The 66181-nt window shown below is 41.5% G+C and overlaps 2 protein-coding genes across 2 annotated transcripts; one reads left to right on the forward strand and one right to left on the reverse strand.

Moving 5' to 3' along the window:
- Window positions 1-21514: 21514 nt before the first annotated feature.
- LOC149279465 (thioredoxin domain-containing protein 16-like) lies at window positions 21515-54427 on the reverse strand. Its single transcript, XM_089501175.1, has 19 exons — window positions 54283-54427; window positions 53274-53356; window positions 52490-52551; window positions 51922-51996; window positions 50659-50780; window positions 49881-49971; window positions 48555-48711; window positions 48179-48345; window positions 39911-39971; window positions 39057-39174; window positions 37737-37883; window positions 37003-37062; window positions 35323-35491; window positions 33336-33472; window positions 32135-32219; window positions 29649-29787; window positions 27761-27921; window positions 24233-24423; window positions 21515-21765 (listed from the first exon to the last, which is right to left on the reverse strand). The coding sequence occupies exons 1-19, from the start codon at window positions 54425-54427 to the stop codon at window positions 21515-21517; spliced, it is 2421 nt and encodes an 806-aa protein (XP_089357301.1).
- Window positions 54428-55750: 1323 nt separating this feature from the next.
- LOC149279466 (integral membrane protein GPR137C-like) lies at window positions 55751-60705 on the forward strand. The gene is made up of 7 exons (XM_089501171.1): window positions 55751-56068; window positions 57809-57852; window positions 58042-58264; window positions 58739-58888; window positions 59308-59433; window positions 59508-59632; window positions 60564-60705. Exons 1-7 carry the CDS (start codon window positions 55751-55753, stop codon window positions 60703-60705), a joined length of 1128 nt encoding a protein of 375 aa, XP_089357297.1.
- Window positions 60706-66181: the final 5476 nt, after the last annotated feature.

The following is a 66181-nucleotide window of genomic DNA, read 5'->3' on the forward strand; positions in this document are numbered from 1 at the left end:
CCTCTTAATGCAAGGAGCATTTGACATTAATGGAGGATGTCACCTCCCCATTTGTTCCAAAGTAGAGACAATGCTGGTATGACACGTCTAGTAAGCACATCTTTAGTCACATTGCTCTCATTTCTGTGCAGACGTCTGTAGAAGTTTTTAAAGGGAGATCTTTCATGTCCCCAACCAACCCATTGTGGGTAATGGAGCACTAGGGAGGCCCCATGTGAAGATGTCCAGGGTCACTTTAGTCACTGATTGCAATGAGAATAACGCAACCAATTAAATAGAGCAAGTTTACAAATATAAGTATTGTTACATTGGGCATTAACCAGAGAGCGTATGGCACATCTTGACTATAACCCTCTGCTTCATAACATGGACCCCTGCAGCTCCCATGATGCAGGACTGTCACCAGGTATTTGGGGGCCCCACTGCTCCTTGGATGAAGAAAACAAACCTCCAAAACTGGCCACAATCTACTGAAATATTGTATTGCGGAGCATATGACAAATATTCCATTTATTTGCTCCATAATGTGAGTGCACAAATGTTTCCAATTTCCCACATTCGGTAACATGTTCCATGCCTTTTCGATCCAAAACAGGATATGCACTTGGTTTGGGGCCACACAGGAGCTCCCAAACATTTTGTGTTATGCCACTATTTGGAGGGGCAGCCACTGGATGTTTCCTGAATTAATGTGTATGGGTTCATATGGAACAGATACAGAAGTTACATAGATGTGTACTAAAGATAAATACAGCTACAAAGGCCTAAATATTGTGGTCTTTTGTCTTTAGCCTGTATGACGCCCATGTAAATTTAGAGCCTTTACTTCCAAAATGCATATTTATAAGTATAAATGTATATTTGTATCTGCCAAATTAAAATTTGCGGACAGAAGCAAAAAGTACACATTTAGCTCAAGGGAGATAAACAAATTGCCACCTTTGGACTCACAGAGAGTCATTTTTCAGCACGCAGGGGAGGGAAAACCCCCCATTGCAGACTCAGGAAGGTTACCAGTGAAATATCCTCAATTGGCAAGAGAACTTGGAAGCCCGTCAAAATCAATATGCAAATGCCCACACAGCCTTGCCCAACTACCTGCACCATTTGCGAAACAAGAACAGAGATCGAAACAGACATCTGCGGATTGTCTCACTCAAACGTTAGAGTGAGGGGGGTGCCAGAGGACATCCTTGACTTGAGGGAGTTTTCCAATTCCTACTTTCAACCATTACTGCTTGAGTTTACAACGAATTAGAGGATCATCGGGCACCCTCCAGATTGACTCTCAGACTGCGTTGGACATATCCTTTGAATGCTGAACAAACTGGTTAGAATTCTTTTTCTAGGAATGACTGATTGGACTCGCCTTCACCTTACACCATATTGCTTGGATCTACCAATTTGGACTTTCTTTGTAGTTTGGCATAATATTAAGGATAGCAGGGAAACAGTCTTGAGAAGCAATCTTTATTTTCCCCGCAGGGTTTGGCCTGATCAGGATTCCATCCCTGAAATACAACCTGCCTTCCAAGAGAAGGGACAGCCCGACTGGTTTGGAGGGGAGTGGGAGCTCAGCAAGCAGATATAGTGATGCTAAGGGGACACACTTGAGAAACCCAAGTACTGGGACCACAGATTCCTAAAACACTTCCATTCAACAGGCCCAACCAGGTTACATAGAAACCACCTGGGCTTCCATCTGAAGTTGGTGCGCAGTGACCCTGAGGTATAATTTGCTCACAGGTCATATACAGGGCACCAAGGTAACACTTTTGAATGTTTATGCTCCCTTGGTCTCATACCAGACCTTCTCCCACAAACTTTCAGAAATACTAGACTCCATAAACACTTTGATGCTCATAACTTTAACTCGGTGATGGATCCCATGTTAGACAGTACCTTTCAAACTCATACCAACCTACCCAAAGGTAAATATAAAGCCCTACAAAGGCCAATACGTGATCATACATTAATAGACACATGGAGAATAGTAAACCCAAAAGCAAGGGACTACACATTCTACTCACACCCACAGATTAGACAATTCTCATAACAACTTACAGCAGGCCTGATAGCAGCAGATATCATTGAAGTCTCCTGGTCGGACCATGCAGTTAGAGTGCATTAGCCAATTTCCAAGTTAGGGGCAAGCTACTCAATTATGTTCTCAAAGCTGCAACTTGGACAAAGCAAAGGTATTTTGAGGAGGCATACAAACCAGACTAGGAGACTCAGGGAGCATTAGAGGTAGAGAACATTAAAACAAATTCAAATGGATTGGGGTAACCTTACTTACTACCTGAACAAAATAACTTCAGACTTTGCAAAGCACTGTTCGACACTGTATGGTGGGCAAAAGGCTTCCACCTCTCCCAAAATCCTACAATTGATGTATAAATTTCCCCAATCACCCCCAAAGAGCTACAATGCTTTAACTCGGAATTGTGTGAGGAGGAAATAGGCGCAATAAAAACACTTAAAAATCTAAAGCACCAGGTGCTGGTGGTTTAACAACAGCTTATTATAAAACATTTGGAGCATTGCTGATGTACATTTTCTTCAAATGGGACAACTCCTTCCTGTACATTTCCAAAATAATAGATCTCACAAAAGAGGCCACAAGGCCCTGGTTCAAAAACATCAACTTCACCAAGCAACATGTCCCACAGTGCCAACTTTGCCCCCCTCAAACAGCTTGTGAGTGCCACCTTTGCCCCAAAGCAGCTTATCAGTGCCATTCTAACCCCTTTGGAAAGGCCTTTTTCTGAACAACTTTGAAGCGGTAGAGAGGGAGACAAACAAGACACAGCCATTTAGATACAAAACAGGATGCATACGTCAGGAAGGACTCCATGACAGAGCTCACGCGGGGGACCCTGGATTGTGTGCTTCAGTATTGTTCTGCTTACCAGCCCTCCTAATATAACCGCACATCCATGCATCAAGTTACCTGGCTCTCGGAAATGTTTACACGCACTCATTTCTTAAGGAAACATGCTTGTTTTTCCCGTATGTTTAGCGTTTCTGTAAGTATGTGTTTTGGTTAATCAACCATTTGGTTCTATACTGCTTCTAAGGCATTGCTCAAGCCTAATAGCAGGAAGTAAGGGTGACGTCAGGTGTAAAAAAGTGTTAGTGGTTTGGAGTTCTCATACAAGATACTAAAAGATACTAATGCTGTGCAACACATTGAAGGAAAACAAGTAATGTTCAGAAACATAAATTACAGCTGGGTGGGCTAAAAAAAAGAAAGGTTGGGTACATCTTAATCAAATTGACATTGATACATGAATTTGTATTTTGTTAAAAGCATTGACAAACAAAACTTGGCAATAGTTTATTTTTGCAACAAAGTTCAATAATAAAATGTCACAAAACTGGGTCCATACGGATAACTGAAAGGACCCAGCGCGCCCAAAGATCATGTGCAGGAGTTACGGTGCAGTAGCGGAGTTGGACAGGGCCTGGTTGCAGGGCGACCACACTAGGGTTGTGCAGCCACATACCAGCACCTTGACATAGCAGCAGATGTAGTCCAAAATGAAACGAAGTGATATCCTGCAGGCACCCTGGAACAGGCATGAGACATCATACAAGACTCATGTGCGGGATGCTGCAGGCTGGGAGAATGGAAGCTAAGCAGAGAAATATAGCAGAAACATAAGCAAGGGGGACAGGGAGCACAAGGGGGACATAGCAAGGAACAGAGAGACCACGCAAGAAACAGAACCAGACAAGACACATAATACAGGGCACAACAGGGAACAAGACAGGACACCCCGCTGCCGGGGGTTACAAGACAGGACACCCCGCTGCCGGGGGTTACATCAGACTGACACACAAATACAGGAACTAGCCTAGGACTATATGATAACTATTGGAGATTCCATCTTATGGCCATAGTATGCTTAGCCCACCACTACACCAGAGTACTCCAATGACGGTGGGTCCCAATGCTAAAATCCTGCCTACAGAGGTACGAAACAAACCAAACATGAAACCCAAACACTGAGACATACCTTTAGACTGCAGACTGAGACAAACAGAACCCATGGGTGGGGCAAACCTTATAAAGACAGCCTGTAATAAACTGGGTGATATCCTTAGGAAAAGCAGGTCTCGCAATAGCTAGAAACATCAAATGCTAAAATAGTATCCGTTATAAATGATCATCATTCCTCTGCCTTACATTAAAGCGGTATGGAATGCTATAGCAATCCTGGGATTTGGGCTAAATAACATTCCATTAAAACACTATTACATTTTTATGGATGGTTTCATTTCTTCATTTATACCATATAAATTCAAATGACATAACTGATTTTTTACTTTAAAGAAAAATGTGTTTTTTTCCTGATATAAGACATCATTAATAATGTAAATGCCCCCAACACTACTTTCCAGCCATCCCCTGTCTCTATCCTATTGTTATGACGCTGGCTGATTCTTGTGAAAGCTGCCTTTAATAGGAGCGGGTGAGAAGGAAGATGACTTTGGAAAGTTCATTTTTGTAATGCTAGTTTTGCCACCTTTTGCCACAGTTTTGCTGTAGCTACCTTTAACAACATTCAGTTTGATCCCAGTCCTGGAAAGCATTTGCAAGATCCCCAAGGAAAGAAGTAATGTTGCGCATCCTTTTAACAATAATAAACTAATCTCACATATGTTATGGTAATATAATATTATGGTTCAGTACGCTCTGGAGTACAATTGTTTTTCTTACACTTATAATATACATTCGCATTTTGTCATCAATCGTGTGCAAGTCCAATGCTCATCTACCTCAAGGAATCTTGGTAATACAAGCTTCTGTGACCAAGTGTTTTAAATACGGGAATTAGATTGACAAGCTGTGAGTCTGAGAAAGCCACTTCTGCAAGCTCCAGAAAACACTGCATATCGAGCTCATTGTAACCCGGAGCTGCCTTTAGTGGTGAGCTCTTATTTACATCAATGAATCATTGCATATTTTAAAGAATTCCCAGATGGAGGGAACTCTTTGGTTTTGTTTCTTCTTGCGCCAGTTTTTATGAACCATACTACTGTAGCTGAGACGGTCTGATTCCAGAAAAAATGAATCAAAGCTAAAGTAACAGATCTTTCTTACGTGGGATACGATTGAAAGAATGGTCAGAGATCAACTAGGGCTGGATTTTTAAAATAAAAGTTACCAGGTGATCTGACTTTTGGGCCATCACACAGGGCTAGGTAGGCTTCCATCCTCATTGATGCCCCTTGTGCATTAAAGTCTAATAAAGGAGCCTAACTCCAAGCCTTGGGAGCCAAAACCAGACCAGAAATCGATACCCCAGCATGAGCCCAATCAAAATGGTTGGAGCTGATTAAATCACTTGTGTTTAGAGACAGAATTTATCTAAATCCTGGTTTGGTTTTGGCCCGGAAGGCCCAGAGTTTGAGAGCCCTGTCAAATCATGCTGTGGAGCATCTGGGTTTTAAAAAAAAATAAATTAAAAAAAAAAAAAAATCACACTAATATCCTAGAAAGACCCTGCTAAAGCCAGCCTTGAACGTACGTTACATGTTAAGTGCCTATGGGTGCTGGGGATTGCTGAATTACCCTTTATCTTCCATCCCAAACAACCCTCATCTAAGACAAAACATAATTTTGTAGACTCTTAGGAAATAAGATATGCATTCCATAGATTGTTATAAGAAGTTGGTTGGAGGAGAGGGTTGCCAAAAGATCCACTACATTTCAGCTTAACTAAGATGGGTTGTGAATTTAGAGGTGAGTAGGTTTGTCAGTCTGTGAATCATGGCACTTTAACTTAAAACAATAAGCTTGGTTGTCTAAAAGTAAACTGGAGAATATACATTATTGGTGAGTAAACATGTGAGGTCCTCTTATTCCACTGAGTAATTTGGTCTTTGTGATCCAGAGCTGACTCAGCTGGTTGAGAAAAACCTTCTATGTTCTAGGATGCCATTACAACCATGAAAGACAGATATATGTAGAATTCTGCTAATACACAGAAAAAGCATGATACTACGGTACGTTTAATTTAAAATTCAGTGTAAGAGAGGAAATTTGATAAATAAACAAGAAATCGTAAAAGGTACATCTAGCATAATGTTATTTGTTTTATATGGGTTTACAGTCAATTGCAGTAATATTCCAGCTAGGGTTACTTTACAGAGAAAAGGGTTCATTGACATCATATTAAAATGCATCACTTCATTTTAGAATGCGTTTCAGTGATGTAGACCAGAATATTAGTTTATCAAAAGGGCATCAATAATTTATATCCAGTTACCCATTAATAGTGGCTCACTGCCAGTTGACGTTTCTGTTAGTAAAGATTTATTCTCCAACGGTCATTTCCATGGCTATAATAAGACTCCTTGGTTTAATAATTGTTCCACTTTCCATGATGTTCTCAAGCAATATTTTTTACAGTTTAATTTTAAAGCATTCCCTAAAAAAAAAGGGAAGGTGGTATTTCAGCGGGTTTGGCTCCAGCTCACCTCACCCGTCTTTAATCTATTTATCTTTATATACATACTACCATTCAAAAGCTTGGGGACCGGTTTCCATGGCAAATAAGGACATTTCTAGTTTTAATATAGTTATAAAAGGTGTTTCCAATTACGATAGTCATTTGCAACATTAACAATGTCTACACTGTATTTCTGATCAATATCGTGTTATTTTAAGGGACAAAATTTGCTTTTCCATCAAAAAAAACAAGGACGTTTTGAAGTGACCCCAAACTTTTGCATGGTAGCGTATAACTGCAGCCCTGATAACTACTATGTTTCAGCAGAATTACACAAAATCCAAGAAAATATATTTCAGCTGAGTTAAAAAAATATGTCTTCGGTTTCCTTTCTTTTGCACATTTATTTAGAGTTAAGCGCTATGAATGGGAATTGCTGACATTATTGCATCGATAAATATTTATATAGCAGTTGGGGTTAAGTAAATTGAGTGGGAAGGACGGTGATTATATCCCTGATGCAGTGCTGGCGAGTACCGAACCATCTCAGGACGAGAGGAAACTGAAGCCATAAAAATGAGAACAGGAAACTATCCCTCAGGACGCACATTATTCAAATACCGCCATCTGAGCGGGTTTAAAACATTATTGTTCTAACACAAATAATAATACTTTGTTTTGACTTATGCTGTAATTTGTCTTGTTTTAGACTTTTTAGATGACTTGTCCTCTATAAGCCACAGGCAGAACGCAGTCGAAGGGTGATACTATATAATGGTATTATGTAACAGCTGAGGGCCACCGGGGTTCCTATTTAAAAATTAAGGGAAGAAACAATGTGATGGTAAATAAGAAACATGCGGGAACCAAAGCAAATTATTTTATAATAATGTTACATCACAAATGTAGTTATTGTATACAGGGCCCGTCTATAAAAAAAAACGAACAAGCCTGCAAAGATGACATAGCTGGGTATACAGTAGACATGTCCAAATAGGCCAAAAACCATTTGCACAATGTTTTTATTTTTGTCCCATTCGTTTTCATGCAATTAATTTTGTTCCCTGTCCATTTAGTTTGGACTAAAAAAATCAGAGGGCATTTTGACTCTCACTTACTCTCTCACAGTATCGTTCTCTCTCGCACGCTCTCTAAATGTTTCCCCAACTCTCTGATGACCACTTTCCCTTCCGCCGACCACTTCCACATCTTCTTGTTCTTATTCTTCATCTTCTATCTTTTATCTTTCATATTCTTTCTTTCATCTTCTAGAACCATAGAGTATTAGAACAGATACGAAACATTCAGCCCAACTGGTGGGCCCATTTTTCCTGAGGTAAACACTCAGACCTTAGTCAGTCGTAGGTTTTGTCTTAGATCCGGGATAGCTTCATGCCAACTCTCCTTGCAATTAACATGTCACAGACTCCAATAATGGTGAACCGGTGGAATGGGTGCCCGGTAGTGTGTCACATTAAGGCTTTTTTTTAATTCAAGTGGAAATTTCATGATCATTTCATTGGTTGCTATGGTGATAGTTTCACTTTTACACGTCGCTTTTTTTGTTTATTGATAAATCCCATTAAATGGATGCTAGCTAAATCATAAGAAGTAACATAGTAACATAGTAACATAGTTCATAAGGTTGAAAAAAGACCAAAGTCCATCAAGTTCAACCTATATACATATTGTGTCCCTACTGTGTAGTAGGGGTTAGCAGAAACTAAAGGAGTCCAGGACAGTGAAGCAATTAGTTATGGTGATCTTCCCACCAAATGCCAAAAAATAGCTTTACCAAAGTAAAATACTCCCTCACATTTGATAAAATGTCTCAAAATGATTACATTTAAAAAAAAACAAAAAAACTATAGGCAATTTTAATAAATGAACGATTCGGAAAACGGAGTATTTGATGGTACTAATTGGCATTTGCTCTGTCTGTTGAATTCTGTTTTAAGAAACAGATGACATCCCCGGCATCCTGACGACTGCGGGAGTTTTCATGGAAATTCTCCATTAACACTTTGTTTTAAATGGTGCTAACATTTTATAACTGCAGATAATTTTTATAGAGAACTGCCTACTGAATTTTATCAAACATTTCCTTTAGAGATGTGAACCACCCTTCAGCATATAAATTATTTCATTTTATATTTTTTAGAAAATGGAGAAATAGTACATTTACAGAGCTTGGCTAAGATTTTCTCTCATAACCTTGAAACTATAGCGATAGGTAAAAATATCTTGAAACTTTTTTACTTTTTTGGGGAAGTTTCCCTACTTTTTGGGTAGAAAATGAAATTTTCTGCCACTTTTAGAATGTGTGCCCACCTAGAGCTACTGTATAACTCAAAAGCAAATAAACCTGTTAGATAATGAGATTCACTGTTGGGATAAATGGGATACCTTTAGCTCATTCCCAGACAGTATTTTTACTGCCAATCTTAGCTACTCCTGTTCTAAAATCTTCATTTACGTACTTAAAAATGACATCTTCCAGACATCTAACTTCCAGATGTTTACATCCAATCTGCCCAATGGATGAGCTACATAGACCCCAGACTATGTAAAATATTATATTATGAATGAGAACACAATGCTTTACATTAAGGTCTCCCCAGTTCATATTACTACATTATTTTTTTTTATTTTGTACACATTATCATCAATACACTTTATGGTTTTTTTTTTTACATTCTTTGCTTTTCTGCAATGATATCAGTTCTTAATTACCGTATTGGCTCGGATATAGGCCGCCCCCATGTATAGGCCGCACCCTAAAAGTTTGGTGCTTTTTTAAAGAAATTTTTTTTTTTTAATAGACATGCTGCCACTCTGTCTCCCCCCCCCCCCCGAGATATGCTGCCACTCTCCCCCACCCGAGATATGCTGCCACTCTGTCCCCCCCGAGATATGCTGCCACTCTGTCCCCCCCGAGATATGCTGCCACTGTCTCCCCCCCGAGATATGCTGCTACTGTCTCCCCCCCGAGATATGCTGCCACTATCCTGCTCCTCCTCCCCCCCGAGATATGCTGCCACTCTGCCCCCCACCCCCGACTTACCAGAGCAGACTCCCGGGTGTCTTGCGGGGCCGGCGGGGGACACCTACGCAATAAGCGTATACAACTTCAGGTGCCGGGACTCAGCGGATGTGCCGGCACCGGAAGTTGTATACGCGTATTGCGTAGGTGTCCCCCGCCGGCCCCGCAAGACACCCGGGAGTCTGCTCTGGTAAGTCTTGGGGGCAGAGGTAAAACGCATTGTGCGGACGTTCACCGCTGTCGGTGAACGTCTGCACGATGCGCTTAGACAATCTCCCGTGCCGGCACCCCCCCCCCGTGGGAAGTGCTGGCAGGGGAGGCTGTCTGAGCGTATCAGAGAGTAGGATACGGGTCCCCTGCACCACTGCGGGGGATCTGTATCCTAACCCTGCTGCCTGCCCGGCAGCTAGACCCCGAATATAGGCCGCATCCCCACTTTAAAGACTTAAAGTGGGGGGGAAAAAGTGCGGCCTATATTCGAGCCAATACGGTATTTTTATTTTATTTTTCAACCTTCAGACATTTTATCCTATCCTGTGTCGGTAGCATTCCTCACGCTTGCTGGCTTTGATGTTTAATGATTTTCCTCTGTAGCAGAGCTCAGTGTATTTTGGGATTCTATGCTGGGAACAAATGCTTTGATTGTGAAATTCTGTTCAGGAATTATCTGTAATCTGCCCATACATGTTTGACAGACTACTTCCTGTACTTATTGCTAGATACAAAAGTTTGGCCTCTTCTCGTGAGCAACGGTGGGTAAATTCACCGAAGAAATTCGGTGCAGTTGGAAACTGTCTAAAAAGATTTATTAAGTAAACTCGTTTGAGAAGTGTCCCTCTCACCTTTATATGATGCATTACTTGTTATGTCCTTTTTACCAGATGTAGGGTGATCAACAATCAATATTTGTCAAGTTTAAATCACAAAGAAAGAATGAAATCCCACAATGGGTATTTCTCCAAGAATGTTTGGTACTTTTGTTTTGTTTCTCGGTTATTGTACTACCATATTTGCTCGATTATAAGACGACCCCACAAAATATGAATATTGATTTTTGAAAAAAGAAAAAGCCTGAATATAAGACAACCCTATAGGAAAAGAGTTTTACCAGTAAATGTTAATTCATGTAAACTATGTTAACAATTGTTTGTTAATAAAAGCTACGATTGAGAAAAATATTTTTTATTTCCTTTTTTTTCAACCTGCCCCCCCCCCCGCCCAGAGCACTGACTCCAGAAATGCCTTATGCCCCCATTTAACACTCCCTCCCGCTCCCTCCTCCAAACTTTTACCGGTGCTTCTGAGTCCCCCGGTGCTTAGTCCGGGCAGCGTGTAGCACTCTACGCGATTCACGTAGACAACTTCCTCTGCAGCGGAAGTTGTGTACGTGAATCGCGTAGAGCTGTACACGCTTCCCGGACTAAGCACCGGGGACTCAGAAGCACCGGTAAGTTGGGGGGGGGGGGGCATAACACAGGAGGATCCAGGTTCCCTGCATCTGAGTCCCCGGTGCTTAGTCTGGGCAGCGTGTGGAGCTCTACGTGAATCGCGTAGAGCTCTACACACTGCCCGGACTAAGCACCAGGGACACAGAAGCACCGGTAAGTTGGGGGGGGGCATAACACAGGAGGATCCAGGTCCCCTGCATCGGTTCAGGGGATCTGGATCTTAGTCTCATAGTCAGACCTATTTGAGGTCTGATTATAAGACGACCCTGATTATAAGCATTTGCTCTGGAAAAAACCTCGTCTTATAATCGAGCAAATACGGTAATACCGGTATATCAATCGCCCCAAAACAGGAGGGGAACAATAAAATATTGGCTAAATCCCCACAATCCTGACAAAACCCATCCACGTTTACAGGGAGCGCATAGACATGACTAGACCCCCAAAAGATTATACATCTACATGCATTTTAGCATTAAATGTGTTCTACAAACAAAAATAGTTCCAAGGACACCTGTGCAGACAAGCCTGACGAGAGTAATTGGATTAGTCATTCTTCCTTAGAGAAATAGAACTAAATACCAAATCCTGCGTCATCCCTGCAGAATGTATTCCAAATGCTTTACATTGTACATCAAACCTCGGTCATTTTTTTAGGATAATAATTTCTATTTATCAGGCCTGGACTTATTGACGAACATCGAGGACATAATATTTCTTATGAATTCAATATTTTCAACGGATGAGGTTATGCTTATATGCATAAACATAAAGCCTAGCTTCAGTCTCTTGGTCTGCCCCAACATTGTGAATAAAAATCCATATATATATATATATATATATATATATTATATATTACCGGTATATTTATATAGTATTATAACTAGACCTGTGTATCACTACCTTAAAAATGCAAGGAGAGGAAAATTATTGCCAAGGCTAAATTGATGAATTGTTTTCGCAGAATAACCAAAACATGCATGTTTAAATAGACCTTTCGGAACGACCGATCAACGGTAGAGTTGAAGCCAAAATTCCCATGCCAGCTCTCTCTTTTATTGAATAAAGGTTATATGTATTGAATGTTTCTATCATATCCCCCTCTCTCTTCTCCTTCAGGCTATACACATTGATATTGTCTAGTCTCATTAATGTAGGCAGTGCACACAATATTATAAATAAATATGACCACAACGTTATTGTAAGGAACTGGGTCCATGCCGATGACTGAAAGGACCCAGCGCGCCCAAAGATGGAGTTCAGGAGTCATTGCGCGGTAGCGGAGATGGACAGAGCCTGATGCAGGGTGACCGCACTCACCTGGGTGTTGAGTATCTAGGGTTGTGCAGCCAAACACCAGCGCCCCGATATAGCAGCGGATGAAGTCCAGAACGAAGTGAAATCCCGCAGGCACCCTGGAACAGGCATGAGACATCACACAAGACTCATGTGTTGGGATGCTGCAGGCTGGGAGTATGGAAGCCAAGCAGAAAAAATATAGCAGAAACATAACAAGCAAGGGACAGGGAGACCAGGCACGAAACATAACCAGACAAGATATACATGTTACAGGGCACAACAATGAACAAGACAAGGAATAAACATAACCAGACAAGATATACATAATACAGGGCACAACAGGGAACAAGAAAGGACACCCCGCTGCTGGGGGTTACAGGACAGGACACCCCGCTGCCGGGGGTTACAGGACAGGACACCCCGCTGCCGGGGGTTACAGGACAGGACAGGACACACCGCTGCCGGGGATACAGGACATGCTGACACACAAATACAGGAACTAGCCTAGGACTGTTTGAAAACTATTGGAGATTCCATCACATCTTATAGCCATAGTATGCTTAGCCCACCACTACGCCAAAGTACTCCAATGACGGTGGGTACTAACACTAATCCCTGCTGACAGTGGTACGAAACAAACCAAACAAACAAACATGTAAACCAAACATGTAAACCAAACATGTAAACCAAACATGTAAACCAAACAAACACATAGCACTGAGACATACCTTAGACTGCAGACTGAGACAAACAGAACACACAGGTGGGGCACACCTTATAAAGGAAACAGAGCTGAAGAAAAGAGCTGAAGCAGAAGCAAGGAATGGAAGATCAGAACAAAGCAAAAGTAAATCCAGGAATGGATTCAAGCAAAACAGGGAAACTGAAACAAGAGTGAGATCATGACAGTAATTGTGTGCCAAAAAATCTAAGTTTATCAGCACTTATAGATCTCATAAGCGGTGTCCACGTTTCGGCCATTATTTCTCAAATATCTAAGTGTTGCTTTTACTTTTACCCTAGTGCCTATCCCATTTCTGATTTTTGATAACACGACATAATAAATTCAATATTTTGGCATATAATTATCTTGTATAATATTTACTTGTAATATCATGTGCACCTTCTACATTTATATTTGATATTTTGGCAACTCGTAGGGCACAGGTTTGGAGTTTTAGCACCTTTTTTTTTTTTGCTATTCTCTGAGTCCCACCTCTCACACCTATACTGATATCGTCTAGTCTAAAAATAATGTATTTGCTGTAAACTATTTGCTATTTTTCCCAAACACCAAGATCTCCAATTTCCAGATTCTTAAAACACTCCTTTCCTTGGCCGCCACGCCAGATTATAAGCAATTCATTTATCTAATAACCATATACCATATATACCATTTTATATAACGCATCTACATGACTCATTACAACCTAGCAAAAACATACAATTGTGAGATGACAATTCATTGCTATTTGTAAATTCATAGAGAAAGTAAGTTTATGAACAAATATGGGTTCCTGCACAAAATAAACTATTACTGGAAATGTTGGCAATGAGTATATAATCATCAAATGTATATACTGATGTTTTTATTCAATTTCTACTTTTTAACACAATTTTTAATTTTCTGTAAAATATTTTTGTAAAAAAAAATAAAAAAATAATATTTTTTTTTATTGCCGCTTTGTAGCCAAATAATCCCAAAGTCTAGAATGTATCATCTGCTTGCGTGTTTTACTGAGTTTGTCCTCTTGTTTATTATTTATAAGTATATAGCCCCTTATCTCTAAATAATGGTACATGGAGGACAGCCAGGGAATTTAAGTAAGGGAAGTTGTTGAGTGACAAACAGCAGTAAAAGACAGAATATATCCCCGACATGACAATGTTGTTTGTTTAAGGAACAAATCATGCAGACATGTTGCTTAGCAAAAGCCTGACGTGACAACAAACTTCAGCTGCATCTGTGATACTAGCTCCGAGATCAGACTCCAGGACTGCAGCTGATATGATTATATGATATGATTATATGATATGATTATATGATATGATTTCATATCATTTTCAGTTGGAGAATACAAAGTTTGTCTGAGGGTGGAGTTGGTTGTTTCTAATGCCCCAGGGCTGTTCTGGTATTAAACAGTTGGCACATGAGCATTCTTTCCCCTCCAGTTTCCCGTAATACTGAATCCTTTCTTTGTTGTGACAGGCAGGAACATGGGTTATTACTGTTATTATTATTATATAGCGACATCATATTCTACAGCGCTGTACAATGGGTAAGCAGGACATAACAAGTTATATATAACATAATACTTTGGTTTATAGTAACAACAGGTTAGGAGGGCCATGTAAATTATCAGATTTTATCACCCTAACATTACACTTGGTGAGTGAGGGCTAGAACCTATAAGGTTATAAACCCAGGGCAGGTAAAACCAAGTGGCCCTCATGGACCTCTTGCCCCCCTTTCCAGTAACTCATGTGCACTGGCACACAAATCTATTAACTCTCACGCATACATACTCACGCTAACACACATAAACATTTACGCTTACGCACACTTACACATACTTACTAACACATACTCTAACACAGTTACTTTTACCGTAGGGTCATGTAACATTGTGTCAGGGGCTGTTGCGTCACCACCTCCCCAGGCCGGTCTACAATGAAATCTTAAATTTTAGACCAGCCCAAGAGACATTGTGTGCTTAACACACAGTCCTATAAAGCAGCCATCAAACATAGTTGGCAACTGTGCGTTACCGTAACGTAAAACAGACAAATTCAAACAAATTCAGCACTAGCAATAGAATATTGCTGACAGATAAGATCCATTTAGACCATTTTTCCTGATGTAAAGATTTAAACCTTAATCTGTCCTTGATTTTGCCTAGATTCAGGAACTATATGCCTATGACGTGCATGTTTAGGTTCCTTCTACTGTTCCATTTATCTATCATCCAAACATTAAGAAGAGCTGCATGGCATGGACACATAGAATCCAATAGTAAAGCTCTTGTAAAGCGGTTGTATTCCTATAAATGCTCAAGACCTACCTGTTAGCTACCCCTACAGAGCAGAAGAAATGAACCGATACATTCCCCAGGTCCTCAAATCCCCTCAAAAATGTAATTGATTAAATGTCTAGATTACGTTTTAGGGAAAATGTAAATAATTCCCCATTGTTAAGTAAGGCAGCATAAGTAGATTTGGGGACTGTGACTTTAATAGTGTTGCTTGCTTTAACATGTGATGTTATTATATGGATGCAAAGCCCCCAACCTTTCTTTATCATTTTAATAAACTTTGTAATATTTGTAAACTTAGTAGACGCGTCATAACACAATGTGTATGAAAGGTTATTTCCTTTTTGGCTTAACTGGCCTTACTTCGTGTTCTGCTTATGAATCTTCTGGTTCTGTGTATTATAATTCCTCTAAATCTTATGTGATGCAGACGGTGAAAATCCCTTAAATATTATTTTATGTTGTTACAGTAATAGTTTTGACTGTAACTTCACTGTGTCTTGAAAAAAATAAACTTTCAGATACAATCTGATATAAAATGGGCATACTTTCTTACATGTTCATACAATGCCTCGTTGGTATAGCTTCCCTAGTTGTGTAACATAGTCCCCCGCATTGCCCAGGGGCCCGAAGCCTCTATCTCAATAGCATCTCCCTCTGTCTATGCGTGTATTGTTGTTCTTTACGTGGTGGGGCTTATAGTTATTTCGCCAGCACATAGCATTGTTAATCCATAATAAACAGTTTGACTGCTTAAGGCTGTACTTGCCACAGGAGCCAAAACCCATTCCCACAATAAGGAATAAAGTAAAAACAAATAAGAAGATAACGAATGGATATTGGGTACGGTATTGTCCACAGTTTTATTGATAATGTCAGCTAAGAACAACCAGCTGCTTAACCCAACTATACCCAGAGCGTTGGTTTCTTGGGGTACCATTAGCCTATCCCAGTTGGTGTGGACCCTTGAACCTGGACAGTAGATAAGCTACACTGACCAAAGGGGAAGGTATTAGATTTTATATTAAAAAGAGTTGTTGGTGTATGTGCTGAAATTTCCAACTGCACCGGCACTAGGGTGACCACAAAGGCCATCTTCTACTCGGACTCATGTATTTCACATGTTACTGCAGTGTGCATTACATGCAAAGTATGAACTCACAGAAGGGAATAGGTTAGTTATAAATCCCACATACTGCAGTAGAAGGAGCATTGCAAGCGCTTGTAAACATATATATATTCCCTTGGCGGCAGTATTGGTGCAATTCTGCTGTTTTATATAGAAGGCATAAACAAACACGGGGACACAAAATTGAATGTATCGTGGAAGGTGATATAAGCTGTATGTATTTACACGTACATTATTAAACAGCTATGTAATAGCAGATGCGACTGAGTGCACATCTGTTTCATTGCTTTGTTTGTGACAAATTGTGACTAATCATTCTGGCACATGTAGTACTGCCAGTTTGTGTTGGAATAAATTCATGGGATTACGGAAGTTTGCATTTGAGCGGAAATCAGTTCGATCCGACAGACAGGATCTCCGAGTACTTTTCACGGAACTCTTTTACATGCATTGGGTTGTTCGACCCATCCAATGAAATCTTGAGACAAGGCAGAATTCCTACAGGTAGTTTAACATATTGCTGCGTGCCGTGTTGGTTGTGTACTTTAAATGTGCATTTGGGTGTCAGATCTTACATTTTTTGAACTAGACTTCATTTAGCATTCAGATTCACTCTTTTACCCCCCATATCTGTACAGTAAGAAGTAAGTTGGTCCCTGTTCTACTCAAGGAACAAAGGTGTACACCCAGCAGGATCTTTATCATAGAGTTCTCTTGATATCCTGTGGGTATTTTGGACAGTTCCTAGGTGGCTCTGAAACCAAGAAGAGGCTCAAGGTCAAGTTGGGCACAATTTTAAGCAGCCAAGGTCATTGGTAAAACACACACTAAGATCACCCCAATGGCTCACAACATGAAGTATGGCCAACTTCTACAGGAGTCACACGCACCAGCACGTCAGGCTCCTCACAAACGAGATGGAAAAGGCACCAAGTGACCTGAGACAGCCCTGGATCAGGCCTAGCGGGAATTTGCTACGAGGTGGATAACAAAGAAGCATCAAAGCGTGAGACCAAATCAGACATCGCCAACTATGAGATGAAGATAACCCAGTGCCAGTGAGGGTGAAAGGGAAGGAAACCAGATTACATACTGGCAGGAAAACCACATGGGCGTTTTGGAATTTCTTTCAGTTTGTCATGTGCGTTGTATTCTATCTAAAGTCTACCCCATGTAACATTGATTTTGCCAAAAAAGTAAATCAAGCCAAAGCCATTTAAGAAACATTTGGCAAACCAGTAAGGACGTTGTGTGAGGTTTTTGTTATTTACACATAAAGGATCCAAATATAAATTGCCTGGGAAAGCATATTCTGTTATTAACATTTGTTAGTTTACGGTAATCCCTCTGGATTTAAAATCATCTGTCCAACGTCTAGTAAAAATCCTTGAGAAATTGGTGTTTTTCTCTGTCATGTTTACATTGGTTTTCTGCTCCCAGTAATTAAAAGTCTTGCCAGGACATCTTAGGGAAGAAATATATTTAGGCAAATGTAGCAAAAAGAAATTATTGTAATTCAAAAGTAACTATTCTAGCTATTATACCTTTATTAGAATAAAGGGGCTATATATCACAGACTGGAGTGCCCAATAAGAAACACCATCAAAAAGCTTTTTAAAAGTTCACTATTAGACTATTACATATTTAATACAAAAATGACATTTTGATGTCGTTCTTCTCCAATTACAAAACCATAATAAATTTAAAAAAAAAACAGATGAGAATCAAAATGTTGGCCAACTAAAGGATCATGAGAAGACTCTTGACAACCACCACCAACTGCTCAGTATGAAGAAGTTGGCCCCTGCTTTAGGTACCAGAGAACGCTAAAAAAATATCAGGATGATCATTCCATCGGCTGCTATGATTATTGCTCTGAATTTTGATCTTCACCTCCAAAATGCTTGAAAAGGTTAAATACAAAAATTCCTTTGGTTGCCAATGAATTAAAAAAAATGATTAGAAATTGGTTTGGTTGTTTATTTTGGACCAATTAGTATCAACCAAAATATGAGCTTAGAAACTGGAATAAACCTGAAATAAATATAAAAATCATCCTTATATAGACAGATTGCATGCTGTCTTCAACAGACAGAAGGAAATGTAAGATCGCAGAGGTCACTAATTTTCCCACTGCTTCCTAATGCAAATTCACTACTATTATTTATAAAAAAAAGATTAGCTTAGTCCATTTTTAGCTTGCGTTAGATATTTTTGTCATATTAAAAATACATTAAAAAGATGTCATATAACGTCCGTAAGGAGCAAAGGTTTTGCCAGATTTTATTACAGAAGGTAAATGTTATTATGCATAATATTAGAAGACTAGAGCTTAAAGATTACTTATAGATTCAAATTCAAATCTATCACTGTCATACTTCACAGCGTGACATTTGTTTGATAATTGCAGGCTGTCGGGTAATGTCGATACAATAATACCCGGCAAACATTCTGAAATCCTAGAAAAGAGGGATATCAGGGGCGGAAAAGAGAGAGTTGGGTCTGTTCTTCCAAGAAGTGGACAATTTAAAGACATGCAATGGAGAATCAATTTGTGACTTGAAAGCCGAACTCTCCTTGTCTTCAAGAACATGTACAATAAATGCCTGTTCTTTCGATGAGCCTTCAACTTCTTGGGAACTATTATGTTCTGCAAAACCAGCTCAGACAATGTTAAGCACGAATAAGCTCAAAATATATTTGGAAGCTACTAGAACACTTCATTTTTATAGGCAGATTGATGTTTGTGTTTTGATAATGTATTTTTTACATGGGGAACTCAATATAATATTCAGAATTTAATTCCTGATTAAAGATTGTTGGCTCTTTTTTCATTCAAATAATTGAAATATGTAATAAGCTTTGCATGTATAGTCAGCAGTGGTATGGGCCAGCTCAACACACACGGTCAAGAGTTGAACATCTATTGATGCATGGAAGAGAAACATGAAGGCATCGTTTGCTAAAATATTTGAGAATTCCCAAAAAAGAATGAGTGTTAACATTTCCATTTTCCATTGGTTGCATTCCTTTAAGTAAACAGAAGCTATTTTTCATTTTTCTCTACATCTGGTTATTCTTTACAAATGATATCCTCCAGTTGTCTTTCTTAGTTCATGTTCAAGGATACCACATCCGTTCAGTTTGGTCAGTAGTGTTTTTAAAAGATAGGATATCAGAAGTGTCCACGGGGGCTGCAGGAAGTGGAATGCATTGTAACTCAGGAAAAATTTGTAGCACACCTTGCCAACTGCAGATAAAGGGCATATATTTTACAAAGCCAGAAATATGTGCAGTATTGTAAACTGTAGAAAATACCACCAATGTCTTATGTAAAACAAACACAATAAAAAGTGTTTCCTTGTTAACAGGACAAAAAGATCGGTTAAAGAAAGATGACAGATGAGGGCTTGTTATAACAACTCACAATTGCCTACAGGTGTCCTGACACACGTACTCATGAATCATGGCTCACATCCAAAGACCAACGTGTACTGGATTTTCTGGGAGACTTGCTTTTTTTAAAAGGTAAAAATTGACACATTTCTTCCTCTACAAACATATGGCAATTGCATTTTATGTGCTATTTTTTGGTTGTTGTTAGTGTTTAGCAGATAAAACCTTTATCTTGCACAATGCAGATCTGCAAAGTCACTGTCGATGACGAAAACTCCATCCAGATCCACTTACAGCTTCATCAAAGGTCGTATGTAACTCCGTGAGTCATCTCAATAGCCATTTCTGCTGGAAATCTGCCTTCCACAAAATGCAATTATTTGATGTCAAGCCAACAAGACCACTCAAGGGTGAGGCTCAAGATGCCAGACATTTCTGTGATTGGTGTTCATGAATAAATATACAAATATATAACATGATAGACAGCAGTAGAAGCATGTATTTAAACATTAAAAGCTCCCCCCTTGTATTTTTTTGTCATCATCAAAGAACATCAGTGGTTTTGAAAAGTGTGTTAAGTAAATTAGTTAACTTTTTACATTAAGTAAACAGACAGAGAACATTTTAGGTAAGAGATGGGCATTTGATAAACACAAGTGCAACGTAACAGAACCCCTCGCATTGCGGAGATAAAGAGAACGTATCTTTACGGAAATCTGTGGATCCAGGAACAGGAAGTGAATTGCGTTGGTGGTTCGTAAACATCGGAGAATCCGTGACTAAAAGCTTTGTTAAGTAAACTCCTGAAAATTCTATTTAAAGATGTGTAACTCCCCCTATTTAACCCACTACATAGAAAGGATTTCATATTTATTCTATGAGTCAGAAGTAGTCACAGAACTTTGATACAAAAAAAAACTATTAAAAATTGTAGCGTTTATAAAAACTTCTTTGGCGGTATTTCAAGCGATGCTGAGATTCATTATTAATGTGTCTGAAACACATTGGGCTACAGTTGCCAGGTATATTTTATGTCTTCCATTTACTCTAAACAACTGAAATTTATTGCCTTGTTTCTGCCACAAATCATTAGAAGTGAAGAGAAAAAGTAAACTTAGAATAAAATACTAACGTGAAATAAAATATATAAAAATCAAATATATGTATATAAAGTATAGAAAAGCGGATCATCTTAAATAAAAATGTGAAACATTTTGAAACAAAAACATGGTTGTTTAATATTACAATTTAATCTTAAAATTATTTATGTAAACAAATTGTAATAAAAATTTCATTGCGTTCAATCAGATTTTACACATTTTCAAGCATTGTTTACAACACTGATTGGCCTAAAATCTCTGTAAAGCAAAAAGCAAAGACATGAAATGACATTGGTGAATTTGGCTGCTCTTGTCCTCGGTAGGTCCCCCCAGCCATCTAGGTCCTACACCCAGTTGGGCGTCCTCTGTTCTGGGCCCCAGGAAATTATTTCATATCCTGGCCCCTGAAGGGCACAAGGGCCTGGGGAACAGTGCTACAGGGGTTGGGCCAGCTGACAAGGTAATAAAAGAGATCTCTGACCTGAATCATGGTGTGAATAAGACAACACAAATATTAAGTAATAAAATATTAACTAAACTATTTTCTAGACGCTAAAAACATTTATTTCTCAAATTTCCTGGTCCACAGGATAATTCTCACTTGGACTACAGGTCTGAGTGAGTTTGAGGGTTCTTTTCCTTTTGTAGAATCTTTGGAGCAGTTGCACGTAAACTCGCCTTTGACAAATGTTCATCTTTTTCTGCTCCGGTCGACGGAACTTCTATTTTCTTTCTGTTGCCCGATTTCATGCGAATGCGGATTTTCTGAGCAGCAATGTGTGGATCGGCTGCATCCATCATGGCCAGGAAATCATAATCGGGAAAGCGAGGTTTCCATTCGTCTTTTGATAAAGTATCTAAAACAAAAATCAATGGCCGTCTACAGTGGAAGGCATTGTATCGGACATTTAAATGGTGCTAAACCACTAATTACTAAAGAGGGAGTTTGCAGGAGAGTTGAACTCCCTGATGACACTATACATTACCAGCTGCAAACCTCTAGTGAGCTTCTCTCACACGAAGGGCCGAGCCGGCCCTGTGTATATTCCATTTAGGTGGTCTTGATGTAGAATAAGAACTTTTTACTTATACTGGATGTCATTTCTTTATATTATTATTGTTTTATTTAGAGATTCTATTAAAACTGTATTTTATATCACTTGTATCGGCTTTTCTTTGGCGATTATAGCAGCAGCTCACTTTTTCTATTTCCCTTCCTCCCAATCTTCTTTTCTATTATTTCACTGGCGGAAGTCTATACCGAATCTTACATTTGCCATTTAGTTATAGGTAGCTTATGGAGAAAATGCAATAAATAAATATATTTTCATCCTAAAAAATTTGCATTCAAAACAAAAAAGTTGAGACAACTCATTGTGACTCAATAAGTGATTGGGGTAAGTATTATTTTAAGGTAAATCGGTTGAGAAACATGGTCACGTTCAATCACAAGTAAATATTTAAGATAAAGCTGCATTTTTCTGATTAAAAAGTGAAAATGATTTTAGGCTTTATAGTTACATAATTAATCAGGTTAAAAAAAGACATGTAGTCCAAGTTCAACCATATTAGTTGATCCAGAAGAGGGCAAAAAAAAACCCCACTGAGACAGCAACGTCATCTCAAAAGGAAAAAAATCCTTCTTGACTCAAAGTCAGTCGGACTCACCCTGGATCAACATTACCTTATCTACTTTTACTCGTGATAACCCTGTATGCATTTCCTATCTAGAAAAACACAAAATCTTGTTAGGAAGTGCGTGGTATTTGGGGTAAAGTGATTCAAAAGGGGCAGACGAGATGGGCCAATAGGTTCCTTTCTGCCATCTCTATCTATACATCTATGGTTAGTTGCTAGTTACTGTTTGATACGTGTGATAAACACCATGTGCGCATGATTCTTATATACTTCAGACAGCTTAACAGGTTCATGTGCCGGACTAATAACTATCACTCCCAGATAATTCAGAATTACTTACAAAAAGGGAAAATATTTAAAATAAAATAAAAAAAACAAACATTTTCACTGGGATTTACTATCTTAAATATGCAGGGAAAGCACTAAAATGTGACCGCTCCAGACATCTCATATAATCCTAAACTCCAAATTTTAATTCTATCTCAATGTCTCTGTCTGGTTATTGAGTGATGTTAATCCTCATTTATTATGCACTTTACTTATGTTAATGGAACCATTATGTGTCCGCAGCATCTCGCACTTTAACTAAGTGTTGGAGTGGGGATAATCTTTGTTGTTTTTCCTTAGGAAACAGGGATGGCTTCTCCTTCTCCTTCTCCTTACGCACAGATGGGGGAAATCAGTCCATTCTGAGACAAACACTTCTATAGGGCACCCACAAACCAATCACAGGCATCCTTACAGACACCAGACTGACTAGCTGTGAAACACAATGTGATTAGATGCAGACACTGCACAGGTAGACATGGTAGGTCTGCGCACATCAGCAAACTCATCCCTGCTCCCCCTACAGGCCGGAGGCTGCATTACCTCAACCCAGCTGTAATTAGGGATACATATATATATAGTGTTACAGGGTCCTAGAACTATCACTATTGGAATGAATGGTGAGGGTAATGGCCGTACAAGGTCTTTCATGTTCTTTTGTAGCCTTTGAAGTTTCTAATCCAACCACTTGCCCCGGAATAGGTTCATTGACTACTCTTTACAGCAGACCTGAATGTCCCCACTGTAGGTAGTTTATGGTATTGCTATTGAAGTACTGCCACCCGGACTGACGGACGGGCTTAACTCCTGATTTGCCTCAGTCCGTTTACAGACATCCACTAACCATATGGCCCTCTGGGTGATCAAGACTGATATACTGCATTGTTAACCTGAAAGCAGTATGATAAGGACTTACTGTGTTTGTCTAGTAGGTTGGGTTGATAACAAGAGCTACAACTCATATTGTCAGCAAATATTCATCTGTCAATACACTGAATTACGTAATAAAACCGCCACTGTTAAGAAGCTGAATACGAGAAAGTATACTACAATTTACAGGCGATACTAGTAAAAAAACTTTGGTGGAGACCCCTTCAGGAACAAACATCATACACCGGTGCCTAGTTTGCACAACCTTTTGTTCATATCTGAAGAAGAGATCTCTGTGGTCCCGAAAGCTTGTGAGACTCTTTTTTTTTTTCTTTGCTGGCTGAAGTGGTTCCTTCCAGCTTCTAACCCCCCCCCCCCCCGGAATATGAAATAATAAAATTTAACAAGGCCCTTGAAATTTTAGACATGGCAACTCTAGAAAATGCAATGCAGATGTAAATGATAATGTGTTACATATAATAAACTTACACACAGGCATCTCTTCTCCTGCTTTTACCATCTCCAGCCAGTACAAGATGCTGACTTCCGTGAGCTGTTGGTCGGAAGAAAAGGCAAACACATGCCCCGTGGCATCAAAGTGTATGATGGCGAGCAGCGGTAGGCTTGGTATGAAGCCAAAGTACCTCTTCAGCACCGCATTCCCCGCTGGAGTATTCCTTCTGTATAAATCGGGAAAATGTCTTTAATACTTGCGTTTTTACAACTGCACAAATGCTCCTGGTTACGGGATGTTAGCGCACATACGATCTAAGCATCTTCATTTGAGAGACACACACTAAGATGCCCTGAATGGGACATACAGGGGAGGCATGATAGGAGTGGGAGTGCTGCTGCCCAGAGCAGGGGAGGAGGAGACCCAGGTGGCCACATACAATAAAAGGCAAGTAAAGAAGATAGACGTTTTCCCTATTGGTCACCCTGCCCTAGGAGCTCACAATGCTTACTGGGTATATTATATATATATATATATATATATATATATATATATATATATATATATATATATATATATATATATATATATATATATATATATATATATATATATATATATACATACATACATACATATACACATACATACATATACACACACAACAAAAAATACAAATAGAATATTTTTTTTCTTAATAGCATATGCCGTTACATAAGTTAAGAACAACTCAACTGATTCCCACAGACCTGCCTCACTGGACGCATCCTGAGGGCATTACTAAATATCGCTGAATTAAACCAATTGCTGAATAAATACAAATTTCATAGTTCTGTAAAAAAAGACAGCTATCGAGGTCATTCCAATTTACTAAAACTAAATATTTTACAACTGTGTTAATTTTTTTTAAATAATCATGGTGCATTTTCAAAAACAGGGTCAGCCTCTCCGAAACTGGTGGATGCTATAAGAATTTTATAATGCCCGGTACCCTCCTATCCCTTTATCTCCAAAGCCTTCATTTAATTACCAAACATCGTTAACTCCATCGGATAACCAATAAAGAGGATGTAATATAAGAAGACGAATGATATTTCCTTTTGCACATGAATAATGCTGTAAAGGAAAACCTGATGAAAGGATGATTCATCGAACATATTGCATTAGATTAATAACACGTTGGAAAGGTCTCTAACAAGTCCAAAAGCAAACACAATCAGGCAAATATAACGGATATGAAGAACGACCGGTTGCTTCTGTCCGATGTGATCGTTTTTTGCCGTTAATACTGCGAAGCTCATGACGGTAAAGTCAGGAAAGATTTTAACTCATTAAGTTCACTGTGGATTAGTGTGGGAAGCTCAGTGAGCTTCTCATGCAAGACAGACTAAGCTGGCTTATCCGGCATGAACTATTCGTTATGTGCCATATTATTGCCTGTAACATTATCCTTGCGTGATATGTTTGGTTCCAATTAGGGCTGCAACTAACAATTATTTTAATAATCGATTAGTTGGCCGATTATTTTTTCGATTAATCGATTAATCGGATAAAAATTTTGTTTATTTAAAATAATGTAATAAAAAACGTACAATTTACACTTTCATCTCTTTATTGCAATGGCCTCTCTGTATTCTCAAACTAGGTTTTAATACAAAGTTATTAGTAAATATTAATTCATATGTTAACTATTTTTCATATTTAATAAAAACTGAGAAAAAAGCCTTGTTTATATTTTATTTACCAAACTGCCCCCAGTTATGCACATCTGACCCCCAGCTTGCCACTCTGCCCCATATATGCCTTATACCTCCTATAAGCCAGAGATTCCACTGTGCCCCTGATATGCCACTGTGCCCCCGATATGCCTTATACTCCTTATATGCCAGTGATATCCAACTGAGCCCCCTGATATACCTTTTACCCCCAGATATGTCTTATGCCCCCCTGATATGCCTTATAACTTGCAATATGCCACTCGCGCCCATTTATGCCTTATACCTCCCTATATGCTACTGTGCACCCTGATATGCCACTCCGCACTCATAAATGCCCTGCACCACCCTGAAATTCTCCCTGATTCACCACTCTGCCTCCCCCAGATATGCCACTCTGAAATTCATTATACCCCCCATACACCACTATAACTCACCCATACAACACTCTGCCTCCTCCCCCCTCCCATACACCACTCAGCCTCCTCCCCCCTCCCATACTCCACTCTGCCTACTCCCCCCCTCCCATACTCCACTCTGCCTTCTCCCCCCTCCCATACTCCACTCTGCCTCCTCCCCCTCCCATACTCCACTCTGCCTCCTCCCCCTCCCATACTCCACTCTGCCTCCTCCCCCCTCCCATACACCACTCTGGCTCCTCCCCCTCCCATACTCCACTCTGCCTCCTCCCCCACCCATACATCACTTTGGCTCCTCCCCCTCCCATACATCACTTTGCCTCCTCCCCCTCCCATACATCACTTTGCCTCCTCCCCCTCCCATACTCCACTCTGCCTCCTCCCCCCTCCCATACACCACTCTGGCTCCTCCCCCCTCCCATACACCACTCTGGCTCCTCCCCCCTCCCGTACACCACTTTGCCTCCTCCCCCCTCCCATACATCACTCTGCCTCCTCCCCCCTCCCATACTCCACTCTGCCTCCTCCCCCCTCCCATACTCCACTCTGCCTCCTGTCAGCAACGGAGGTTCACAAGACACCAGGGAGCCGGGTGGAGAGGCAGAGTGCCGTATGGGAGGGGGAGGAGCCAGAGTGGTGTGTGGGAGGGTGGCTCCCATGAACCCCTCTGACTCCTCCCCCCTCCCATACACCGCTCTGCCTCTCTACCCAGCTCCGTTACTGACAGGCACTTTCACTGCAGCTTCATAGAAGCCTCAGCGTAAGTGAAGGTGAGTAACGGAGGCTGTCTGTGCAATGCAGACCCCCACCGGCTAACAGAGATGATGATCCTCTGTCAGCTGGTGGGGGTCTGCACGATGCGCAAAGACAGCCTCCGTTACTGCCCTTCACTTACGCTGAGGCTTCTATGAAGCAGCGTTGCGGGGGATCTGGATTCTAGTGTTATAATCCGATCTCTGAGGTCGCATTATAAAAGGAGAGGAGTTTTTCAGAGCATTTGCTCTGAAAAAAACCTCTTTTCATAATCGATAAAAATCGATTCGATTAATCGATAATGAAAATCGTTGACAACGATTTTATCGATTAGTTGTTTCAGCCCTAGTTCCAATGCTTCAAGACCGCTTTGTAACAAGGGTCCAACAAGCGCTTCTCTGATCACTGGCCCCCTACAAACATACTAGTACACAAGAGAGAGACAAACTGATCCTTAACGTAATAATCTAATAACTTTGTGCTTTAAACTCATTGTTTTGGGGGTATTTTTTCTTTGCATGACTGGTAGTACTGCTGATTCCTAAAATGCTTTAATTTTATTAACACCAAGAAGGCTACATTATAATCACTGTTTGAACACAAAGGAAATTAATACGAATTAACATATAATTGGCATTAAATGTGAACACTTAATACAGATACAATTGTTACTTACATATTCAGCCAGCCGGTAAGATACGGCTCTAAATATTTTCCTTTCACCAGACGTAGAATGTGTTTCTCATCAGTCGGTTCTAGATTGCCATCTGAGAATAAAGCAAGCAAAGGTTTTTGACGAGTGGAGAAGGAAGGAAAATTTTCCACTGTGATTTCTGGCTGCAATAAAAAAAAAAAAAAAAAAAAAAGCGAAAAAAATGTTATTTTAATACTTTGGCATCTATTGTATTGCCATCCCATCACATTCTGAATAAATATCACCCATTTAAAGCAGATAGATAGACTAAATGGGCCGAATGCTTCTTATGTATAAAGGAGGACCTTCTGTAAAAGCCCCAAGTCTTATTTGGTCTATAGTCTTCTCTTATACCCACGATAGCCTTATGTTTACCCCATGCGATATGATTAAATTAAATACTTGCATAAATAGAATATATCTAGATTGGGTTTCTCAATCAGGAAATCCCAGCAGGTTGGGATTATCATTCCATCACATGTCAAACCCTAAAATGGGGCTCACCATCAAGACCAAAGAGCCTATAACCACGTATATAATTATAAAAAGATGGTACACAGCAAATCTTGTGGGCAATTCTCCATCATACTGTATTACTGTAATTCGTATAGATTTCCAAGAGTTTGCTAATTCCTGTTCTAAGAAGTGAACCAAATGTCTATTGATTGTAATCAGCTAATCAGTTTCCAGCCTCCGCTGGAAGAATGCACTTTGTAACGGTGATTGCAAGAGCCAGAGAGGAGGGAGACAGATTCCAGACGGAGCATCTTTTTCATTTATGAAGAGAGAGAGCACTTTTAACACTCACGGGGTGTCAGACTCTATGAGAAGAATGGTGTAATACAGTAGGTTGTATTGGCTCGTGCAGCTGGCCGAGAGCCCGTCCAAGCGTCTCCAGCCAGGCGGCAGAGAAAACTCAACGTACGGTCTTGGCAAACATCTGCAGGCTGCCTCCATCATCAGTACAATGATCAACTTATCATAAAAACTGCCGAATAAACTTTCAAAAGTCTAAACTATCCTGGATTTTTTGCCAAAAAAGAATCGTTTAATGATAAAGGGTTAGCATGTGAAGCAGATCCACAGGTTAAGAAAATCCTTTTTGCAGTTTTATTACCCATATCTTCTGCATTAACCAATATACGTTACTGTCGTAAACTATATGTTTTATAAAGTTTGTAAAAGCTTGTAACTTGCTTTATAAAGTCCTTGTGCAAGAGGAGAAGGGGTCGATTTGTGCACTAAAATCCTAATGCATATGGATATCAACGGCAAGTAGGTTCAAGTGGATTATTAAGATAACTTAAAACATAGAGACTACTTATGTAGTAGATTTATTTATATAAGAAAAGCAGTTTTATAAATATAACCAGAAAAAAACTTCTGTAACACACGTTTATGCCTTAGGTTTTCCATATATTCATGGGGGGTCCTGTTTCCGACCTGCTTTGAGTTTTTTGTAGCCTGTAACTTCTTTTTGATTTATATTAGGGGATTCCAGACTCCAGATTTACTGCTGAAAATGCTTTTAGAGGCACACTTTGGGAACTTTGGTTTGAAAGTTCTGGATCTAAATCCTGAGCAGCTGGAAAGTCCATTATCTCAGGTAACATCTGGCTTCACGCTAGGGCAGAAGGTCCAGGGGGGTGGCAGACCCCCCACCGTAAAGTCCTCTTGGGAAATCGTGCCCAGGTGTGTTGCAGCTTCAGGGGCCGGTCAGAGCTCCCCAACTGACACACTTACACCATTTACACCTCCATAAAATGCATTATAAGGCTCTGTGCACCTTTAACTTACAGGTCTATTTAGTGCGGACGCTGGCTCGGGGGGGGGGGCAGCTGAGGGCATGTTTATTAAGGATAATACTTACAAACACGCCGAGTAATTCCCGTCTGATTAAGTGAATTATATCCTTAACACTGTAGTTTTGCAGAGAGACGCCATAGACTTCGTTGTAATTGCTCCTGGAAAAAACGATGGCCGGGGGAGATACGCTATACCTGTCGGACCTAAAAATATAAAAAATACCAATTTTGTCATTTCCGTGTTGGTGGAACCCTCATAAGGCTATTACATAAAATCACCTAGATCACAGGTTATCGTATAGTTTAGTATTCTGGCGGTCAGTGGAATATAGCACAGATATCATTCTGCCTCCGAGAGGAGGTCTGCATTTGTTGATGGTCTGGTAGTAAGGAGGAATAAGTGTCTGCCAGATGAAGAAAACCTCCCTTCATCTACATGCATGCCTACTGATGTAGGGCACCCCATCTTTGTTCCCATTGCTCTAAAGGGAGCAGAGATACAGCTGTCCCATCAGGAGGTATATATCTCATGGCTTCCTTCCATTGCCACTGCAGAACGGGGGTGGGAGGGGGGCGCAGGGTATATGAGACCTACTGCCCCCCCCCACTATATTTTCCAAAATCCATTTCTGCATGGTACCAACTGCAAGCCAAGTGTTCTTCAACTGGGGAATCCAGAAAGACATTCCCTCTCACACTCTACTTCTACTGCAGTCTACATGAGATGATTATTAGTAACTGAAACCAGTTTAGTTGAACCAATTAAGTAATTATTGAGCCGCGTCCAAATTTTGCTGATCTCAGGCTATGAAATATGTCTTTTAAATCTTCACCTTTTTGGTTTATATTTTCCTGGTCACCATAATGCTTTGTAACGAGTCTGCTCCCTAAACAAAATCTGTATTTAAGGATACAGATTAAGCAGCTCACCAATTAGGACTGGGTTGGGGGGCTGTTAATATAGAAGGTGATTTTGGCAGAAACGAGAAGGCCATATGATGTAAGTCTGCTGTGATATAAACTGAAATCAGGTCGAACATGGAGGTCCAATGAAAATGTTAATGAAAAATGGAAAATGGGCAATGTCTCTATAAAATCAGTAACGGGAACAGGAGAGAGAATGTAATGATGGAGACACAAGCAAGGTTAATGTCCACTAGCAGATAATGACCTTTTTTGTCGGATAGGAGCCTAAAGAGGTTCAGATGATTGTAGGGACTTGATTTCCATGGTGAGCGAGGTGGCAGCATCAAAGCTAGACAACCGAGATCAGCAGAGACCTGAGAACAAGCACTGGGGTACCAAGTTTAAGCACAATAACAACACCCTGGGGTCGGAGGGCTTCATTCCTGATAGGACACCTTGTGATTTTATGTAGAGCAGCAGGTTTTTAAATACCATCCTGAAGAACCTTAAGCCAGCGATTTCATCCAGACGTTCTTTGTTTCTTTACGGCAAAAAGTCAAGATTTATCCATCCAAGCTAACCAACAAAGAATTATTAAAAAAACACAGATAAATCTGGTCCTTGAGCCTGTGAAATCCATGCCACTCGCATATAAAGAAGACACACAACGAAAAGCTAGTTTTCATTTCAGACTTCCCATAAGTTGAAAAATAAATAAATAAATCAATAAATAAAGGAACAAAGGAAAGGTTTTATTTCCCATAACTCACAGCACATCTGGTAAGTGCACGGCAGTCCCTCAGACAATACGTGCATTTAGATTTAGATGCACTAAATCAAATGAATCGCAGATGCCATTAAGTTAGAATGACACAGTGTTAGAATAGAATGTGACCATATGATCTAATTTGCTTTTACTGTACTTTCAATTCACAGACTGCATGAGGTTAATTGCCCTGGTGTTACATCATCTCTTACACTACAATTATCAAGTATCTGAGGCTAAGTCAAGTACTCTTGTGCCCCCGCTCCTTACTTCACCAACCTCCCCCACTGTAACCCTCCTTCACTCCAAAGAAAAACACATGACCCCCCCCCCATCACTCTGTTCATGGTTGGCACACCTGGCAACATTATCGTACATGCCTGTCGAGAGTCTGCCTTCCAAAGCGGGCCAGTCATGCTTCTTGAAAGCCAACCGGCCTAAGGGGGGGAACCATGCCAGCCCCCACTGAGCTCAACACATTTAGAGACATTACACTTCAAAGCCAGATATCTGTTAAGCACATAAAAAAACTTCAAAAATCTCTATGGTCATGAAACAGTCTTGCAGGATAAGGTTTTGTTTGGGGCTACAGCTGAAATGCCAGCGGCACAGCTCACCCTGCTCAAGGGGTTGAAAGATTTGAAGCTTGAATATGGGTGTAAGAACACAATGATGACATTAGGAGATATTATAATACATTCTCATTTGCTCTTCCACTCAGAGTCATTTACATTTTTTCATTTTGTTTAATAAAATCATATTGGAAGGAATCTCACTAAAGGCTGTCTGTGGTTAGTACCAGGAGATGGAGGGTTCAGGGTTGCTCACCCTGGGAAGTTCCCAGGTATTTCTAGAATAATGTAGAATCACTATACTTACAGGACAGAAGAATGGTCTCCGGAGTAAATTCCCACAGACGCAAAACCTCGAAGATTTTTTCCAGCATCCATAAAAGTAGCAATTTCTAAAATCAGAGAAAAAAAAAAACCTTATTATTTTTGTTATAATTATTTAGTTATTTTATTAAATCAGTTGTCTTAGTTTTAATCTAAATTGATGTGTTTGCCCACTCCATCCAAATCATTGAGGCAATTCACCCAATTTGTTCAAGGGAAGAGTAAGATCACCAATTCATTCTGGTCTACATTATACAGAGCACAGGGAGGATTTCATACCCTAAGGGTATTACATGGTAAGGAGGTCTGCTAGGTTAAAGGGGAATTGCCCATATGTTTTTTATTATTAGTATAAAATTAAAAGTACCGGTATGTTTTCAAAAATATTGTGTTCTTCTTTTAGTTCTAGTTTTTGCATAACATACTGTTTCAGGCCGCTGTATTTCAGACATGTGTATGTGTTCTAGCTCTGTTATCACAAACGCACTGAATCCTTCTCATACTGCCTGTCGTAAACAATAGAATGGCTCAGTCTTAATCATCCTGTCAGACACTTTTACTAATTAACATCTAAGGCAGGATGGACTTCATGAGCTGCCATCAGCTCAGTGTGGAAGTCACCAAAATATCAGAACTCACAGCAATGGCGGCCTCCAGAGTTTATCAGAACAAAAAGAGATAAAACCATGTTTTTGTCAATGCCGAGGTTACTGTATATAGAGCCCATGGGATTTCCTTTTAGTACACTGTATGCAACTGGTCCATGATTGCCGGACGGGTAGGACAGGAGGTCTCACAGGAGACCAGAATGGCTTCATATCCAATATCTACACGCCAAAATGGTTTAAAGTGACACATTCAAATATACTTCTGATGTGTGTGTTCAACATCCCCAGTACTCATACATGTTATAGTTCCTACATGGGTTCTCCCTGAAGTCACTCCAGCTTTGCAGTACGTATTTTTATGTACAAAGATTTGGATCTAGAAAACCCAAAAATCTGCCACCAAAAGCCATGATGCAAGCTTTCCACCCATCGTGGATCGCGGAGCATGAGAGTGATGACGTTTGTGAAATGAAGGTGGTAGAAGTCTATCACATAATACTGGCCCGATACACAGACTGCCGAAGGGCATCTTCTGTGGCGAGTCTTTCCGCTCATTTTCTGGAAAAAAACATTTACCCTTTTTCATACTGGGAGAAAAAATCCCTAATGCCGAGAGGTTGTGGTGGGGGTGCCGGCTCTTGTGTAGCTTTCCATTTAGATAATTCTCAACCTCTTCCATGGAGGATAAATTCAGTGGACAGTCCAGCTTGCTCCTGTAATAAAATCAGCTTTATTATACATTTTCGGAGCATGGGTTACTGTTCCTGGAAGTCCAACAGACAGGAATACGCCAATAAAATCCGAATATCATCTTATCAGGGTTAATTATCAGATTGGGTATCTCCGGTGGCTCATTTGTCATGTGTGGTTCAATGCATCACCCTTGGAGCACATTTCTGTTCATTTTTATGGTTTTATTTCTTGTTTTTTGTTTTTTTTATTGTTTATTGACGATACCACTGTCAGATGCATCAGTTGTTTCATTACATGTACTACTACTGTGTGACACAACGCGATTTGTCGGATTATTGCCACACTTGCACACATGTTACTGGTGGACCTAATCGGTCCTCTCTATGATTGTTTTTGCCATACCTGGTTTCTACTATGGGTCCTTCCCCCTAGTAGTTTGTACTTCTCCGGCTGCTCCTGACTTGCTCTGTAACGCTCGTCATACTTGATTGTTCTGACCTTGATAATGCTTTATTGTATTATGCCATGTCAATAAACGGTGTTGAATCAATTATCAGACTGGGGTACTAACCCCACAACAGGTTTCATTATCATTAAAGCTAGGGTTGTGGATTTTAATGGCAAGCATATAATATTTCATAGTGAGTTAAACATAAGCCTTGCTTTTCCCCCCAAAATGTAACATCCTTCAAATCAAATTATGTTATATATATATATATATATATATATATATATATATATATATATATATATATTTTCATATGTAAGGGTACAGCCTACATAAGGACAAATTCAGTAAATCTGTTGGGTAATTCTGTTCAGTAAAGTAATTTAAGAATAACTAGTCCACATTACATCTAATCCGGTCCCTTATTCACCATAAGTAACCAAAAAAATTGTTCCCGCTCCACTACTGGGTGTGTATTATGAAGGGCCAAACCTAGTGAGCTTCTCCTGCAACAGGGCTGAGCTTACCCTGTATAATGCATTGTTAATTCAGTGAAGTGGCTTTGAAGAACATTACTACACATCATACATGGCCAGCACAGCTTCCAGCACATGGAGATATTCCGCTCTCACACAATTTCCTGAGTTTTTCAGGTAAAAGCCCAGGGAATGTGCCAGGGGGCCTTATTATCCTCTAATCACATTGCCCACATGATGTATTTAAGGGACGGTGACTCGTTCTGCTGTTCCACAGAGAAATTGACTCTGTGCCATGAAAACATAATTTTCGGGGCCATATGTTCATTTTTTTCTGTTGTGTTCCGCTTCCTTGTTACATATTTTCTTTATCGCATTACGGATTTATTCAATAATGTATTTCCTTCTCACATAATCTCAAAGGGACAGCAGCCACGGAAATCACCCCCAATTACATATTTAAGGAAGCCTGCATCCTCGGTGAGAAAAACATTACTTTTGCCATATGTTTTACATTATCTAATATTTCCATGTAGATAGTATTCAGAAGAGGAGAGATATATGACCTCATTTATAAAAGGCAATAATGGTGCTAAATGTGATGCAGAGGGAACTTTCCAGAGTATGCAGAGGGCACTTTCCAGATATGGCGGGGTTATCACCATAGCAACTAAATGTTATCAGACTGGACCATTCCATTGGTGAGAAGATATGGGATAAAGTAGGAAAATACATCAATCAACTGGCCCAAGTTGAACATTTCATAAACTGGTTAAGCATCTTAAAGAGGTTTAATAACACCAAACGGTTTTAGGCGCAGGTTTGCTCAGTTTGTATATCTTATCGTCATGGCAAACAGTGGCTTTCACAGCGGACACTCCTCATCCAGTAATTTCCCTGGGTCTGCTTTAAATACAGAGAAGCCGTACATTTCATACATACTTACAGCGCGATGAATTTCGCCAGATCCTCGGAGCCCATCATTCCCGTGTAGAAATACGGCTCCTTCCCCATTTGGTAAATCTTTGCGACGGGAATACTAGTTACGTTTTCGTCACTGCAGACGTAAGGCCAATCTGAACAGTCTACTCTGGCCAAATACACACCCAGCGTATCTAAAAAAAAAAAAAAAGGCAGGAAAATAACGCTAGCGTATTTTATTATACTAATCTCTGCTGCTCGTGTGCGGAGCAGTACCAGTATCAGATTCAGAAGACAATGCAGTGGTGCCATCATATTCCGCAGCGCTGTACACTGGGATTAGATCAGGGGCTTCAGCATCCTTAGTTACCCAGATGCCCAGATACCCAGACCTAACCCTAAAACACCAACGCATTTCACAGGTGCAGTCCTCGGTTACAATACACAACTATTTCAAACCTCTAGGACCGGGGCCGGGCCAAGACAATTAAACAAATTATACATTTAAATAAATTAAAAATAAAAATATTAATTAGTAGTCAACTCTTAAAAGTGAGCTCCGTCACAATACAGAACTTCCGTAAGCGGAAGGTGAGCAGAAGACCTCCCGGTCCAGTCAGCACGACACTTACTTGTCTAAGAACTCTATAAACTTAGAACTATATGTTGGCAGGCAAAGTATGTCTAAGACGTCTTATCGTCAAACACAGGACCTGAATCTTTGTTTGGACACAGACCTCTAGTTAGTATTATTAATAAGCAGAGGACATAGAGCTTGATTTCGATGGACAGACATGGAACGGAGCTATAGACAAAGACCTCTATTCGGTATTATGATCACTCCACGATCAGCTCTTTTTCATTATTATCGCATATTATTAACCTATTAGCAGGGTCAACAAGATTGCAAGCTCTCAAGAGCAGGGCTCTCTTTTCCTTTTGTACTAGCCAGTGTTAATGTGTGTGACCTTAAATTACTTTACAGCCTGTTATTGTAACAGCGCTACGGAATCTACCGGCGCTATAGAAATAAACGTAACGTACATGGTATTTCATCAGTGACTCTTTATGTTTGGTTAATAAATTGTGTTTTTTTTATTATTTTAAACACGTAGAGAAAGTGTTTTTACTTGACTGGAATAAAGAGGATCCTCCACAAATATGCGTGTTCACATCCGATTACGTAAACCTGTCACAATTACCCCTGATGGTGGCTTTTGGCCTAAAGGCAAAATAATGATGCAATAAAATCCTATTGCCGAGTTAATATATACATCTTAAGAACTCATTTCAACAGAATATACGGATTACATAATATTTTATATATATATATATATATATATATATATATATATATATATATTATATCTCCTTGGGCTATTTTCATGGGATTTATTGTAATTAGCTGTGTGGTCGATATTCCCCTGGCTTTTAACTGTATTTAATCACATGAGGGTGACTGTAATATTTTATATAATTATTACAAAAATATGGATATTAATATATTATCTATGGAAAGAAAAAGAATTGTCTCAATTCGTCTTTGACAGTTATATAGTTTTATTGATAGTCTGCTGAATATTTTTTGATGTTCCCGTCATTCCCACACTGTGTGTATCACTTGACGCTAAGATTGTAGAGGCTGTAGTGTCGCGCATGTAATATGTGCTTCGTAAAAGTAACAGTGAATTTCTATGTTACGTACTGTTGTATTTTTCTGCTATTTCGAGAAATGACCGCAGGAACGTCATGGAGACCGCTTCCCCTATGGGAAAAACATATACAAGTGAGGTAATTAAAAAATGTACATTCCTAGTAAGGCCTCTGTATATTATTAATATAATAAGCGCCTATGTCTAATGCATTCTAAGCAAAGGCCTGGAAGAACCGCTGTATACAGAGAACACACTTGATCGCCCAGAATAACCACCATTAAACGCCATCATGTTTTATCATTTGCGTCTATTCACTAACGGGGGAAAGATGTGGTTTCAGATCCTTGACTTCACTTTACATTACGAAGGCCCAAACCCGGTGAGCTTCTGCTGCGGGAAGAGCTTGGCTGGCCCTGTATGATGCATAGTTAAAACGGTGAGGTTTAAGCAAAAGTCTGCTCACCTGTTGAACTATACATTATACAGGGCCAGCTCTCTTCATACTGGAGACACTTGCCAATGTTGGTCCTTCATAATGAATAGTCAAGCGAAGGAGTAAAAAGTGCAGCTTCTTAGTGAATAAAACTCATTTTTTTGGGTCAAACCCCAACAACTACTTTACAAAATCATCTGTATTAAATGAAGCATTAAGTGTACTACATAGCATGTAATGTGAATAAGATTTATTACACCTCTAATCTCCGGTGGAAATGTTTGAAAGCTAAACGCGTGGCCACACGGCCAAAGTATCTACTGATGGGAAAGAACGCGGCTCGGAACTTACAGCCGGCGTAGAAGAGAACCACCGAATGACGCTTGCTGTCCACAACCGCCTTGAATGTTTCATCTGTCAGCTCGGCTACTAAATGAACGGCCAAGACCCTCTTCCTATCTTCGTACACCGCTCCGGCTACCTCATCATCCTGAGTCTCTGCAGCGGAGAAAGTTATGCCCACTTTAAATATTTAAAACTCAATGTATACGTTTAAAAACGACCTCTGAAGACATTTAAACAACACTCTTTCAATCAACTGAGCCACAAAGAAAAAGTGCGCTTTAAGTGGTTTTCTGGCTAGTAGTAAATATGCTGCGACTTAAAAGATTTAGTAGAACGTGTGAGCCAGACTTCTCCCTGAAACAAGCAGAACATTTGTCATCGTACGTATACAAAATATACATTCAATGCGATGACCTGCACTGACTCCACCAGATCTGGGAATAATGTGGAGTTATACGAGATATATATATATACGTCTAACGCTTTTTCGTTTTGTCCCATGCTGACATTGTTGGTCCCGTCTTATTTACCCAGCTCTCCAAGGTGATCACTTTTATTGACAAAGTTGTTATCTGGGAAAACGTCACGTAGGCTTCCTAGCCTCGCAGCTAAAAACACGTTGAACCCCAAAAGAATCTCGCCGGTTCTCACCCCATTTCCAACCATAGGCTCGAGAACTCACTAAACCTGTATTCAAGAACTTCAGTTCAACTACTACTCCTGGACCTGAAGCCTGGATTTAGTACGTAAATGTAGAGATCACTCAAAGGTAAAGCGGGTGAGAAGATCCCTGCAGGAGCTCGTTAGGGGGTGCCTGGCAAGAAATGTGGGGGGGAGGATGCCATATGCCTGCCGTGCAGCTCTGATTCTGTATACATATAAACTTTACAGGTATACGCTTTAGATGTTACTTCATATAAAAGAGTAAACATATATCTTAACATGCATATAATACAAGAATAAGATGGCAGATAACAATGCAGACCATCAAGTCAGCCCTTTTTTTTCTGCTGTAAAAAATCTAAAACCTCAGTCGGTCCTTAATTGTGTCCAATATTTAAGATAACTTTATGCCTTATCTTATGCATGTTTATGAAATGCTTCACTGTATAACGTCTTTCACTTCTGCTGGAAGGCTGTCCCACCTATGCACCACCGACCTAATGAAGCAAAGCTTCCATACGATAAATGTAAGACCCTCTGATTTTAGACCATGACCCAACATCTATCCTTCCCTGAAATATACTTTAAACATTCCAATCTTATCCTGTCTCCCTTTTCTCTTAACTCTCTCTGTTGAAAGTTAACATTTTTTTTTCACGTTACCTTGATCCTCGTGGATCGATTTTTCCTCAGATTCCTCATTTTCTTGATTTTTGGAATTTTCAATAAGGTCTATAATGTCTTCGGTGTCCTCTAGCTTCATATATTGCACAGGCTCACTCTGGTAACACAAGGATAGAGCGGGTGATTACAAAGTCTCAGATTTCTCTATATTAAAACGATCCAAAAAACGAATGCACTCACGGGTCTTAACATATAAAAGTGGGAAAACTTTATTCAAGGGTTGTCATAACAGATCAAAGTTTTGGGTCAAAGCGTGACCCTTTGTCCGAAACGTTGATGTGATATCATGCGATATGTGATGTTATACAGCTTCCCGTGGAAGGACCCGGGCATTTGGATTGTTTATGTAGGCTGAGTGCCCGGCTAGTGGATTTCTATATTTATACAACTGCATACATACAAACAACCGTACATACGCACACGCATCCATAAACAGCTTTTTCGCAAGTATATATGCAGACAAGAATGCTTGTCTTCTCTCCTCATCTAATCGCCCAATGCAAACTCGTGCAAGTATCTGCCTCAATGGAAAATAATTTACTTGCATATGGGTGCTCATCATGATGCTATATAAATAAAAGATAATAATACTAATAATACAAACACTAATAATAATGTCAGCAAACCCCGACACACTTGAAGAGACTCTTCCCTTACTGTGTGCATGCAAACACTCAAGAATAGTTGAAGTCATGTTTATGTGACGGATCTCCTTTAATCCTTTAAAGGCAGATGAGAGAGAGAGAGAGAGAGAGAGAGAGAGAAGAACTCACTCCACAATGTCATGCAAGTGTTTATGGCACGTGGTGAAATGGAGTCAATAAATCACGCACCTCGTCTGCTCTTTTCAGGGCTACGTTGGCATTTAGCGGAATGTGCACGTCAGACGCTTTCCTGAAATAAACAGAGCTTATTAACATTAATCATTTCAGTTATATACAACGGACATTCAAGCCCACCCTGAGCTGATCACACGAGCTCGAAGGGAACCAAAATCAAACTAAAAACACGGGCACCTCAAGTATTTTTTTTTTTTTTTTTTTTTTTTTTTTGTAAAGTAATTTTTATTTTGTCAATAGAAAAGATGACTTCCAAATAAGCGCAAATACAGACAAAACACCACATCATAGGTACAGTGTACATATCACGACAACGCCAATGAGCGCAGAACAGGAAATAATGTAAACCGAATGTACCCTAACAATAGGCCTATGGCACAACGCCCAAAGGACGAGGGCCCAAAAAGGCACACAGTGAGCGCACAGAATATCAGCGCCGGTGAGTCTGGAGTAGGTGTAAGTATCGAAAATCATCTCCAAGGAGAAATGCAGAGAAAAGAAAAGAGAGAAAGCCAGAAGACCAAAGAGAAGCACTGAGAAAAGGAGGGGGGGCGAAAAGGGAAAAAAAAAGAAGGAGGGGAAAAAGAAAAAAAAAAAAAAAAAAAGAGAACGCAGCCAGAAACCTCAGAGCCTCAGCTAGCCGAACAACAGGTAGCAGCCACAAGTCAGATCCACGAAACCGTAGCTGGTGACATCCCAAATTTCTCCATCCACGGTCCCCAGGTGAGAAAGAAAATGTGGGATTTGTCATGCAGGTAAGCCGTGATCTTTTCCATCTTCAGCATATGCCAAATTTTAGCTTCAACGACGTGCAGCTCAGGAGTGCCAGATTTCCATACGTGGGCAATAGCGAGACGGACCGCCGTACAGACTCGAAATATAAGACGATGCGCTGGTTTAGACAGAGTATCCGAAGGATAGCATCTACAGAGAAGAGCCGACCAAGGCTCGGGTCGGAGGGGTTCCCCTAGAGCATCGCTCAGCAAACTGAAGAAATGGGCCCATATCGGCACAAGCTTGGGGCAGGTCCACCAAATATGCAGCGGGGTCCCCGCCTCGTCACAGCCACGAAAACAGAGAGGGGAATGCGTCGGGAACATATGGTGCAGACGTGAAGGGGTGAGATGCCAGCGAGACAACACCTTAAAGCAGTTCTCCTGCACGAGGGTGCAGGCGGTGACTTTCCAAATGTTCTCATAAATTTCCCCCCAATCAGAGGAGTCGAGGGCATGATCCAAATCGGTCTCCCATTGGCGTTCAAAAGAAGGCGAGGACGAGTACTTCACCCCCAAAGCATGGTTGTACAGAAGAGATATCGCCCCACCGATTTTATGGGAACGCACGCACAAATGTTCATAAAAGGTAGCAACGTAATCCGGAAAGCGCTTGAGGAACTGAAGGAGAAAATGAGAAATCTGGCGGTATCGAAAAGTTTCGGACAAAGGTATGTTGTGCAATGAGGCTAGTTGCTGGAAGGAGCAGGGCCGACCGTTGAGGAGCAGATCTCCCACTGTAACCAGACCCTTGTCAACCCACCACTGGAACGGACGAAGCTGAAGACCTGCCGGGAAATCTTGGTTCTGGAACACCGGTTGCAATCTAGAACCATTGTCCATGAGCTTATATTTGCGACGAACCCGGTACCAGAGAGAGAACGAATGCAGGAGGGTAGGGCTGTCGGATATCCTGCTCTTATCCAGGGTAGGGAGCCACATAAGCCATCGGAGATTCGCCCCAGAGGAGAGATCAGACTCCAGCTGAACCCAGCGCGCAGGGGAGGGGCGCACCGAGAGGGACAAAAGCATGGCCAACTGAGCCGCAACATAGTATTCATAAAGGAGGGGAGTGGATAGCCCTCCAGCCCTCTTCGACCTATACAGGGTCGATCTCGCAAGCCTGCTCCTTCGGCCCTGCCAAACAAACCTCTCAATAGCCCCCTGAAGGCCCGCAATATCTTTCCGAGGGATCGGCAAGGAGATAGAACGAAAAAGATACAACAACTTGGGTAATAAATTCATTTTCACCGCATAGATCCTCCCCATAAACGATAAAGCATAGGTGGACCAAGTGGCAAGATCGCGCTTTAGGGCCTGAATGAGCGGCAGGTAGTTGGCCGCGTACATCTGGTGATGAGAGGGGGTGATATTAATGCCCAAAGACCGCAAGGAAAAAGGCCGCCATTTAAAATCAAAATTAAGGGAAAGGAGCTTAACCGTAGGGGAGGGAAGACTAACATTTAAGGCTTCGCATTTGTCGGAATTGATCTTATAACCTGAAAGCTTCCCGAACTGCCCAAGCAATCGATACAAATTAGGCAGGGACGTGAGTGGGGACGTCAAAGAAAGCAGGACATCGTCTGCAAACAGGCTAAGTTTGTAGTCCCGACCACCCACAGTAAGACCCTTAATATCCGGGTGCAGACGGATGGCCTGAGCTAACGGCTCAATGGCCAGTGCAAATAACAATGGCGAGAGGGGACAGCCTTGGCGGGTACCCCCCTTAATTGCAAAAGACCGGGAGCGGAACGTGCCAATATCCACCACGGCAGAAGGAAGCGTATATAAAGCCTGCGCACCGCGCAAAAAAGCCCCGGAAAAGCCAAAGGCCCGCAAAACCGACCACAAATACCCCCAGTCCACTCGGTCGAAGGCCTTTTCTGCGTCCAGAGACAGGAGCATCATTGGCGACCCGAGTCTCCGGCACGAGTGGACCAGGTTCAAAGAGCGCCTAATATTATCCGGGGCCTCCCTCCCCGGGACAAATCCCACCTGGTCAGGGTGGACCAGAGTGGGCAAGACTTTGTTTAACCGGAGGGCGAGCACCTTGGCAAAAAGCTTCAGATCAATATTAATAAGGGAGATGGGTCTATAACTGGAACAGAGCGAGGGGTCCTTGCCTTCCTTGGGGATCATAACTATCTTGGCTCTCTGCATGTCTACAGAGGGGCACGCCTCCCCCTGGAGGAACGTATTAAATAATGAGGCCAGATGCGGAAGAAGGCAGGCAGCAAAAGATTTATAATATTTAGCGGTAAAGCCATCGGGACCTGGGGCCTTCGAATTCTTAAAACACTTAAGGGCAGCAGAGACCTCATCCACCGTAATAAGGGCATTCAGGTTAGCTAGGGCCGAAGGAGCAAGCGAAGGCAACTTACACTCAGAGAGAAACTGTCGCAGATCAGACGAAAGCGAAACTGCGGGGGAAGCTTTCTTGCCGTCGTATAGATGAGAGTAGTACTCCGCAAACCGATCCGCAATCACTCCAGGGTCAGAAGTCAGGCTGCCCGATGTAGTCTTTATATGACGTATAGTCCGGGAGCGAATGATGTTCTGTAGCCTCCTTGCCAACATAGTGTCCGGTTTATTCGCCTTCTCGAAGAACCGCTGTTTAGTGCGGAGAAGCGCTCTGGTGGTGTCAGATGAAAGCAATAGATTAAGCTGGCCCCTGGTAGAAACTATCTCCCGCAGAAGACGAGCGTCCCCGGAGTGTTTGTGCTCCGCTTGAAGTCTAGAAAGGGTGGCCCCCAGGTCCTCCATCTGAGAAAGACGTTGCTTCCTCTTGGCCGAGTTCAAAGCCAGGAATTGTCCCCGGAGAACAGCCTTGTGGGCGTCCCAGGTAGTACCAAGGGTAACATCCGGAGTCATGTTCTCCTCGAAGTAAGTAGTAAGGGATTGGGTGATGGTCTCACGAACAGCAGGGTCGAGAAGCAGGGAATCGTTGAGTCGCCAGAACGGTCGCAAGTTCGGTGGGAGAAGGCCGACCAGGGAAATCTCAACCATGGCGTGATCGGACCAGGAGATCTCGTGTATCTTAGATCCAAGAAGCGACGGGAGGAGGCATTGATTGACGAAAAAATAGTCCAGCCTAGAATACATTCTATGGGGGTGAGAGAAAAAGGAATAGTCCCGATCAGTAGGATGGAGGAGCCTCCACGCATCAAAGAGTCCAATCGACTTGACAAAGCGCTGCAAGGGTTTAAAAATAGAGGTCGGACACGTCCGGGCTGTCGAAAGAGTCCTATCCATATAGGGGTCCAGAACTGAATTAAAATCTCCGCCAATAACAAGACCACCCGGTGGAGTCGTGAGAAGTAACTGAGCAAGCTGATCGAAAAACGCAGACGTCGGAGGGCTAGGAGCATACACGTTGACAATTGTGAGCGGCTGATCGTTAAGCAATCCGTCCAAACGTAGGTATCTTCCCTCCTGGTCAGAGAACTTGTGGAGGACACGAAAAGGAAGTCTCTTATGTATGAGAATGGAAACACCATTATGCTTATCTGGAGCTGCAGAATGAAAATGTACAGGAAATCGCGGATCCCAAAACTTAGGGAGACATCGCTGTCGGAAGTGGGTCTCCTGGAGTAGAACAATGTCAGCTTGGGAGCGGACATAGTGCCTCACCGCCATACGCCGCTTTTGCGGGGCGAGCAACCCCTTCACATTGTGGGAAACTACCTTCAGCCCGGGACGATGTAAGGAAGCCATTGGGCAGAAAGCTGGGCCCGGAGGAAGGAAGAGGAGAAGAGAAAAGAGAGAAAGAAAAAAGAAAAAAGGGGAAAAAAAAAAATAAAAAAAAGGGAAAAGGAGAAAAGGGAGAAGAAAGAAGGAAAAAAGAGGAGGAAACAGAAGAGAGAACACCAGTGGGACAGACCACCAGGAAGAGAACAATACAAGGCAAACTGAATAGACTCAACCCAAATGTGTCTATTTCAAGAGTAACACAGGGGAACCAGAAGGAGGAGGAAAGAACGACACTCCCCCCGGCAACAATCAAAAAACGTAACACATCACCGGTAAGATTGAGCAACAAAACAAACCCGATCAGGGCAATAAGGAACGGCAACCCCTACGACCACGGCTATAACCTCCCCGTAACAGAACCAAACCATCCGCGGAAAGTCACGGAGACATGTGTGGAGGAGAGGTGACATGAGTGTGTGGAAAGTGTGTACGATGTTGGCAAGGCACAGTGTGCAGGCGGCCGCTAGAGGTGATGTACACCTTGCGGTCATACCGCAAGCAATGAGAAGTGCCCAATATATATAAAAAAAAAAACAAAAAAAAAAAGGAACATGCATGAGTGTGTGGAAAGTGTGTACGCAGTCGGCGAGGCACAATGTGCAGGTAGCCGCCAGAGGCGATGTACATCTTGCGGTCATACCGCAAGTGCTGAGAAGTGCCCAATAAAAATGCATACAGCTACAGGACCCCACAGGCATAGAGCCAGCAGCGTAGAGCCACGCACGTACGCACATAGGTAGACGTGCAAACAGGTAAAGTACATAGTGTCGGTAGCAGCTAAATACGATGTACAGCCGCATGGCACAGCGGCCACCCAGTACCCAACGTAATAATAACAATAGAAAAAAACAAAAAAAACAAACAAAAAAAAACATTAAAATAAGGTGAAACGTGTGCGTACATATACAGGACCCCACAGGCATGGAGCCAGCAGTGCGGAGCCACTCACTTATGCACGTATATAGACGTGCAGGTAAAGAGCGCCGAGTAAAGCACATAGTGTTGGTAGCAGCGAAATGTGACGTACAGTCGCCTGGCACAGCGGCCACACAGTACCCAATGGAATAATAATACTAGTCAAAACAATAATAAAATAAATAAAGAAGGAAAATAAAGAAGAAAAAAAAAAAGGTAAAGTGTGCGTACATATGCAGGACACCACGTATCAGAAGCATGGAGCTAACAGCATGGGGCTACATAAATAGGCATATATGGGGCCATGCAAACATATAGAGATAGGCGGTACGACAGCATGAAAACCAGTACACAGCACGCACATATGCATACAGTGGAGGAAGAACAGCAGATAGGCGCCCGAAGGCAAAACTGCAACCCCCACACCGGCGAGTGGGACCGACACAAATAAATGCATAACGACGACGGCGAAAAAATAGATAAATAAAAATAAAAACGCGTAGTCCGACATAAGTCCCACGAAAATAATAACCGACGATAAAGAAAGCAAAAGAAACTCAAATTAACACGAATCGAGCCCTTAGTTATCCTCCACTGTGAGAGCAGGGACGATCCTGAAGGAAGGCCAACAGGTTCCCCAAAACACACGGTGAAAGAGCCGCAGGGGTCAGCAGTAGCTAAGCCAGTCTCGAAGGCGCTTCAGGGCTAGCAGCCGGGCGAGGTGGCGAGTGAAGCCGCTCCAAAGCCCGTGGGGAGCGTCCCTCCAGTCGAGGAGAAGCTGCCGTCTCAGGAGGTGGCCGGTCAAGGCTAGCAGGCGGTCGGAGTCCCAGGCGGCGCAGGAACGGCCCAGCATCGGCAAGCTCCCGCAGTTGGAGAAGTAGACTGCCTTTCTGGACCAGAAGCTTGAAAGGGAAGCCCCAGCGATAGGGGACCCCACGCTCCCGCAGGAAATCCGTGAGCGGCTTCAAGGCCCGGCGCTTACGAAGAGTTGAAGGGGCAACATCCGCATACCACACCGGGGCAATGCCATCCAGCTCCGGGGAAACATTCCGGGTCGCGCGGAGAACTGCCTCTTTCGTTGCAAAATAGTGGCACTTGAGGACGATATCCCTGGGAGGCTCGCCATGTCCCGGTTTAGGACGCAGAGCTCTATGGATCCGCTCGAGGCGCAGCTCCTCGTCCGGCACATCTGGCAGAAGTTGCTGTAGGTAGCGGTGGATGTATGAACGAATGTCCGTCACGGTCTCCGGAACCCCCCTCACCCGTAGGTTAGAGCGCCGGGAGCGATTATCCATATCCTCAACAGCATCCTGAAGATCAGCGCACGTGGCCTCCAAGCGAGCAATGGCGTCATCCCGTTCCTGCTGAGCCGAGGTAAGGTGATCAACCGCTGCTTCAAGGTGGACGGTCCTGGAGGCCAGAGCAGTGAGATCCGCGGAAATAGCCGACAGGCCAGCTTTAAGATCGGCTTGTAGCTCCTGCTTGACCGATAACACGCAGGCCTTGAGGTCCGCGATGTCGCTGCGTGTGCTCAGGCCTGCTGCATCCGCGCCGTCTAGGCCTTCACCCCGCGCAGCGTCTCTTTTCTTAAAAAAGTCTGGAAGCTCAGAGGAGGCCCCCGGTTTTCCGCCCCTACGGGTGGACATCACAATGCCCGACGACAGAGCAGCAAAAACGATCGGGTAAGGCTACTGGTAGTGGCTGTAAAAGCTATCGTTGCCGAGGGAGAGCAGGAGCTCAGTCAATGTGCGTCCATTTCCCTCGAGCACCAGGACACGCCCCGGCACCTCAAGTATTTTAATGAAAACACCTTTTACTAGTATCAGGTTAAAAATAAATTTCCAACAATTTTGTGCTCTTCTCTTTTTAAAGCAGTTGTAGTTTTTGTATAATATAATGTTTTCAGTCAGTCGCATATTAGCTATTTGTCCGTGTTCTTGCTCTGTTATCAAACACCCTGCCTCCTTATCACGCTGCCTGTGGTAAACAATAGAGTGGCTCAGTCTTAATCACCAAAGCAGACTAGTGTTCTGTTAAAGGGAACTGTAGGAGGGTGCACCACTTTCCTTTGGTCTACATTATACAAAAAGTACAGGGAGGATTTCCTTCCCTCAGCTGTTCAACAATAGGAGCTTTCCTACATGGTTCAAGGAAAACTCCCACCACATTTGTATTATTAGTATCAGATTAAAAATAGTCTCCCAAAAATAGTGTGCTACTTTCTTTTTTAAGGCCTTATTTATGTATAATATGTTTCAGGTAGCTACATATTATCAATTTCTCTGAGGAACGGTCTTTATCATATGGCCTTATGGTAAAACAATAGAATGGCTCAGTTTCAATCACCGAGCTGGACCACTCTGACTAATCAAGGTGTATGGAAGAACGGACTTCATTAGCACTGCCATGAAGTATAAGCTCAGCGTGGTGTTTGGGCAGGGAAAGTCACCAAAATATCACGACTGACAAAAATTACGGCCTCCAGGTCTGCGGATAAAAGGATGGTTTTTTTCCCCGACGTGACATAAAAAAAAAAAAAAACTTTAAATTGGGGCAAGTGTGAACAAAAGTACAGAAACATTGCCACAGAATTCTGGGGAAACCTGGTAATCTATTAAATGTGGACATTTTTATTCACACAGACTTTTGTGAATCTGCTACAGACATTTTTTTTTGTAAATAAGTAAATTTTTTAAAATAAATTTGGTGCGTCTGATGAATGGTGTATATTTTGTTTTTCGCAGGACGGTCATCTTTCCGTTATCATATGTGCCTGACCCCATGTTTTATAATCAGGCTTATTTTAAACACAAGTGATGACTACCTCTCTAGTATGGCTAGGCCAGCCTTCCCGAGTAGCTGCCAGGCCAAATTTTCCACTGTTGATCGATCCGCTTCCGAAGTCTCTTGCCGACTTAGAATGAAAACCATTGGCAAACCAAGCTGGAGGTGAATACTTGAGAACTTATCAGGATCTCCAGAAGCTTCAGCCTAAAGAAAGAAGAAAAGGTCACATTGGTCGTCCTGTTTTAGATCTGCTTAGCAAATGGGTAAGTCTGGTCTGGTTTTGTGATAGGTTGTTCTTTTGTCTAAGGCGGCAATGCGATGCCACAGACAGTATCCGACCTGCGTATAAGCTGACAATTAAGCTGTAATCCATTCCATAGCAGAGGGTAAAAATGAAGAAGAGTGGAACATACCAAAAGCGGGGCATCCATTAGCTTCAGAAACCGATGGATACTGAGCGTAGTTACTGGCTCATTCAGTAAAGTCCTTTGACACTTCTGAGTCAGGGATGTTACTGCTTTACAGTGACCGTAAGCAAACTTGGCAGGTACAAAACGGGACTCTCCCGGACTGCAGATCAACACAAATGGTTAAATACAAGCAGAACATGTATAGGATTAATTCATTCATTACTTTTAACAATATAAATAACGTGCAGGTTGGTAAATAGTTGGATATGTACTGTCTACGGCTATCAAACATGGGAAATGATAACCAGTGGGGACCATGAAGACCTGATCAATGGCAGCAACCTCATGTCCCTTTAAAACAAAAAAATGAAAAAGCTCCCATCCCCTGTGCCGGCTTCTCTTCTAGGGCCATGGACTATAGAGGAAGCAGAGATCCGTACGCTTTCTGTATAATTTGTTCCCTCTAGTGGTTTCTAGTTTGGCTTCAATGCAGGTTCAACAAATGTATCATTCAACTTATCTTCCTAAGTACATTAATAGCAAATACATATCTCTATCTTTCTCATACAGTATATATACACCTACACTATCATTCAAAAGTTTGGGGTCACTTAGCTGTTTTCATAGGGGCCAACAAGGACATTTCTAGCTGTAACATCATTGCAAAAGGGTTTTCTAATGATCAATTAGCCTTTTAAATTTAAACTTGGATTAGCGAACACAACGTGCCATTGGAACACTGAAGTGATGGGAGTCATAAAGGGCGTCTGTACGGCTATGAAGATATTTCATTAAAAATCAGCCATCTCCAGCTACAATTTACAATATCAACGTCTATACTGTACTTCTGATCCATTTCATGTTATTTTAATGTACAAAATGCGCTTTTCTTTCAAAAAACAAGGACATTTCCAAACTTTTGAACAATAGAATATATTGCCTTAGTTCATTTGGAAGACGTGGCTGCTAATAAAGGGACATTTTTGTAAGACACTAACAGGATCTCATACAGTTTCATGAATGGGGAATATCTGAGAGTAAAAGACTACAAGGCTCACAATCTCAGACAGTAATTGGACTATCGCTGCCATCTAGTGGATACTATGGAGAACTACAATCTGCTTTCCCAGGATTATGTTTTTTATTCTTTAAACCAGAAAAATAATGCCGGCTCATTTAAACAGATATTACAGGAGTACAAGATATTGTGTGAAACCCAATGACATTGCCAAAATCATTGAATTTACCATTTATGTGCATGGACTGTTCATAGATCCTCCCTATATCTTTGGGGTTTATTCAGGAGAGCTGTGGTTGTGTAATACATACCTTAAATCTTCCAGCAAAGCTGCTTCGGTGGTTAACACAAACTGGTACATTGACCCGTAAACGAACGCAGCTTCCATCACAGATCTGTGTTCTAGGAACATAAATAAGGTTAGTTCTTTTGAGCAGGGCCCTCCTCACCTGTTGTCTCTGTTTTGTTATATTACATGCTACTTGTTATGTCCTGTCTACCCATTATACAGCGCTATGGAATTTGATGGCACTATATAAAACAACAGTAAGAACGGACCCCGCAATAGACTGGGCATCTCTTACGCTAAGATCAAACAGATACCACAACGTATAGTTTCCATATTCCGAAAGCATCTAGAAGTATTTGAAATCTCTTATTACCTTCACCTATAAAGTAATGGCTTCTTGGATCAAATAAAATACCAGAATTTAAGATTTTAAAATCCATATCAGCCTAAAACGTATTAAACACCTTAATATTATTCTTTTATTAAAATATCATTAATAAAAATGTTGACTATTTTAGGCTGTAGAGAATGTCATCAGGAAATAGAATATTGACCTAAATCAATTCAGTATAAAAAGTCTACTTGTGTTCATTTTTTTTTTTAATCAGGTTGCTCTTTAGCTTTAAAAAATAAATAATTGTTTTTGTCGCTATGCAAAATAAAAAAGTACAAACAAATGTTACCATAAAATAATAAATTTACATGGAAATACATATATATACATAGTATAATTAACAAAAACAGTGTTAAAACATAAAAAGATAAATAAAAAAGTTTAAAAACCTAATTTATTACAATACCTGGTGTTCCTATCGCTTGCACATAGACAAAAACAACATTTCGTTTCCCCTTCGTATTATTTTCTATGTTGTGAAGCTCCGGGAGGGATGTTATATATTTAACTTCATTATAAAGTAGAACACTGAAAGAAATAAAACAGAAAGACTACAATTAAAAGATAACGGTAACAACACATTATTGCATATGCATTAGATAGATAGTGAACAGTATTCCTTCATACGTTAAACATAGAAGGTTTTGTAACAGAAAATAGAATACGATCTTTGTCGGTCCACAATTCCCCATTAAATATGAACAATACAGCAATACATCAAATCAATGCATTTAAATAATTGTACAAAAAAAAAAAAATCAGGGCTGGTTCTAGGTATAAAGACATGTTATATACACCGATCAGCCGTAACATGATGACCACTGACAGGTGACGTGAATAACGCTGATAATATTGTTATCATGGCGTCTGTCAGTGGGGGGATATATTAGGCGGAAAGTGAACATTCCATCCTCAAAGTTGATGTTAGAAGCAGGAAAAATTGTCAGCGTAAGGATCTGAGCGACTCTGACAAGGTCCAAATTGTGATGACGAGATGACTGGGTCAGAGCATCTCCAAAACTGCAGCTCTTGTGAGGTTCCCGGTCTGCAGGGGTCGGTAATCAAAAGTAGACCAAGGAAGGAAAAGCAGTGAACCGGCGACAGGGTGATGGGGGGGCCAAGGCTCATTGATGCACGTGGGGGGCGAAGGCTGATCCGTGTGGTCAAATCCAACAGACGAGCTACTGGAGCTCCAATTGCTGAAAAGGTTAATGCTGGTTCTGATAGAAAGATGTCAAAACACACAGAGTGTCGCAGTTTGTTGCGTATGGGGCTGTGTAGGTGTTGACTTGGCCTCCTAATTCCCCAGATCTCAATTTTCAGGACTTAAAGGTTCTGTATCGAATGTATCGGTTTGTTTAAGTCTTCTCTTGTCATATCCCTTGAATATATGTATTGTATTAAGTGCTGCGTCTCGATTTCGGATACCACAACACAGCTTCAGAGGTCTAGTGGAGTCCAGGCCTCGACGGGTCAGGGATGTTTTGGCAGCAAAAGCGGGGCCTACACAATATCAGGCAGGTGGTCGTAATGTTATGGCTGCTAAGTGCACATTTATTTGGAGGTAACTGTGTTTAAGCTTGACTTAACTTTTACGCTTGATTTTAGCATGGATTTTCAAATAACATTTTCCAAAAAAGCAGTCAATAAGAAAATGTGATCTACTTACAATAAAACATTTGCCACAATGGCGTTTACACTAAAAAGTGCGTCTGTAGGGAACTCCCGTAATAATTTTGTGCCCCTACAAAAAAAAGATTAATTAAAAAGTATTCATTTGTTATAAACTCCTCAACCTATATTTTAACTAATCAAAATAAAAAAAGAGAGCCTTGCAAATAATCCAATTTGTAATAAACCCCCCAAAACCTCAATTTATTTACATTAATTGCTTTTGCACCAAGGGTTGGCTGGAATGTGACAGCTGTCCTGGCTGATCAGACTAAAGCCTCCAGCTTTTTCATGCAGTTCCACGTCTGGCCACTAGGTCTGCGGGTCTGTACGCAGCATTTTACGTCAGGGTGGATCCTTTCTTTGACCCATCACTATACATATTCATGTTTCGGGGCTTCTAATATGGTTTAGCCTGCTAAATTACTGCATCATCTGGCTGGTCTTGACCCACAGCTTAACGTTCCAGCCTTACTCTGCTATAGGCTCAATACAGATTTCAATAATTCAGATGTTTACCAAATCCTGTTTCTTTACAACGTGAAGAGAAACCAGCGATCATCTACCTGAACAAATACGCATTCTCCTCAACGCAGTAGTTTGGTGCATCTTCATCCACGCACTTTACCTAGTAATTAAATCAATGGTGTTTATTTAGCATGAAATTATTCCATCACAATACAGATTTCATTACTATTTTTGCATTGAATATGTTTAATGTTACATGGAGCCTGCAGCACACCTTTACGGTTCTGCTTCACCATCTCCGCTCGATTTAACACTTTTACAGCGAACTGCAGAATTCAAAACATCGTCCCAGATATCGATAAATGCCAAACCCTTCCCAGAAAAGACAAAATCTTGTATTGATGTAGAAGCATGTCATAATATTTGCTGGGAACCCTTAATGGTCACATGACACAAAATAAGGGACTGATAGGCTGTTGCCAGATAAACTTAAAAAGCTCCTTAAAAAAAGTTTCGGTGTTTTTACATAATTACAAAATTATGGACAAAATAAAACGACAGGTCGGCTAAGATACATTTCTGGTTTACAGTGTAATTAAAGTGTGAAACAAGCTGCTTAATCTCCAGGTTTAAAAAAATATCTAAAAAAAATCTATAATACATAAAAAATATATAATGGGTTAATAATGTGGATGGGGCCCGATATGTAGCCACAGCCACCACTGGTATAATCATAAAGAAATGACACCCCAGTACACAGCGAAATCTGAAAAATGTCACGTTAAATGTAAACAGTGCCAATAAAGTTTTTGGTTCATCTAGAACCCATTTAAACGTTCCGTGTTCGGTTAACCAATATAATATAACGAACAGTAAACTCACCCTGGCTACAGAAATGCCATAATCCTGAAGAGCTGCAGCGGACTTCTGAAGTTCCTCAAGGAAAATACGATTTCCAGGAGAATCTAGAACGAATCAGCATAATCACTCAATCCGATAATCTGCAGCACTGTAATACATATATATATATATATATATATATACACACACACAAACACACAACGATCAGCCATAACATTATGACCACCTGCCTAATATTGTGTAGGTCCCCCTTTTCCCGCCAAAACAGCCCTGACCCGTTGAGGCATGGACTCTGAAGCTGTTCTGTGGTATCCGGCACTGAGACGTTAAGTCCTGTAAATTGCGAGGTGCGGCCTCCATGGATGCGTCCCGGTGCCGCGTGTTCTCCAGGTAAGGGACGCACCGGCCATCCACGCAGCCCCATCCGTAACAAACTGCAACGCTCTGTGTGTTCTGACATCTTTCTATCAGAACCAGCATTAACTCTTTCAGCAATTTCAGCTCCAGTAGCTTGTCGGTTGGATTTGACCACACGGATCAGCCTTCGCCCCCCACGTGCATCACTGAGCCTTGGCCCCCCCATGTCCTTGTCGCCGGTTCACCGATTTTCCTTCTTTTTTTGATATTTACCGACCCCTGCAGACCGGGAACCTCACAAGAGCTGCAGTTTTGGAGATGCTCTGACCCAGTCGTCTCACCATCACAATTTGGACCTTGTCAGAGTCGCTCAGATCTTCCCACTTGCCCATTTCTCCTGCTTCTAACATCAACTTTGAGGACAAAATGTTCATTTGCTGCCTGATATATCCCCCACTGACAGACGCCATGATAACAAGATTATCAGTGTCATTCATTTCACCTGTCAGTGCTCATCACGTTATGGCTGATCGGTGTATATAGGTATATATATATATATATATGGTGTGTGAGTGTATACGGCTATCCCTTCACTGTTATTTATAAAAGGAAAATAAAAGAATATGATATGACGTGACCGTTCTCTTGATGCTGTTCTAGAGCGCACACTTACCATTCTTACTGAAATACAGGAGTGATGTCTTTCCGGGCGATAAGGCGCTGAAATAGTTATCGGTACCCAATTCCTGCAGCCCGTGCTCTGCCAATGTCATTAGAAATCTATTTAGGCATACAAGCAAAATAATGAGCCCAGGCATCTTGGATCCGTACATGTTCCAGCAGCAGCGATTTGGACCTGAATCAGCTTAATCTGAAAAACAGAATTGCAGAGAAGATGATTACCCTTTAACTCTATCGATGCAATCTACATACTACATACTAGTTTGGGGTAAATTCTGTGCTTTTTCTTTAACCCCATTTGCGGAGTGCCTTTTCCAAGCTATTACTGTAATGTACAGTATATGGGACCACTGACAGGGGGAAGGGGTGAGGACATTAGAACCCAATTGGTCCAGAGTGCCAACTAAGACCCGGCAAACCATCACCGACGGGGGGGCAGAAAGCAAGAGGATTCATTCCGGGCCAGGCTGAGGTAAAGCATTGTATTGGTATCCTAACCACTTCATATTTTGGAATAGCCACATGTTTTAAAGGACCAGTGGTGAGGGAGCTTTTCAAACTAGAAAACATTGGCTAATTAGTGGGGGTGGAGCTAAGTATTGTCTGTCTCTAGAAATCTGGGACAGTTGGCAAGTACAGGAACCCTAAGCAGAGGTGGTATGACGTGACTCAGTAACTCACCATCTCTGGATCGCGTCCCCTTTCATCTCCTCATCATGATTCCCATCCAGTGTCTTAGCACTTCCTGCATGTCCCGGTGCTCACACCTCCAGGCTGCGTGCGCACACTATTTCTCACCCATTCCTCCTAATATCTTCAGCCGGCATCCCTGTGCTACTGACCTTTAACCCCTGACCTCTCACTTCCCTGCCTCCTGCATCCCCATCATACTGCTGCTCAAAGTACCCCCTATCCACCCTAACACTGGCTACGGACCAATCACAGCAAAGAGCCAAATAGAGATGGGCGGGGCATCGCGGAAGACAAAGAATTGACAGGCGTCGTGTCTACCCAATGGGCTGAGCACTCCCAGCGTTGCGGGACAATCCGTAGCCAATCGTCGCGTAAATCCATGCATGCGCGAATAGGGCGTGGCTGACGGCTCACCCTAGCAGATTGACAGCCGGAGAGTCCTATAGTGAGATCAGTAATTGGGTAGGCTGGTCTTCCAAGAGCCAATAGCACAGCTCCTTTATGACTCGAGTCCCTCAAATTGTCTGAGGCTCAGCTGATCTCTTGCAGCGGAGTTGTTTTGAACATACAGAACTGCTGCAGGAGGACAAGGGGGCAGAGTGCTGGGAGGGGGCTGTCAGTACTGCTCCTCTTTGTGCTTTTAATGGGCTGAGAGACCGTTGCTTGGTCAGCTTTTAAAGTCTTTTTATGTATATTATTTTTTATCGTATTAATTGCAGTAGGAGAGCCGGGAGCAGCTGCCCGTCCATGACCCCATCCCTGTAAGCATGCAGGCTGCCATCCCCAGGGCAGTAGAGCTGTGGCTGACAGTGCTGTGCACTGCGCTCTCTTCTGCCCTCTTCCTGATCATCTACCTGCAGCTCTGGCTGCTTCTGCACTACAAACAGAAGAGGCTCAGCTACCAGAGCCTGTTCCTGTTCCTGTGCCTCCTATGGGCAGGATTCAGGACCCTCCTGTACTCCTTTTACCTAACCAGTTGTGTCCAGGCCAATGCCCTGAGGCCCTTCCCTCACTGGCTCCCCTATTGCACCCCCGTTTGTTTGCAGTTCTTCACTTTGTGTCTCCTTAATCTTTATTTTTCCCAGGTAAGTTGCCGCTTTGCTTTGTGTTATGCCAGCGAGCTTGGTGACATCACTTTTAACTCTTGTTTGTTTTTTCTTCTGGCTGAACTTGCTAATTGATCATCTTGTATGGGGGGATGAATGGTTTGGACTCTTAATACCAGTAAATGCCCTCCATCCCCTGCCCAGTTACAGATGGTTGTGGCAAATGTTCAAATGTCTTGTACAGTGTATTATATGGATTAGTTAACTCCCCCCATGTAATACCTAAGTCAGTGCTATTTCTCCCTGCCCAAGAGGTTCTGCAGTAGCTGTAGTTCCTTTGCTGTGGGATAATGTATAGGTTAGCCCTGCTGTGTTATACATACTCCCCAGGAGCTTTCTGCTCTGTGCCATGGAAACCTTCTTTACCTGGTGCTTAGATCTGCACTTTATGACCCAGTGAGTGAGTGCTGGCGGTGTCCCCTTCCCTGCGGGGCTTGGATATCCCCTCACTGTCAGACGGGTACACGCACTTAGGTATTAAATGGGGTGTAATAGAAAGTGCCCAGGCAGGAGGGCATTTGAACCTTTTTATGTTTGGCTCATGAGCCCTGTAGATGATGTCATAGGCAGTGTCAGAGGAGCTGGACTCCTGCCAGCAGTTACGTCACCACTGGCTGCGCTCTTATTGTCAGCGGCAGTCTAATCTCCCCATGTATATCACCTGTCTCTTACCGGCGGCAGATCATCCAAGCCTGATATCCATTTATTTATCCCCCTAACTCAGTAATATACGTATTTTATTGTTCTTTTACTTAACCTTTTAGCTGCAGACTCGATCTGTGTTAAGATCCTCCGTCTTATTTCAATCTCTGCTGCATGTCACATCGTGCTCTTATTTATTGGCATTCTTGACCTAACATAGCATAAGATGTGGCAGTTGCTGGTCATTACCTAGAAGTTATCCCGGCTAGAAGATGAAACTGTCTAGAAAAATTCAATTTTGCATTCTGTGTTGTGGTTCCCACACCCCCCTCCCCCAAACCTTCCTCGCTCATGTAAAAAAAAAATAATATATATATATATATATATATATATATATATATATATATATATATATATATTTATTTATTTTTTTTACAAATATTTTGGAAATCGGTAAATTTTTTACTGATTATTCCGAAAAGGAGAAGAACATTTGCCTAACTGTAAGTCCCATAAGCAACAATGGCTTCCACAAGCCTTGTCCTGGACACTGGAGTCCTGGGCATAGACAGTCTGCCTACCTCTGTCTTCTCCGCACAAGTAAAATGTAAATAAATATTTGGGATTCCATCAAATTCGTATCTGTCTTGCTCCTAAAATATAGCAGATATCTAAATCTAATAAGAAATAAAGGGGAGTACCCCAATTCCTCAAGGGGTAAAACCCCAGTGCAGCCATAGACAATGGTCACTGCCGTCCGCTTTCAGCGCTGAAAGGGATTAGGAGTAACAAATTGGACATGGCTAAACGGCAAGTGTACAGTGACCCTACGTTTATTTCAATGGTTAAGAGCAGCAGTAACAACCAAATGTTTCGGAGAGTTTACCCCCTTTGTCAATGTCTCTGGCGTAGCAGTCTAGTAACGACGCCTAGTTCTCTGAACAAGTAAAATCACTGTGTGATGTATAAGTAACATACAAAAAAGAACGTGACTCGCAACACGCTTACAGCTGGTGTGCTAACTCCACATGTAATGTAGCAGTAAGAAGGTACAATTATTTACTCTTCTCCCCACAGGTTGTTATTAAAGCCAGGTGCTCGCCTGAATTCAATAATTACAAGTAAGTTCCCGATTGTACTCGTTTCTCCGGTTCTTCTGTTAGCTCTATATAATTAGTCTACCTAACGGTACAGACAATTTAATTTTTTTAGCTGATTGTATTTCTAGCTGACCTCCTAATGGGGAAATTAATATAATATATGTGTGTAATACAATGTTGCATTTTTATAATATATATTCTATTTTTTAGGATTCCTCTACGATTAGGATTTTTATTCATAAGTGTTGCGTTCCTAATCGTGAATTTGTCTTGCACTTTGATCGGGAACCAGCCTGGCAATCGCCATAGCTGGATCTCGTTGGCCAGAATGATAATTAGCGACTGTCTGTTTGCCATTTGTTCAATTTCATTGGCCAACTACGTCTGCCAGATTGCCAGCGCATCACCAGCATACGTTTACCTAGAGTCTAAGGTAAAGTCATTATATGCACTATAGTCGTGAATAAGTGCATAGCCCTTTATAATGTCACATATACAGGAAAAGGGATTCCTGGGCACAGGAACACTGCATTTGGTTCCTGTCTTGTAAGAATGTTTGTATGCAGAAGTATTTTAAAGACTGAAGCTCATCGATAATTCAAATGAGGTTCTGCCTGTAGAACTCTTCAAAAATCTTTCAAGACCTCTTTAAGGTCAAATTGGCCATCTAGATCTAGAATGGGGGAGGGTGGTCTTAAGCATAAATACATCAGAGCCACTCCATGGTTTTTAGTGACACATTATGATGAATTTCATGTAAAATCCTAGTGCTGGAAATGTTTAGCAGTCTTATGATCTCTTAAATTCATTTTGTTTGGTTTGTGTTTTTTTTTTTTTTTTTTCTCTCCATCTTCTGGCTGAAATGTATGGTATATGTTGCCGTTTAATGTTTTCTCTCCTTATCTAGGGTGCATCTGGCAATCAGGCGGTTTTAACATGTGCCGTAACTGGTACTGTGTATTTTTTGAGATCGTGCTACAATCTGGTGGTGGTCTTCACCACTCCAGTAAATGAGCAGAGTCCCTTTAGTTATGGTTGGAATGGTGTCACTGACCAGGTGAGTACAAAATGAAAGTAGCTGACGTTTACTCTGGGCTTTATTTGTATTTAGGTTTTGCTCGTGATAAGAGCACAGACTCGAGTGCATGTTCAAATTCAATGCCCTCTACAACTACTATAAAATAGTACTCTGTTATAGCACACTCAACAAGATGTGGCGAAGAGATCCTTGCTAAACAAATTCACTGAGTGACAGTCTTATACACTACATAGACAGAAGTATTGGACAACAGCCCATTACCCCAACAGGGACTTTGATGACATTGCATTCTGAATACATAGACATTAATAATGTAATCAACATGGCCACTAGGCTAAGTAGTCACTCCTCTATTTAGCTTTCTGATCGCTACCGTGCGAAAAATATCCCTTTGTATGTGACCTATATTTATGGCTTTCTGTGCACCCTTTCTTTAGGCTGCTACAGAACAGATTGATGGTCTAGAGTACCTAATCTCTGGAATCCTCTTTATCTGCTGTGAAGTTCTGCCAATGAGTCTGATGGTTTGTTTCTTCCGTGCAAAAAAGCCAAATCAGAACTTGGTAAGTCTTGGTTTATGTTATTTATAGCGTTCGTCTTCTCTCTAAAAGTCTAAATATTGTCTCCATCTCTCTAGGAAGCAGGTGGAATGGTGAACAGCCACAGCTTTGGGTCAAGAGCTTACTTTTTTGACAATCCTAGACGGTACGACAGCGATGATGACTTACCAAGACTCGCAGGTGGAAAAGGCGAAAGAGAGAGGTTAGATCTTAAAGTTTCATACCTGTAATGAATAAACACAAGGTTTATTCCTTAACGGTTCAACATGTAATGTCCGTCTATGCGTAATGAAGGGCACTGTTGATCCTCTGTTTCGTGAAGTTTATTTAAAGAGATGTTTTTGCTACAACCAAAAGAAGAATGCATGTTAAAGTACTTTAATGATCATTCTTTACTTGTAAGACAAAACTGCACACTTGCCTTTTTTAAGAATCTGTAGACCCTTCTCTGTGCTCCTGTTAGTGCCGGGATTTATTACTTAGAGGTCAATCATTGGCAAGAAGCTCACCTGTTGATAAGGGGTACTTCTTGCTAAATCTCATGCAAACCACCTGCAATAGTATTGGGTTGGTAAGCAGGAGATCTGTTCAAGCCAGTAGGCAGTTGGTGTAGAACACCCCAAATCTACCTTGACTGGGACACAAGATGTATGTAGACTTTGAGCACTAATAGATTTGCTGTGGCGGTTTACAGTATAATAAAGTGATGTATGTAGTCTGGTAATCGGGCAGATTTTGCGCTGAATCGCTTATATGGCTTACAACTTCATCCCGTGGCACCATTACTTGCTGCTGGGTGTCTTCACTCATAAAGGAAAAGCTGTCATGGCCAACCCCCCCCCATTCCTACCAATGTGGTTTGTTTTGCCTGCAGTTACTGGTTTAGTGAATAAAGCTAGTAGGCACAAAATGGTGCTGAATGGCACCCAGGCTCATAGAAAGTGATGGCAGATAACTGTGACTTGAGGATAAATAAATGCCAAGGAGCTGGCTTCTCACAGGCTCTGTATGTCTGCTTAAGTGCACATGTGTGTGTCTAGCTGGTGGCCACTTATGCTGGTTCATGCATAGCACATATGGCTATCTGAACTTATGTTATTTATTATACATATGTCTCTTTCTCTTCTGTTCAGCTTGCCATCCCCTCCAAAAACCTCTTCGTGGTACGGAACGATATGTCCAAGTGGCAGCTGCGCCCTCTCCCCACCCCTGTTGGGTGATCCTTCGTCGGGGACTCCTGTGCTCTTCACGTGTGGCACTCATACACTGCCATAACAGGACGATCTAAACGACTTTCTACCGCAGTCCCGATGGTCAGCAGTTTTTTTTTTTTTGGCTTGTTTACGGTTTAACTGAGTTTGCATACATTCCGCTTTCAGGGCAGTTGCCACCTAGCCTTGAATATTGACACATCCTTAATATTTATTACGGTACTATTAAAAGGGTTATTTTTGAGCATGAAAACCAAGTATATATTTTCATTCTACTTTAGAAAAGGATGTATTGGTGCATTTTTTTTGCACTTATGTTTCCATTTACGAAACTGTAATTATACAAATGGGCTAGCGTTCTAATAGATGTGTATAAAATGAATTGTCCATGCATTTCAAAGGGCTCGTCCCCTGTTTAAAGGGAAGCTGTACCTTATATTGAAGAGTTGCCTCTGGATCCCTGATCTGCTGTCACGTCAGCCGTTCTGGCTTTGATAGCTGATCGGAAAAGGCTCGTAGGAGAAGCCATTTCGTTGATCCCAGCCGAGGGTTTTAAGGCGTTTATATTAAATCTTAGCACTCTTATTTCAAAACAAAATTGGTAAAATGGCTTGTTTAAAACTCACTATCTGCATCTCCACGGGCCATCTTCTCAGATGTGAGTTTTAAGGCTTTTTTTGCCGTTCTTGCTGATATGGCTGGGTTTTTAAAGTGGTTGTTCATTTATTTAAAGTTTATTAACTCCCTCCTAATTTAAATTAAAATAAACATTGGTTTATCCGCTGAGACTTTTTTTTTGTAATAGCCTTCTAAAGGAACACTTTTTGAATCTTTAAAATCATCTGGTATGTTTCTAGTCTCCTGAAGACCATGCTCTATTCAGATATGGAATTTACATTCAGGTTTATTCTTTGATGAAAGTGTCTTAATGCAAGCCAGGACTTTGCTAAGGCTTCACTTAATGATCAAAATATATAGTGGAAGTACCAAAATCCAGCAGTTATTTATGTTCTTTAAATCTGTCAACAAAGAGGCTTGGCGTGATTTGCTGTACAATTTGGAACATGTCCCACTCCCTAGACAGAACAAATGTAGTGTTGAAGACTTGATGTGCAAAGCCTTAGTTGGAATACTACCACTCCTTCGCCCAAATGGTGTGGGGTGAAGGATCGCACGCCCTGGTCTTACTGCTAAGTATTGCTTGGCACCAGCCGAATGCAGAGACTCAATGAGAAGTCTGAGGGCTGGTTATATGTAGGGGTAATAATTTTGAGTGCAGCTATTCCCAACTTGTTCAAGCATGGAGATGGCCAAGGAATCACACTTGGCAACGAGAGATCCAGTCGAGCCAACGGCCAAGCATCATTGAGGTAGCCTTAGTTTTGTAAAGCCAGTACTTCTTTGGCAAAGCGTTAAGCCTTAGTATAGCAATAAATTAAAATATTTCCAATTTAGGACCAAATAAGAAGCTCTTTAAGGGCTTGTCGCAGACTGAGTTGTCAGATGATTGTCCTTAAGTGTTTTATCAGGCTACAATTGTGTCTGCCTAATCGGTGGCGAGTAGGTGTCAATTGGCTTATATAGCCAGGGAGAGCTTCCGGAGTACAATCGGATAACATCCACAATTTGGAGCGGTTGTGTATTAAAATCATGGGATGTCTGTAGTATAGGAAGGATAAAATTAAAAGGTGCACCTTAATTATGAAAGCAGATGTTGCACTTATAAGTGTGTATTCAATAAATTGACTCTTATAATACATTTGACAAATGGTGATATCAGCCAAAAATACTTTATATCATCATTAACTGAACCATGTAATGCACAAGCTGGGTAGGAGATCAAATGATATTTGGCACAAGCTATTTTTGTTTCTCTGCTAGAATGTGACTACTTCCCTTTTTTTTTAAAGGTCTAAGTAACCCAGCCATTCTAATTCTCTGCTGTGAGATAAAAGGTGTTTTGTGAGGCTTCACTTTGCACTGTTTCATCCACCTATGAGCAGATTTAGCGCCGCGCCAAGTATTCCGCTTACCGTTTCATCCCGTGACACAATTTCTTGCTGCAGGGCGTCTTCATTTTCAAAGGAGAAACTGTCCTGTAATGTAATGGCATATATTACCTTAGAAAAACCTTGTTTCTTTTGAATTTGATAACTTTGTGCTATATTCTCCAAAATACTTAGGTAGTATATGATTTTACATTATGTGGGAGATGGAGTTTCCTGTTATGGATATCACAAGTTCTTGTAGATGCCCATCTAACACAAGGTTCCTTTCTGAAGCAAATAACAGAACTGTACCATCAGTATTTAAACGGATATTTGGGCTCTTGTCAAGTCTGTTGCACTCAACAGGGAATTTAACCCTGAAAGTTCTAGATTTTATTTTTTATATTACCCCTGTATATTGTCATTGATGGAATCCGAGCCCCACAAAGAACAATTACTTGCTTCTGGTTTTCTCTTTCTAAATATTGCACCTGCTTTTTTATAGCGTATATGTGCCTGACCTACGTAGTGGTGGGTTTTTGTTCTTTATATTTTGTATAATTTATATTGTAGGACTGCAGAGCTGATATTTGTACAATACGCAAGCAGTAATGTGGTACCACAGAGTAACAGAAGATGTTGGTTTGTAGGGGTAATAGTGAGTGCGTCTAAGTGTAGATAATACATAATTAAAAGCATTGTAGCTGTAGACCATGTCTCAAGACCAAGGTGCGAGTGTTAGTCCCTACAGCTGCTAGCTGTCAGAACATAATTAGACCTATAATGGTTCTGTCTTGTAGTTTAGGAATTGGCTGGCACCCGATAGCCCCTAAAACGCGGTGCAGCTGTTGTATACATCGCTGCTGCGTAGTATGAGTGGTCCAGCCAAGGTCTGAACTTCCACAGGGCACACTCGAGCCTCTCTGGTATTGTCCCCCTTACAAAAATGAATGTTGGCACGGAGTGGGGCATCTGACCCTGTCCTGGGAACTAATAGTTTACAGCTGTGATCCCCGAAACTGGACTGTGGATTACTCTTGCTCAGCCAAGCTGGTGGGAGCCATTTTAAGAGTTGGCCTACCATGGTGACGTTGAGTTTGCACTATAGGACTCGTGAGCCCCGGTTTTGCGCCTCTCCTTAGCATTAATACATTGGGTATTCTTACAGCTTCATGACACTAGTGTGTCCTGCAAGCTGCGGAGGAATTGGACTTTTGGGTTTTTTTTGTTTTCTTTCCAAGCACCTTGTGCACTTTAATGTGTAAGATGGCTGAGACTTGTGTTGCTTCTCTTACACCACAGCACCCCGTCCAACTGTTCTTCCATTAAGATGACGGTATGTTTCATCAGTCTACATAGCAGATCTTTCCATTTTCTATTCTAACCGGTCAGTAAATTTACTAAACTCGCTTTTTTTCTTCTCTCCCCTCTAATCTGTAGAATTCCTCTGCATTTTTCTTTTAATGCCTTTTGACCCCAACAGGGACTTGTTACAGCTTTACTAGTCCCCCTGACCCCGGTGTGAACAACTTCTGTAGTTTCATAACTAACCAGCTTGCTAATGGGTGTTATGATGAGTGGCCAATGAATGTACTGTGATTATTCACTGAACTGTAATAAACACTTCCATGATGAAATAAAACTTTTATCTGCACTCATACATTGCTTTGAGTTTTAATTGATAAATAGATAAGGCTTCATTCTGTCTGGAGCTTGCCGACATACCTAGGAACTTCTGAGCTCTGACTAACCGGAGCCTTTCCTTTGCGGGATGCGGCCAGGACTGCCCCTTTTATGGAGCATCTTCCAAATAATATTGATGTTCATAAAAGTGTAATGAGACTAATAGATTTCGGGGGGGGGGGGGGGTTTGGGGAGCACTGTTCTCTGTCATGTCATAAATTAAATAAACATATATATATATATATATATATATATATATATATATATATACTAGCCTGAGGCTTCCTGGTCTCTACAACCTATAATAGGCCCAGTCAGGACCAGACTGACTGGGCCTATGCAGCCTCTACTGTCCTTAACGCAGGGCAAAAGGGACACCTGCCCCTTAAGCCCGCAGCAACTGCGACCCCCCCCCCCGATCAATTCTGAAAACTTCCTTGGTAGATGCACAAGCAACACCTCTTCTGTCGCCAGGAGGACGCAGGAATCCAACGGAGTCCCGTTACGTATGTCACATGGCCCTGCTGCGCATCTGCTTCCCCTGTGCAGTAGAACAGGTTGTTGTTCGCACAGAGCACGAGCAACCCAGAATGCAGCAGAGGGCCCCCTGTGGAAGTCTGCGAGCGGCACATACAGCTTCAGTTCAGGTAAGGGGGTGGGGGAGGCTGTATGAAGGAGTATGAGATTGAGTGAGTGAATGAAGGAGTATCAATGAATGAATATCTGAATGTGTGTGTGTGTGTGTGTGTGATAAAATCGATGTGTAAGGGGGGGGGGGCAAAGATGGCAAATCCTATTCTTCCAATCTGGGTCCTATGTAGGTCTAGGTGCCAGATCTGATTTGATACTAAGGGGAGGGGGGGCTGGGGGCAATACGCAAGGGTGTGTGGGCATTAATTCATAAGCGGCTGCTGGCTGGGGCATCATATAAATACCAAAGTGGGGCTGGCTAGGGGCATAAGTATACAATGTGGGGGCCTCTCTGGAGTGCACAAATACACGTGGGGGCTGGCAGCATCAATACACAAGAGGGCCAGCTGCGGCCATCACATAAATCAATACCAAAGGAAAACCGTCTGGATGCGGGTGTTAGTGTGGCAGAGCCTGTCCTGTTTGGGTGTCGGTGGGGTGGGGCCTGTGTGTTTGTGTGGCAGAGCCTGTCCTGGTGTGGGTGTGTGTATGCGTGGCAGAGCCTGTCCTGGTGTGTATTTAGACATCTGATTTCTGGCACTTTACTTTCTGTAGGAATAAATTGAACTATTTAATTTTTTACTTATACAGAGATAAAACACACTCCTGAATTTGTAGTCACTTCAGAGGACAAAATATTCTAGGCCCAGAGATCAGTGAGAGCAAAAGTAAAGGTATTGTGTTATTTATTCTATTTTAACCTGCGTATCTTATTAAAAAGGATTAGTGGCACTAAATTGTGGCTTCAGGTGTATAATTACTTTTTTTTTTACTTTGTGTTCCTCTGTGCTCCCGCTCCCATCACATAAGATTCTATCTTATACTATCGGCCGAGCACTGATGTTCTCTTTATCCAGTACACATGGATGTCAAGGCGTTAAGATTCTATTTTATTTAAAAAAAAAAAAAAAGGCCCACCTCAGCACCAGGCCCATGATGCTCTTAATCCGGCTCCGGCTACCCGAGCTTACCCTTGTGAGACCGCACGGGCTGATGGGCATTTTTGCTGATGTTGTAGAACACATCCCCCCCCCCATTGAAGGGGAAATAGGTGTGTTGTGGAAAGTGTCAAGACCCCTCTCCCATGCGGCAAAACCTGAGGAGGTCCCAGGTATGACCATGATGTGCCATACAGGGCATCACACACAACATTTCAGGTGGCCAAATCAGAAGACTTGT

The sequence above is a fragment of the Sceloporus occidentalis genome, unplaced genomic scaffold (genome assembly GCF_023333645.1).
Source record: "Sceloporus occidentalis isolate IW3139 unplaced genomic scaffold, rSceOcc1.0.p SCAF_165, whole genome shotgun sequence".
In the NCBI taxonomy this organism is placed as follows: domain Eukaryota; kingdom Metazoa; phylum Chordata; class Lepidosauria; order Squamata; family Phrynosomatidae; genus Sceloporus; species Sceloporus occidentalis.

Bases quoted from the DNA above. Each gene is read 5' to 3' on its own strand.
- LOC149279465 (XM_089501175.1), bottom strand. From the start codon at position 54,427: ATGCCTGGGCTCATTATTTTGCTTGTATGCCTAAATAGATTTCTAATG. The intron at 52,552-53,273 runs GTGAGTTTACTG...TTTAATTACTAG, and splicing joins ATGGCATTTCTGTAGCCAGG to GTAAAGTGCGTGGATGAAGA. The intron at 39,972-48,178 runs GTAGTCATCACT...TGTTTATTTCAG, and splicing joins GGCCTAGCCATACTAGAGAG to GAAAGCGTCTGACGTGCACA.
- LOC149279466 (XM_089501171.1), top strand. From the start codon at position 55,751: ATGCAGGCTGCCATCCCCAGGGCAGTAGAGCTGTGGCTGACAGTGCTG. The intron at 57,853-58,041 runs GTAAGTTCCCGA...TCTATTTTTTAG, and splicing joins CCTGAATTCAATAATTACAA to GATTCCTCTACGATTAGGAT. The intron at 58,889-59,307 runs GTGAGTACAAAA...CCCTTTCTTTAG, and splicing joins GGAATGGTGTCACTGACCAG to GCTGCTACAGAACAGATTGA.